This window comes from Pelobates fuscus, chromosome 12 (genome assembly GCF_036172605.1).
Source record: "Pelobates fuscus isolate aPelFus1 chromosome 12, aPelFus1.pri, whole genome shotgun sequence".
Classification (NCBI taxonomy): Eukaryota; Metazoa; Chordata; class Amphibia; order Anura; family Pelobatidae; genus Pelobates; species Pelobates fuscus.
The window spans coordinates 129,729,303-129,801,391 of record NC_086328.1 but is presented as its reverse complement, the minus strand read 5'-3'; the positions used below and the strand labels follow the sequence as shown (position 1 = coordinate 129,801,391).

The 72,089-nt window shown below is 39.8% G+C and overlaps 1 protein-coding gene across 1 annotated transcript; it reads left to right on the top strand.

The window, feature by feature from the left end:
* Nucleotides 1–42,136: 42,136 nt before the first annotated feature.
* On the top strand, nt 42,137–56,820 carry RCN1 (reticulocalbin 1). The gene is made up of 7 exons (XM_063438460.1): nt 42,137–42,240; nt 44,757–44,996; nt 46,796–46,989; nt 49,425–49,603; nt 51,695–51,755; nt 56,065–56,264; nt 56,487–56,820. Exons 2-7 carry the CDS (start codon nt 44,773–44,775, stop codon nt 56,592–56,594), a joined length of 966 nt encoding a protein of 321 aa, XP_063294530.1. The 5' UTR covers nt 42,137–42,240; nt 44,757–44,772; the 3' UTR covers nt 56,595–56,820.
* The last annotated feature ends 15,269 nt before the right edge of the window (nt 56,821–72,089 follow it).

The following is a 72,089-nucleotide window of genomic DNA, read 5'->3' as shown; positions in this document are numbered from 1 at the left end:
CTAAAGTGATTTAGGTGTTTGAACTGTTTCTCTAACACCTGCCATTTCTTGTTGCAAATGCAATAGGACACAACCTGTGATTCTGTGCTTACGGACATTCAAGCTGTAAAACGAAAAAAAAAGGAGAAGAGGGCCACATCAACCCTGGTTGACAAACCCTTAAAACAAGCTTCACTGCCTCCTTGCTCTACACAGTAAGAACACAGAAAATTACTTTTATGGGTTAGTGCTGCATGTTAAGTGCAATCCGTTTACCAGTTCTGTATGTGTTCGTGTGTACGGCATTGTACCCAGGAAATTACTTTGTTTCTAAAAGCTAATTTCAAAGCCACTCACACTCCAGTGATAAATCTGTCTGCGGCTGTGATTAATGTTAATGTCAGCCTAGCTGCAATGTTCTACACAGGTACTGGGTGCCAGGCATGGTTAAATGGAAGATAACTATGCCTATTAATCACTTTTGATAACTCTCAATCCCAAAAGGCCAGAGAGATGAACCAAGGGTGGCAGGATGACTGCCTTAATTAACCCTTTCTCTGCCAGCTGGCTGGGCAATGCCTCGGTGCCTTGGCAATGCTTTGCTTGCCCCAGCACTGCTCGAAGGGTTAAAGAAGGAGATTATTACAGAGTGTCTTGACCTAATTCCATTTCCAGTCCCCCCACCCCATGCCCCCACAAAAGATCCGCTAATTGCCGGAACATTTAATCATTAATTATAAAAGGTGCTTGTTACATGTACAGAGCATTCATTAATGGCTACCTTTTAGGAAAATGACATGCTCCCTAAAATTAACAAAAATGTATTAAAAAAAATACCTTAACAAAAGACAGACTGAAATGAAACACTTAAAAAGCATGAAAAAATGAAATACAGGTAATAATAAAAAAAAATAAACAAACAGAAAACCACTTAATAGTTTTAAGACCGAACTATATTTAACGATTAACCTATGGCATTCCAGTCGTTGCACAATACACTTTCCAAGATGCTCAGCCAGCCTTAATACATTCCAACTTTTTCCTGCTAAGTTTAGTATTTTAATTAAGGGAAATAAATGTTCTGGTAATCTCTGATAACAAAGTAGGCTCTAGAGCTCAGTCCGGGCTGTAAATCCACCATGGATACCTTGACGTATGTCAATGACATGTCATTAAAATGTTATAGGGGTCCAGAAAAACATGGCGGTTCTGACAATCCTAAACCCAATGCTCAGCAGTACCTCCAGAAAAAAACTCTGCCTATATTCTGAGCGGTTCTTTAAATCAGGTACATTTCCTACCTGTTCTATGTTAAATTTTGTATATATTGTATATTAATATTGTTTTTGTATTTTATTGTACACTAACTGTAACAATGCAATGATTTGTGGACCCAGGACATACTTGAAAACGAGAGAAATCTCAATGTATCTTTCCTGGTAAAATATTTTATAAATAAATAAATTGAGATGCGACATGCTGAACAAGCCGTTGGCAGTCGAGAGGTTAAATCCAAAATGTCCCTCACGATACATTACATAACTATAAGGCTGAGCAGATCCTCAGAATGCTGTAAAAATTGGACAGTAGGAAATGTAGGCTTTAAAAATGAGAATGGGCTGTCTTCCCCAATCCGTGTGAGACTCCGCAAACTGAGCGCTTTACATGAAGTCAGCAGTCCCTCTAATAAGTGCCGTGAATACTAAAAACAGAGTGATTTTTTCTCTACTATGCCTTACGCACTTAGTATTCAGTGCATAGTCTGCGAGATAATGGGCCACAGGGAAGAGCACAAGAGGTTATTCTGGCCAACAACAAGAAGAGATATATTAACTATCCTTGAATCTAAGTAAATATTAACTCTATAATGGGTTCAGGCCAGAGGATTCCCGAGTCAGACAGAAAGACCACTGCTATTAATAATATTAATAATAATTTAAATAATGAAACAATTAAAATCACATACGTTTTCGCAGTGGTAGATTGCTAAATGTTGGTTACCAGGTAAACTTTCTTTTGCTCTGAAACTTTTTTTTGACTTGACATTCTGTCTGACTGAGTTGGACAGTTCTACCAACTCAATCGGTTTGACCCAAGTTAATGAATCATGGTTATTTATTTTGTTATCCCGGATGTGACAAATTAATTATTTCTTAACAGTAGCGTGAATTGCACACACAGCTGGGAAGAGAGGCCTTCTTCAAATAATTCAGAATTATTAAAGGGACACTGCAGTTACTATACATATTTACTTTCTTTGAATTGGTTATAGTGCCTGGAGTATCCTTGCACTGTCCCTTTATTCGATGTTAAACAATTTTTAAGCAGTTTAACAATAAATATAATCCCTGGTCACCCACAGCCCGGCCCCTACTGGAGGTGTGGCTAAGGCAGAGGTCACACACTTACTTGTAATCATAGCCATTAATACAGGCAATGGGAGCTCCGATAGGCTAAAAACAGTCATCTGACACTCTCAGCCAATCACAGCTACCCATTGCTGCTCAAGCTAATATATCCTCATTAACCCAAGCAGCATAGAGGGAGTTTCTTAAACATTAAAACGTGAAAACATTACAAACTGTTTAACATTGAATGGAAGGACAGTACCAGGGGACTATAACCACTTCAAGGACACGAATCAGATACAGTGCCTACTGTGTCCCTTTAAGTATCCTGCAAAGAATGATAACCTGGCAAAACTAACAAGAGTCTTTTTATTTTCATCTTTAGTGTGTTCCTGTTTTATTTACATTATTGGCCCACGTTTTAAAAAATATTTTTTTTTCAAAAAACACAAACACCATAACAGTTGCCTGTAATTCAGAGTTGGGACAGTCTCTGCTCTGCAGTTGATCTGCCTCTTCTGATGATCTCTGTCCAATCCAACGCTTTTCATAGCGAAGTATCTAGGACCTGTGGCACATGTGACAATCGCAGTGCTACGCCAATCCAATGGCTCTCAAAGATGATACCTTCATGATGACAACAAACCTTAAGACCTTCAAGCCTCTAATAGCTGTCAGTCTAACACCCACTAGAGGATTGTTTTTGGGCAAACGTAACAGCAATTAAAATCACAATGTTTTACATTGACAAAGACAGCATCTACCCACTAAAAACACTACATTAAGGTGTAGTTGTTTTGGTGCCTAGCATGTCTTTTTATATTTTTATTTTTTTATTACCTCACCAACTGAACATGTTATAGGGCCACTCTCTTCAGGGACCTGGCTAATGTTTTTTCTTACTTGACCTCTACAGTGGACGAACCCTGTCCGTAGTCTCTCGGAGGATTACTACATCAGACGTATCCATGTTATGTTCTGGTGTTTAAGTGTATGTATGTTTACAAAAAAAAAAATATGTTTTCAGTTTACAAATTATTGTTAACAAACACAGAAGTTTGCAAATTATACAGGTATTGAATCTGTCACAATTTTTATCTTCATTGTGTTTCCTATTTTTTCATGGTTAAATTACGTGTGCAACTATGACAGTTACACAGAACGTCTAATTTTTCATTTTCTTAATAATCAACTTATTTTTCAAAAGGAAAGTACTGTTCAGTTTATATTAGAGCTGCCGCCATATAAGAATCTGTATTATTTTAAAAGTTGAAACAGTTCAAACACATCCCATTATGTGGAATCTAAACGTGCAATGATTGCCTTTCTAATTAGCTACGGCACAGAAAGACTGGTAAACAGTACTCCACAATAAAAAGATTACATTATTCATGCACAAGAAACAGTTCTTTAAAAAAAAAAATATTTTTTTTTTACCATTTTACCATTTGTTTATGTTATGACTGAGATCCAAGACAAAAATAGCCCACACTAATTAAGTGAATTACAATGAAGGGTAAGATAAATTCCAAAACATATAATATTTTCCATCAAACTAAGTGAAATATAGTAATAAACCTATTCATTGCTACCGGGAAGTATTTTTCAAAAATTAACATCATTAATCCAGTTTTAGACGAAAATAAAAATGCATGATTTATATTTACTTTGTGCTTGTCCAGTAGATAAATAAGGTCCGAAGAGCAATTTCTTTCACATACTGTATTTTAGTGACAAAATTAAATTTTCTATATACTCTATACATTAGTGCAGGGATAGACAACCTTTGGCACCCCAAATGTTGTGCACTGCATCTCTCATGAAGCGTTGTCATCTTCCTGTACGCCTGCACCTCCCACGCCTCACCCTTCTGTCAGTCCCTGCATTGGCTTCCTGTAAGATTTAGGGCTCAATTTAAAATTCTGGTTCTTGCTTTCAGATCTTTACATAATGCTGCTCCCACCTATCTATCCTCCCTAACACACTAGTATGTCCCGTCTAGGCCCTTGCGCTCTGCTGAAGACTTATGTCTATCTTCTGTCCGTACTCCTACCTCTGATGCTCGCCTTTAAGACTTCTCGAGGGCTGCACCGTTCCTGTGGAACTCGCTTCCCTCGTCCCTTAGATGCTCACCCAGTCTCCACTCCTTCAAAAGTATATTGATCTTGAAAGCGTAAGTGTTTAACACGATGTATAGGGGCCTTGTTCAGTAGTCCGAAAATGGTTAAAGTACTCTTGAAAAATATTAGAACAGTGGGATTGTGATTGCTTAGAAACCACTAATGACTAATTGTCAGCAGTTACAATTTTGAGAAATACTGGATGTTAGAAGTTCATTTAAATACATACCATGGGAAGAGCAATTTGGACTTAAGCTGTACTATGTGTACTGATACATATAAGTGATTAATTTGATCTTTATCTTTTTATTACTTCAGGGACTTTGTCTGCAGTATTGTATTATATAAATATACATGTCAATTTGAGATGATTTGGAGATAACATATTTCCATTTAATGCTATTCATACTCTGAAAACTTTTATGATTCTCCCACCAACTTTAGGCCCCAGGAACAGCCATTTTTTGTCAATTATTTTTCCTTCCTTAAGGTGGATCCGTCATTAATGCTTTTTTGTATTTCTTAACGAAAACGTTCAATGATAACGACCTTTGAAAAATAAATGATTGAGGGAAAAACACATTGGCTTAAACTTACTGCTAGAACTGTATTTCTTGGCACCAACATCTTATCTGTTTAATTCCAGGTCTTCAGTCACTGACATCATTAATTACTTAGTTAATGAATAAAATTATGGTGACTCCAATTCTGGAGATAGATAGTTGCTTCATTCAGTCATCACAATGACCTGCAATGTTTCACCTGTTATGGATCTTTGCAAAAACCAATGGATACATGAGAATATAAAGTGATAGGAATATTAGTGAGATCTTCCACAAATCATCTCACACATATCTAAACAGAGTTATCCTATAGGGTTGGTCACGTTAATTAATTACCCTTTCAAGTGGGACCTGTCATAACATTTTAAAAAAAATCTTTATTCTTGTTGTGCGTTAAAAAGACACCAGAGCTTACGAAGCCACAAAGCAGTAGTAAGCATATGAACATCAACAAAGCAAAACAGTGGTATGGCAGTACAATTTTATATGTAGAAAGAGTTAGCTATTATCAGGTAGAGTGTGTCTGCTGGTGGCAAGATAGGGTCCTATCCCCAGTGATTAAGAGCATCTGCTGCTAGAGCGCTCAGTCAATAATAGCATATCAAACTGTCTAGGTGTAGCCGCCAACTGAACAAGTAAATATGTGAGATAGTGAGAGAAGCGTCTCTCCCTGAGCTCCTGTGACTTCTTCCCCACTAGAGTCGATGTGTAAACAATGGGTGAACTCTGGGTTAAGGTGGCTGAGTGCCAATATAATTATTAGCCTCTGGAACTTATGTAGCTATGAAAAATACAAAATAGATGCAAGTGGGGGCAAGAGAGTCTTTATCGACTCAACTGAATGCATGGTGCACAATATATATAATAGAAAAAATAACGACCCAAGGCTTGGAGAAAATTAAATAAAATAGAAATCAAGAACCAATGAACAGCTATGTACAGTTCTGGTCAATTAGGTTGTGCGAAGCCCAGTAGGTGATGTGAGGCATAAGCATCTGAGTGTGCCTTCTGAGGGATAAACGGTGTGCCCTTCATGGGGTCCCATCTATGGGCTCACTTAGATGCTCCTCATGGTTCCGGCTGTGGCAATAAGTCTTGCAGAAGGATCAGAGTCTCCAGTAGAGCAGCCAGTCCATGCAGATCCTGATCAGGGTGAGTGAAATCGAAGCATAGGACCAGTAGAGTTCGCGTGGAACACCAATGATATCGGATGCCACAGTGTCAGAGTAGGGCAGTGAAGGGGAGTTTTCTGCCATTGTAGTGTGTGGCCTCACAGATCAGCGTAGAATGTTAATGTGATATTTTCGAATGAGTAAGGAGATGTCCCTTTAACCCCTTAAGGACCAAACTTCTGGAATAAAAGGGAATCATGACATGTCACACATGTCATGTGTCCTTAAGGGGTTAAACTCGGTCCGGACTTATCGGGTTTTGGCTTTTTAGTCTTGCGACCAATGGAGACTGGAGCTGCAATATTAGGTTGTTTTTGGCTGTAAAATATGTATTAAACGTGTTGTTTTCTATGTAAAGCACAAAGCCCTTTGTTCATGCGTCCGTAATCAGCTGTTTCACAGCAACAGCATTGGATTACACAGGCCAAGTTCTGATCTTGATCCTACCAGAAGAAATCCATATCTATAAACTTTCTAAGTTATCTTACCCTAAAAAACATTTTGGGAAATGTTATTACAAAGATTCCTTGATGGCTTATCATGGTTTAATAACACATTCTTTATTATGTAGTCCAGGAATAGGCAACCTTTGGCACTCCAGATATTGGTGGACTACATCTCCCCTGATGCTTTGTCTGTAAGAGGAGTGCAGAAGTTTGTCTACCCCTCATCTAGTCCAAACTGTAAATATTTCAGTCACAGACAGTATATCATAAAAAAACAACCTGTGCCTCTATAATCATATTGATCGAAACTTGGATGAACACATTTAGTCGACCGAGTTCCCCATTAGACACCCTGGCTCTAGAATCAGAGAATAAAGAAAAATCTGTAAAATATAACCCTGAGATTCTGCCCATTCACAACGAGACTGAAGTAAAATGCCTAGAATTCTGGGTCAGACATTGTGCTGGATTCGATAATTAGAGGTAAGTTAACGTCTATGACATGTATGGGAAAATGTTCTATTGTATTAAAAATGTATCTGTGTCTTAGAATACTGCTTCTTGAAAGTTCAGAAGCCTGTTAATTAATGATCAGTATACAACAAGATACTCAGGAAAGAGCAAGCATATGAACTCCATGAACATGTGTCAAAATTAACTAGCATTATCCTACTTACGTACGTCCCAAAAAATAGGGGTAAAATGACTGCATGCCCAGGGCCAGAGCTTACTGGTAGCCTCAATACGTCAGTTGCAAACTAATTAAACCTTAAATAAATAGGCCTACGGACAGAACACAAGTGTTCAGATGGATCTCCCAGTCTAATAATCAATGTGTAATATGAGCTGAGGTTAGTTAAATAAAATGTGAAAGCTGTATTAATGAAGCCTTGTGCTGTCCAACAGAACATTTAATTTTCCTTTTACGAGCTGCATAATGTAAAGCCGGGAAATAAATTATAGATGAAGCCCCCATCATATGTTTATAAATACACTAACATTAGCATTTTACGTCCTCATAAATCTGCTCTCAACATCATGCAGGGGCAAGATAGAGAGGCTCCGTAAAACAATGATATATTCTCCGTCTCTGAACGCTTTGACTGGCGCTTCATTCGTTTCAACGCCTGTTCTTCAAACATTGCTTGTTTCGCTCATACCCCCTCATTTAAAAACCATTTAAATTTAAAGATGCTATGTGCAGGCTCAGTGGTACATTTACGCGTAGCCAGTTATACATCATGAAGCAGGAAATAGTGAAATTGTTTAATCTACAGATACGGTTCAGTCTGGCCACCAATGAACAGTAGAGTAATTACCAGATCAGCTCTGGTAAAACTGCTCGGAGGGCGCACTATGACCTATCAACTCCTAATCTGCATACTGAAATACTGCTTCATAACTATAAATTGCTGACTTAATTAAAACCAGGACCTTTCTGTCATTTAATTACAGGGAGAAAGGTTATTGCTTAAATGCAATTTTCCAAATGTGATTTCTTAACAGTTATTAACTGCTTCGCCATCATTTATTGTTTCAGATTTTTCAATCTGAAAATAGTGTGTGTGACAGAAGTAATGACTTTATGAAATTCTCAATCTAGACTGTGTCTCGCAGACCCATTTGTTTCTCATAAGTGGATCAGACAGAAAACTTGAAAATGTCACTGAAAGACGTCCTGATTGCACCCATTTTATGAGAGCAATTAAAGTCTGAGGGTTATTTTATTTTACTTTTTTTTTTAAATTAAAGGTGATAGCAAGAGGTTTATTGAAATTTACGACAATTTAAATACAATTTTTCCTGCTAAATTGTTGTTATGTTTTCACTCCTATTAGGAATTTTATAGCTGCCCAACCTTGCCAGCACAGATGTCCTCAGATATGCTTCCATGCAGGTTAAAAATTAGCCCCGTAAATAATTCTTTAAAAAACATTTTCCTCCCCAATCTTGCAGAGTGACGGGAGTTTTCAGCTTGCAGGTATTTTTAGTAGGTGGTCTACTGGGTATTTTTCTAGCACAGGGATAGGCAACCTTCGGCACTCCAGATGTTGTGGACTACATCCCCCATAATGCTCTTACACCCATAATGCTGGCAAAGCTTAATGGGAGGTGTAGTCCAAAACATGTGTAGTGCCGAAGGTTGCCTATGCCTGTTCTAGACAATGTATGACCAAACTATAGATCTCCAGATGTGGTAGAGAAGGCTTCCTCAAACTCCGGCCCTCCAGATTTTGCTCAGCTACAACTCCCATGATTCTGAGACTATCTCATTCATTCATAGAATCATGGGAGTTGTAGTTCAGCAACATCTGGTAGAGCATAAGGCTGGCAAAGGATCTACAACATTTGGGCACGTCCCTCCCAGACCTACTTTATTGTGATCTTTTTTTACTGGAGATCCTTTAAAGGATCACTATAGTGTCAGGAAAACAAAGCGGTTTTCCTGACACTATATTGCCCTGAGGGTGCCCCCACCCTCACTGTCCCCCTCCCGTGGCGCTGAAGGGGTTAAAACCCCTTTAGCCACTTACCTTATTCCAGCGCCGGGCTCCCTCGGCACTGGTGACCTCTCCTCCCCCGTCCGACATCAGCAGAGCCGAATGCGGATGCGCTGCAATTGCCACGCGCGCATTCAAAGTGTCCATAGGAAAGCATTGTTTCCTATGTTTACATGTGAAGGGTTAAAACCTGAGGGACCTGGCACCCAGCCCACTTCATTGAGCTGAAGTGGTCTGGGTGACTATAGTGTCCCTTTAGTTTATTTACTAAACCACAACCTCCCCCCCCCCCCCAATAATAAACAGGGGTAAAGGTGTGCGGATATTAACATATATTCTAACTGGCTGAGTTTCAATTATTTTAACAGATTGTGGTCAAATTAACATGGCCTTATCGTATAGCTAGCATCGGTATAGTATATAGTAATAGCTTGTTGACAGGCAAATTGGAGCACTTGTAAATGCATTGTTGGTTTAGTGAAGTTGACAAAGCATCGTGGAACCTGTGGAATTTTTACAGTTTAGGGCTTTGAGTTGGCCACCACTGATGTAGACTGTAGTTTGAATGTATTATTATCATTATTATTTTAGCCAATACGGACATGAAATATGTGTTGGTTGTAGGAGTCTGGATTGAACTCGGTGCCAATTCCTTCTTTATATAATTGTCTATATTAACCTAAAATGCACTAATACACTGTGCTTGTATTATATATATCCATTTTCCCCAAAGTGATTGTCAAATATTAATTCTTTACAATCTACAAACCCGGCTTAAAGGGTGATGTAAAAACCCAGACGATCCTTAGTGGAAAGCCACATTAGACGTTTAACAGCGGGAAAACAAATCTATTTATAAATTGATTAGTGCCACTGATCATTAGTAAAATAAATACGTATAACTCTGGAATGGTGACATAATTCATTTACAAGTGAATTTCTACAGCGGAGATGCCCAAACAGCACTACATCCAGGGCGTAGTAAAATCCCCTGTATGCAACGCAGCGTTATAATTTAATTGACACTGTTAGTATTGTTGTGTCACTTGCTTACTACATTAAATTTGAGTATTCTTGTACGTCTGATGTTACAGTCAGAAAGCATAAACATTATATGATGAAGAAACCTTTGAGCAGCAGAGGAGATGTTGAACATCTATCCTGATAGTCAACGAATGAGTGAAAAAAATTGCAATCGCAACTTATTCAACCATGCCATGGTTTTGTTATAGATTAACTCATAGCTCGCCTCCATTTCTGCATTGCTGAGTACAACAGGTAGGCTACACACGGCACTCACTGCAAGTTCAGATGCGTAAGATAAGAATGGAGAGTTTTTGATGAGTGAACTTTGAATGTAGGGTAGACAAAACATTCATTTTCTACAAAAAAAAATGTTTAAAAGAAGTTCAGTTTATTTATAATAATGCCTTGAAATTTCAAATGATCCTAACAACTGACAAAAAATGCTTTGATATCAATAAAATGTAAGGCACAATGCAGGATGAGTTTAAATAATTGAAACCATTTTTAGAGCTTTACATAAATGATGCATTAAATATAATTTAAAAATAATAATGAAAAACGTAACAGTGAAATTCCAATGCTACAGCAAATCTCCAGGACCCACCGCTGCTACAGTAACATCGTACAAAAACCAGACAGTTACTGACACCTCGGCCAATATCGGTCCTCCAAAAACTGGCAATGGTATACATAAAGCAACACATGCATTAACAAATGTACAATCTGTTCAGCAATTAATTTCTAAAATCACTTCTACTATGTCCCCACTAATCTGATGTCGTAGGGGATGAATATGTTTACCTTGACCAGGTCAAGATCTTGTATGGCACGTGCATGCACAATACTTGGAGACTTGGAGGATACAGAGAGGCTTGTCAAAGCTGTTAGCAAATGTGAAGCACATGTAGGCTGCCAGTACACATCACAACCACCAACACCACACACCGACACTATCTGATTCTAGTGCACCACTACATCTTGATGCTCGCACCTAACAACAAGGTCATAATGAACTTCTACCCACATTCTGTTATCACATTTCACACGTCTACACTTGATTTGTGCTCCATCTAGGCTAGTGATAGTCTATCCTTCGCTCCACAGATGTTGTTAAAGTGAAGTTCACATTACACTCAGTTTTAGTGTGTTTGACACACTTGATTCATATCAACATGTTCATCTTCTGATTATTATTAAATAGATGATGCTAACATACTGGTGCATGTTGGCTTATAGTGTAAACAAAGGGGAACATTTGAATACAAAGGTGGAAAATGACAACGCAACGTATCCAGAGGGATAATGAATGCTTGGTGCAGTAACAGTATATAAAGTATGTGAATATTACGTGACACGTAGCTTAGGGCATCAGGGCTAATGAAGACAATGGGGAGGTGAGATCAGAGTGGAGTGCTAAGGGAACGAAAGCAACTGCTTCGCATCTATAAAACGGTACAATGAGTTTATCATACTACTATTGGTCTTTCCTCAACAGTTTTGTCATGTACTGTTAGTCCAAGGTTATTACTAAACTCCAAATTGTGGCAAATTGAAATCCAAATGATGTAACTCTCTAACTCAGCGATAGTCTGATCTGCACAGTCTCATTGATCCTTACCGATTGTTGTCCTGATGGTTGTCTTCTGGGTATTTGTCCATCCTCAAATCAATGGAATTGGTTGAGTGTGAGAAAACATTGCGGTTCTTGACACACTGAAAAGAAGCACTTTGTATCATATTTAGTTCAAAGGCTCTCACTGATTAGTGTAAACACCATGAACACTACAGAGTTCTGTAGTGGTTACCATACAAGGAGACCCCTGGTGGCACTACATGGTATATTCTAAGACTCTTTTGAAAGGGTTGGACACTTGCCTGGTTCCTCTGGGCATCTGCATTCTGGTACCCTCTTCACATATCACTAAAGTGGACCTCCTTACTTTCACACAAGTAAAGCCAATTTTGCTTTTCTTTGGACAAAATTAATTGGCTAAGAGCATCAACTGATGCTCTCAGGCAATGACTTTCATCCCATTAGGGACTAAATTCATGTATCATCCTCTTTAGGTATGTTCTACGAGGATAGGTGCCCAGGTGAGTGTCATACCGTTCCAAACCGGCGGTACCGTGGAACTATAGAAAAAAACTAATGTTGATAATACAATATTTTATACAAGAAGATAATGTTTCAGTTGTCAACAGACACATGCAGTCTGTGCAAACTCTGTATGAATCCTTATGGGTCTTAACTTGTTATTATCACAAAGCAATCGCTTGTCTGTTATCCCCGTTACAAAACCTACACTACAAGATTGTTTAAGTAGAATCCACTGAGCAATCATAGGCAACAATTTAACTGCTTTTTACATCAACCATGACCCTTTCATAATCTAACTGATTTCAGTGCAAAACTATGGTGATAAACCAGCTATTGTTTTCTGCAATCGTTTTCTTACGAACGTCGCTAATGTTATATTCATGTCAATGCCACTATTGTCTCTTGTCACTGTCTTAATTATATGTTCTGATGATACAGATTCGTTATTGTCTGCATCGCACGCATCTCCTGTTTTACAGGTTCTGTCTTCTACAGAAACATTCGGCAGTAGTTTGCATTGTATACGCGGCTGTTTGACAGTCATTATACATTGGATTATTCTTGGGAAATAACATCTGACAATTTCCATAGCACTTTAAATCAAGGAGAAATTATGGGATATTTAAATTTAACGCAAACACAGGTTTGTTGTTATGCGAGAACTGATTTGTTTTTTTTCAGTAGATGAAATAATGTTTTAATTAAAAATGATGGCAAGACCTTCTTTGAATAAATTAGCAACTCACTTCGTAAACTAAAGGGCATTTTTTTCCAATCAGAATCAATGTGATGACAGAATGAGCACACAAAAAAATAGATTACAAAAAAAAAAAAGGTTTGCTGACTCACATTTTTCATTATTTTTTTAATTGCAACCAAATACATTTTAATCATTAAAATGGAGAACGTACGGTACGGCTACATGAACACAATGTGGGCACTAACTCAATGAACCAAAAATATTCTGTCCTTTTGCATTTGTGTAAATGCTGCAAAATTCATGCATTTTGTTTCAATTTGTAAAGTAGGTAGAGTGAAATTCAATGTACCATCTCAGGACAAAAACCATGGAAGAAAAATGCAAATTCTGTATTCAAATCAGTGAATAAACTCACAAAACAAAAACATTGAAATCACCATAATGCCGCTCAAAATAACAGGAAAGTCGGTTAACTTTGTAGTACCCACAATGCAATCTCCCAATACCTGTACAGCATATTAAATGAGTCAAGTTCAATAAAAGTGTTGCTAATAAAGTTTATAACTATATGCTTTTTTTTGTGTTTTTTTATTTTGCCGGCCCTCCGAATTACACACATCTGCAATTTCAGATGGATTGAATAATGTCTCTCATAATTTCCCTTTGTAAATATCCTTGTAGGCCTGTGCTCCAATGTTTTGTTTTTTAGCATATTAGGCTCTTGTTTTTGATTTTCGATATTCGATTTCATGAATAAAAATGTTCTGAAAAAAAAAAAAATGTTGATAATGCTACCTGTTGCCGTAGCCATTTGTCCGTGTCTTTTTCCCCCCATTACTTACATTTAATCAAAGATTCACTTACAGGGACCATATACTTGCCTTGACCACTTTATCTCAATGAAGAGGTCTGGGTGCAGTGAATCTGTCTTTTTACCCCCTCAATGCCTAATATTGCAGTTTTCCAGGGTAAAATCCACCTCTAGTGGTTGTTTTCCGCTGCACTGACTGAGTAAAGTGTAACGTAACTTACAATGTTTTCCAATAGGGAAGCTTCAATACGAGCGCGGGGCTTGTTGTGAATGCGTATCAGGTCTTCAACGCATCAGGTCAGTAAAACCTTTATTATTTTTATAGCACTTGGCGGGGGGGGCGGGGGGGGGAGGGAGGAGGGAAGGACATCTATATGAACTTAAGGATAGGGTCACAATATTGTTGGGAATACAGGTTTGTCACAATATTGTTGGGAATACAGGTTTGTATTGCTAACGCTATAGTGTTCCTTTATCCCCTTAAGGACGGAGGCAATTGTACAAGTTCTGAACCAAAACCAAACCTGGAATTTGCGCTATATGTCTGTTCAACATAATTTACCTCTTTCATATTAGGTGCACTCACACTTATTATATATCATTTTGTTCAGGATCAGGAACATTAGGTCTTTCATTTCACATTAATTACTATTTCGGAAACATGGTTTAATATGAATAAAATTTAAAGTGTGAGAAATTAAGAAATGTTGTTATTTTCCAAGTTCTGCATGGCATTCTAATTGTGAATGTCATAATACGGTTAGCTTTATCGGCAATAAATATACATATTTGCACGCTGTGAAGTCAAACGAGTACAGCAGAACCCCCCCCCCATGTACAGTTTTCATGTTGTTTTGAAAAGTTACAGGGTCAAATATAGGGCTTGCCCATTTCAGTTTTTACACATTGAAATTTCCCAAATTCAAATTACCCCCATCATGGCATACTATTTGCAAAATGTTTATAGCCGCTTAGTCACAAACGCTGGCAAAAGTTAGTGTTCATATTTATTGTTTGCATTTTTCACACAAAGACGCATTTTCACTGATATCGTCCTTGTACATCTTACTGGTATAAAATACTCATATTTGTTTTCAGCGATGTCTCACGAGTACAACATTACCCCCAATGTGCAGGTTTTATGCGGTTTTGGAAAGTTACAGAGTCAAATATAGGACGTGCAAATTACATTTCTGTCTAGGTTGTCAGGTAGGTCCCCCCATATAATTAATAAAATAATATAAATTATATTTTAAAAAAAACACTTAGAATGAAACAAGCAAAGAAAAAAATTAATATATATATAATTTAATTCTAAATGTATAATACACTATATGGACAAAGGTAATGGGACACACCTCTTAATTATTAAATCCAGGTATTTCACTCAGACCTATTGCCACAGGTGGATAAAACCTAGCCATGCGGTCTGCATTTACAAACGTTTGTGTGAAAAATTAGAAGAACTCAAGCATGGTACTGTGATAGGATGCTATATATGGAATAAGTCAGTTTGTGAAATTTTATCCCTGCCCGATATTCCAGGATCAGCTGTAATTTGTATTATTAGAACGTGGAAGCGTTGAGGAACATCAGCAACGAAGTGGAAAACCACTGGTTGGGGTCACCAAGTAAAGTCACACAGCAGTTCCACAGAGTGCTGAGGTGCATAGTGCATAAAAATCGCCAACGCTCTGCTGATTCCAAAACTGAAAATTTCAAAACTTTCACTGGCATTAATACCAGCACAAAAACTGTGTGGCAGGAGCTTTATGGAATGGGTTTCCATGGCCGAGCAGCTGCATGCAAGCCTAACATCACCCAGTACAATGTCAAGTGTTAGATCAAGTGGTGAAAAGCACACCGCCACTGGCCTCTGGAACACTGGAAACATGTTCTGTGGAGTGACGAATCACACTTCTCTGATGGCAGTCTGATGGGTGAGTCTGGGTATTGATAAACGCCAGGAGAATGTCACCTGCCTGACTGCATTGTGCCAACTGTAAAGTTTAGTGGACTAGGGAATATAATATGGGGCTGTTTTTCAGGGATTTTGCTCGGTCCCTTGCTGCCAATGAAAATAAATCTTAATACTTCAGCATAACAAGGCATTTCGGATAATGCTATGTTTTGTGGGAACAATTTGGGGAAAGTTCTTTTCGATTCCAGCATGACTCTGCCCCAGTGCACAAAGCAAAGTCCATAAAGACATGATTGGATGAGTTTGGTGTGGAAGAACTTGGCTGGCCTGCACAGCATCATGATCTCAACCTCATCAATGAGCTTAGGGATAAATTATAAAAGAGATTGCGAGCCAGACATTCTCATCCAACATCAGTGCCTGACCTCACAAATGGATGAATGGGCAAAAAATCCCACAGAAACACTCCAAAATCTTATGGAAAGCCTTCCCGGAAGAGGGGAAGCTGTAATAGCTGCAAAGGGGGACCACCTACATATTAATGTCTATGTATTTAGAATACAATGTCATAAAAGTCCCTGTTGATATAATTGTCAGGTGTAACAATACTTTGTCCGTATAGTGTATATATTACTTATAAATAATTATATTATTTTATTAATTCTATAATTATATATTGGAAGACCTGTCTGACAACCCAGGCAGTCCCTCTGCAGCCAAGCCTGCCAATCATGCCGATACGAGTCATGTGATCACAGTGTCACCGCATTTACATGATTTGGATTGGCTGGTGTCATGCTCACTCACATTTCTGTCCGTGTTCCTGCTTCCAGTCTCCACTCCAGCGGGTTCCAACGTCGGCCACCTTAGCTCCGTACTCTTTTATAACGCAGCACGCTCACGCCGACATCATGACGCTAATGACGTCACCACGTTGCGTGCGTCCAGAAGTCATGACGCAGATGACATCACGGCCTGCCAAAAGGTGCGGATTTGAACGTTATGGGGGCATGGCTTCCAATTTAAAGAGACAACCTATAAAGGGCTGGTTCACACATAGGACTTTGCCTTGTTGTGGATCTTTTGTTAGTTCCCAATAGTGCTTTATATCTGGTTGTTCTATTTGGTATTTTGACTTTGGCTATCCTGACTACTCTCCATTCTCCTATTTTTGACTCGGCTCACGTACATCGACTATCCTAATATCTGGTTTCCTGACTCAGCTTGTATACCTAGTTTTCGGGATTTCTGGCTCCCTCGACCCTGGCTTACTCTTGAATATTCTCTGTCTAACGTAGAGTCCGGCCACTCTAAGGTCTGGTATACGTTTTTCTATTACATCCTGCGTGTTGGGTCTCATTGGAGTCCTAACAGCTGGATTGACTGCTGGAGGACCTTCTCGATTGTCAAGCAGTTCCCCCGATTGTGATCGGCGTGGAGGGAAAATATCAGTGCCAGAGTGAGGGCCAGATCATTAGATGGTGCTATGCCGCACTTACAACTTTAAAGCCCTTATTTTGTAGGATGGCATAGCATGCCCTAACGTAAGGAAGGGGATAATCATGCTTTTAGTTTGTCACGAATATCACCTGCATAATAAGATGTCTCCAGCAGATGGGGCTAATTAGATAAGTCATTTGCCAATTCCTGAACAATTCAGATGTGATTTTCCAGAATACTGTAGTAAGATTTATTACATTTAATGAGAGAGAGCATCAGGTACAAAGTTAATAAAGTCATACACCAGGATAGTATTCAGCTGTCAGGGTCTGGTCAATTAAAAAGAAACTTTCATTATAAGGTCCTACCTACCTATGTGGTTGCGTTATCTCATAGCCTGAGTAGCCAGTATCAGAAGTCAGTCCCAGTTTCTGTCCTAATGCTGTTAAAGATGGTTATCCACTAAAACCTTATTAATCTTATAAGCGCTAAGTTTAACGGTAGATAACTTAATCTCAGCAAAAAAGTTAAAGGCTTTGTCGGTTTGTGCCATAACAGTGTCCACCTTCATCCTTATCCTGAATTCATAAACCAAAAAAAGTGACCAGCGCCCTTTAAATATACAAATAGTGAAAGTGTAATATACTGAAAAAATTGTGAACTAAAGTGATATAAATCAAATATATAAATATACCCTATAAATGGTCTTGATATTTACATTTTTAGCCTGTTTCCAACTGGCTCAGGTATATCAGTTCGCGTGTGATAAAGATGTCCCAAAATGGAATTTATGGTAGTTTAATCCTCAAAGATAGAGGGGAGAAAGACATCACAAATTAGAATAAAATAATCACATTTATTTATACAAAGTAAAAAATCTCTTACATTCAGGTAGGTAAGGTGCAACAGTATATGAATGTATAAGTATAGTTAATAGCACAATGTGTTTCGACGTCCAGGCGTCTTCCTTGGTTCCATAAAGCCTGTAGGGTCACCAATGTGTAACTCCAAAGTTACTGTTCAAATGCAAGTTTAAACATCTTCTTACATCACCAAAATAGTTTATTATTCCACCATAGTGTCAGGAATACGTGTTTGTGTTCCTGACACTATAGTGTTTCTTTACGTACTGCTTAGAATGCTCTGGGTCTCTCATGCAATTTGCCCGCAAAGTTGGCAATGTTTCTTAAGTTCCTTAATATAAACGTTTATGGTGGTTGTTGCATAGACATTATACATTTTCTGAAATGTATTCCTATGCTCAGATTAGAAATCTGAGCATCATGGAGTGATAGACTGTAGCAGTCATGGATTTATCCATTCTACAAAGTGGCACTTGGAATATTCTGACCTGCACTATGTAGGATCCCAAAGTGTCAAGTTGTAAACTACTAATTAAACAACCTTACCATTTGGACTAATCTCTGCGGTTCTCCTGGGGAGTTGCAGGATTAATTCATGCACAAATACGAACTGCGTCAAAAAATCTCAGTGATGCAAAGGATGAACTTGATCATTTCTTTCTACCGTACTTTGAGATGGTGATAGATTCCTGCTGAAATTGGCTGTTTGGAAGAGTTCACAGATGGATTACTACTGAAATGTACAGGTCCTGATTGGGCTACAGTTGGGAAATACAATATATCTCAAATTCAGAGGTTAAATAGGACACATTTCGATCCAAAGCATAAAATGAATGATACATTCACACATTTAATAAAATCTGTACAGTCTGCACAAAGGTAAAATTAATATAAAATGTTGATCCTATTAAAGCTTCATTACAACAGAAAATACAAATATTTCCTTGCCTTTACGTGACCTTAATTTGACAGCAGTTAAGCCAGAAAGCTTTTATTTTTTTAATCTCGTCTGTACCTAAATTTTACAAAAAGCCATTAAAAGAACATTAAACTTTCACAAAATAATTCATATAAATAAACTGTTTCATGGCCGAGTACTTTGATTTTGTTAAAATTCGTATGCAATTGGTTACGTCTCACTGTAAGTTTTATACGCGTTTCTTCGTAGCAGTTAATCAGGGTATATGTACTGCACATAACAGCAAAACTCCCTTTGAAGGCCAGGGATACGGCCAATAATCATCGCAATGACTTCTGAACCGTCACGAAGGAACAACTGGAGGAAAATCTTGGCTATTCATTATTAAACGGTCATAAGTCAACAGATTTAACGCAGCAATGCCCCTGGAGTACAGTATTGCTAAATTCTCTCGTTTCATAATCTACCTATATACACAAACGGCATTAATTATAATGAAATGCAGACGTATCAGTTGAGAACTTGAAGGAAATGTTAGGATATTTGTCCCACATCCCACAAGCAATGTTTCATCTTTTGTAAGTAGCTCAGAAATAAAATAGTTAAGAAATGAATCTTTATAAAAGTCATAGGCTGCAGTTAGCGGACAAAGACAAAATATGTAATAGGCAACGTCTTGCTTCCTGGTTGCTGTTGACTGCAACTCTCATTATGCTGAAAAGATTGAGGTTGTGCTTCTCTGGAGAAGGAAAAGACCTGAAATGTTGTCCATTTTATATTTTGCCTAAATAAAAAAAAAACATATCTTTTTAATCTCTAAAGTCAAATGTCACTACATCCTGATGGATCCATTTAGTCATGTTGGTTTTCCCATCACTCTGGCATACTGACAGATCTTCTGCTGTAGACGCAGAAGTCTCTATTCACAAAGGGCTGACTTGGCCCGAATACACCCAAGAGATCATAATTCTCTGCTTGTTACCCAAAAATTATCACCTCGGGTATTTACTCATTTGAGCTTCGTTCCAACACTGACTGACTCACCAGCTGAACCCAATGGGGCACCTCTGCACCTGGGACTCTTTCAAAGCCAATCCCTTTAAAAAATATTCCAAGCAGCTGGACTTGGGAGGAATTTGATGCCAACTTAATTGCTGTAGGTCCCCTATCAAGTTCAGCTGCAGAAAAAAGACTTCATTGAAATCAACGGGGAGTCAGCATGGGTCAGTTTTACAGTGCGGTGGGCATCTCAGGAAATAAGGGTGGTAACAGCAGTTATTATTAGTGTATGATAATAATTAGGTTATTTTTAAGGTGCCAAGATATTCCATAGTGCGAAACAATGTAGTTCGAGCCTACAATGACTTTTATCTGCTGAACAGTTTGTAATTTTTTAGCATGGATTCCTAAACTCTGATTTGCCATCCATCTTCTCGTCTATAATTTGTGGACTCAAGGCGAGTTAGATTCGATTGTGGGCCTCATTCCCAGCTGTAAATGCTTATTTCAAAGCTATTGTACACCCAACCGTCCGTCACAAGTGGAACATATGGGAAAATACATGTTTAAGGAAGTGTATCTTGCGTTAGAAACATTTGCTAATTAATAAATACAGTGAGCGCTCAACTGTGTGGGTAATAATGGAAGGTATATATTGTCTCTATAGGGTGCTAGATGGGAAAATCCTATTACCAAATTAGGGAAACCCATGAACAAGAAAAAAAAGAAACCCAATCACACCATATTGATAATGCCAAATAATGTTTTATTTATACACCCTGTAGCAAGAAATAGCACAAATAAAGTACATAACGCAAGTATATAAATCGCTATATAAAAAGAAAAAAAGAAAATATACCAAACACATGAATGAAGACAAAGTGCAGAAATGTTAAAACCCACAAGTGTAGCTTAAGTTACACTAACCAGACGCTGGAGACCAGAAAAAACAATGTTTCAGCTGGAAGCCAAGGAGATCCCCTTAGCTAAGGCGTCCAGCCGAAACGTTGGTTTTCTTGGTCTCCAGCCTCAGGTTAGTATACCTTAAGATGCACTTGTGGATTGTGCATTTTATTTGAGCAATTTTTTTGCTACAGAATGTATAAATAAAACCTTTTCCCATTATAATTGTGCTGTGCTATGGGTTTCTTTCTGTAAAAAAATAAAAAATATTAATTTGCACAATGTATTAAAAACAAGAGATAATTGGAGTTATGTATAAAAGGATTCCTTTTCTATTTCTGTTTATATATTCCCTTATTTGCGTTGAAATATTCCTTACTGTGTCTCTTCTGTCATTTTATTTTCCTGTTCCGTTTTGTTCCTTTTTTTTCTTCCCAAATTTGTCTCTTCCGTTGTATAAAAAAGAAGGTGCAAAATGAAACCTTTCCATGCTGACCAATCTATCCTCCATCGATGACGGTAAGCAGGTTCTACATTCTTCCTTTCTATTTATGGAATACACAATCCTTTAAATTGCAAACGTGTTTTATTTCTACTAATATTAATAACTTGTCTTTTTGTGTGAATTAATGATAAAATCATCTGGGGGAAAAAAAAGAGGTGGAAAAAATCTGGAAGTGACCCTGCACCATATAGTAGGTTCAGTAATGGAGACATGTTGGTGCTGCATGGGAGGGATCGGGTCAATGTCTCATATTTGGTGGAGTGGCCCTCTCCACACTTCCTATTGAAAAGCGATACATGAAGAGACATATGAAATTTCCAAATTCGAACAGCCCATCCAATCCAGAAGCTATGCTCTTTCACCTCTCTCCCATGTCAATAGCTAATTATAAAAAAATCAAAAAAATAAACGTCTTTTAAATGCTGATAAACCAGTTGAGGGACTGCATTCTGTAGAGTTTTTGAATGGGTTCGTTTCAGGGTCTTCTGGTCGGGTTGGTCTAATTTTGCTCTCTTGGACTGAGCTTCCCTCCTGCTCCTCCTTAATATATGTCCCTTTAATAATTTTAAACGTAAGAAAACCGCGTGCGCACAAAAACACTGGCACAAGCATAAAAGCAAAAGAGACTATTTTTATACATGACCGCCATAATGCATGACATTAGGAAAGGTTTGCATAATAATATACAGCTATCCAAATTCCCCTGGAAAGTACAGCCTTACAATGAAACTGATTGTATTCATTTTCTTTGGTTTTAGGTTTTCATTAGGGCTGTGTTAAAAATGTGTAGATTACCACTGATTAGCGAGGAATCATGAAATATATATATATTTTTGGGTTTCCCCAATTCAAGGGGTGATCTCACAACTTTATCTAGAAATCTCTATATAAATAAGTTAAAAGCCCACCTTCTAGACCCCCACTGCTCCCATAGATCTTTTCCATTGTCCCACAAATAGTGCTCATAGAAGAACAGTCACACAAAGAGCAATTACTACATTTAGAGTGCAAGCTTATGGGACAGTAATGTGTAACGTGTCCCTATTGCACACACTGTATCTTTATAGAGCTGCACATAGAGTACGGTTTTGAAGTGCAGCATTGACCTGTTAGCTCTCTGTAAGTAAAGATATAAACACATACACTGGAATGACAGCAGCACTGTTGTAATGTAACTGAATGTGTGTTCAGAGGAATTTGAAGTATGAGAACTCAGCTGTTTGTGACAGTTTTCCATAGATAGAAGCCTATATATAGACGTTGAATAAGCTTTTTTACACTAACTGTGTTGCAAATGTACAGCAAGGTTATGTATTCACTTTAGAAAAATTCCTATAGAACATGCCCATAAAGTATTTAAAGGAACACTCCAAATCCTGTGACGGGCTGCAGTGGTTATGGTGTCAAAAGGTGCCTGGCTCCCTCAAAGAGTATTCTGTCAAACTGTTTTAGAAAGGCTTTCTAACTTGTCTGGAACCCTCTCTAAGGCACCCACTCCACATCCAATGTCTTCATTGAGCTAAAGCAGATCCAATGCAGGTCCACTCCTATTGCAGGCCTCCCAACAGTCTCGATTTTGATGGAACAGTCACGATTTTGGGATCCTGTCCTGCTGTTTTGATTTTGTTCCCTGGTGTACCTGGATGCAGAACTGTCCTAGTGCAGCACAAGTGAATCATTAAACCTGCTGGCACTGTGAACAGACACTAGGACCATGCAGAGAGGGCTTCAGCCACACACTCTGCATTGTCCTGTATGTTGGGTGCCAGACAGACAGGCTGTCAGTCACACCAGGCTGACATGCCCTTCAGTGGGTACCCCCACCTTTTTTCAGCAGACCTGCCTGTTATGAGCATCACCAACTGCCCTGATCTCATACCTCCTGTCCTGATCTCATACCTCCCGTACTGATCTCATACCTCCTGCCCTGATCTCATACCTCCTGTCCTGATCTCATACCTCCTGTCCTGATCTCATACCTTCTGTCCTGATCTCAGACCACCTATCCTGATCTAATACCTCCTGTCCTGATCTCATACCACTCGTCCTGATCTCATACCACCTGTCTCATACCTCCTGCCCTGATCTCATACTACCCGTCCTGACCTCATACCTCCTGCCCTGATCTCATACCTCCTGTCCTCATCTCATACCTTCTGTCCTGATCTCAGACCACCTATCCTGATCTAATACCTCCTGTCCTGATCTCATACCACCAGTCCTGATCTCATACCACCTGTCTCATACCTCCTGTCCTGATCTCATGATTCCTGTCCTGATCTCATACTACCCGTCCTGACCTCATACCACCCGTCCTGATTTCATACCTCCAGTCCTGATTTCACACTCCCCAACATTGGGAGGTATGTCATTGGCTAAGAGCCCTCAGCTCTCAGCCAATGACTGCAGCCCTGCACTGTCCTGCTTAGTTCAGTGGAGTTAACGGGATTCTTCTGCAAGGAGATTACAAAAGTAGAGGCAGGAGCTATAGAAAATGTCAGAAATTAGAAATTTTCTGATCTAACCTTATAATACACAGTAATGTGCTCCTTTAATGCTATTTAAGAATGTCATATTGTCTATACTCACAGTTTTTTACTATTTATTTGGGCAGAACTGATAAATTGATTTCCAGTTCCCTTTCCAATTATCCATAATTCTCAGATTAGTAAATAAACGGCAATGGCATGTGAAAGAATGCATATTCCGGACCGGCACAGTATCAGAACCAGTGATACAATTACAAAATAATTTGCAATCCCTAATGCCATAAATTTGTTTGTCTACTTATATCTGGATAATTCTCTTTATATCACTTGTTTAACATACCATATTTCCCTAGTTAAGAATAACCAATGGCACATTGTTCATCAAATATTGATAAGGTAGGACATTTGGTTAATGCACCAATTGCAGCTCTTTTTCAAACCTCCTGGTCATTGGCCTGATTCTCGGGCACAATCACATCAGCCTTTCTTTTATTTCACTTAATTCTGCAGCCGATAAAATTAATATTACTGAGTTCGGTTATAACAACACAACAATCTCATTGCATCATTCCAGGTGGAAAACTGTGATTGTAATTATAATAATTAATATTATTATTACATAGTAGCTCTAATAACAGCTTTCCTCTATATCAGTTTCTATAAAAGTTCACAAATAACAACTCTGGAAAATACCTATACATTAAGGATTTAATTTTTTTCTATTGCAGGATATAGATATAGCTTTATAAGTGTCCAATTAATTTGAACTTATTTTTAAATACCTGGTTAGTCCACATCCACATCTATTTGTCAGCCTACTTAATGGCCAGACCGCTCTCCATATAAACAGTGCAAACGATGTTGTCTATTCCTTAACAAGGAATATGGGAACCAACGTACATTGTGCTTGTTATTTTAAGGCAGTGATGCAGATCACACTTATTATATCTTCAGTTTGGCTTGCTTAGCAGATGTCCACAGATCACTTTATGTTAATTTCAACATAAAACGTTATATATTTCTGGCCTGTTCTTGTTACTTAAATAATTATTTGTGGTATGAAAATAAATCTTCGGAAAACAGCTCATCTCCAACTTTGATCTAAGCTTGCGTGACATCAGTATGTTCTGCCTTGCTAAGGTGCTCCGTAGAACTTTAATTTCTCATTTTATTCCATAAAATAAGTGGCTATTTTTAATGAATAAACTACTCCGGCAACACCATCAGCATCTTGAGTTGGATTAAATATCCAATTTAATTCAGCAGCATTGTTATTTTCCGTTTATATTCTTTTTTTCAAAAAGCTTCTCTTTTGCCAGATTCTTCAGAAATTAAATTATTCTGAAACACATAGTGGATTCTAATAAATGTAATACAAAGCATTGCATACAGCAGCAGAACTTGTTATTTTGAATTTCTCTGGAAGGATTATTTTAGTTTGAATCTTTATTTTCTTGTATTTTGTGATTTCGTTTTTTGCTACTACCGTGGTACAACGAGAAAAAGGGAATTTTATCGCACAGGTAACTGTCTATATGTGTAAAATATTTACTGTCAGAAAGAAAAAAACACTATTGCAGCAACTGCTCCAGAAAGAAAATAGATTGAATCTTGGAATTTCCAGCATCATCAAAACAGTTTTTGTACCCTGCCACTTGCCGTCGGTGATGAGAAGAGCCATTTTTGTGCAATACACAACCAATGCCTATAGCAGGGGTAGGCAACCTTTGGCACTCCAGATGTTGTGGACTATATCTCCCATCATGTTTTGCCAGCATCATGGCTGCAAGAGCATTCTGGGTGATGTAGTCCACAACATCTAGAGTGACAAAGGTTGCCTACCCATATAGTATAGCATTTCATCGCGTGTGTTGAAGAAAAGCTTTGGAAAATCCTGCAATCTCACAGGCAAAAGACTACAAAGATGATTCTGCTTCTGGGAGAATAATCTTTTAGGAGATCAAAAAAGGAAGATGGTGGGACTGAGGGTTTTGCAATAGATAGGTTACCTGAAGGTTTAAAAATGCATTTTGAAAATAAAAAAGTGTATAGGTGTAGAGATTTTTGCAGATCTCTATATTATAAGCAACTGTGTACAACAAGAAAGAATATTAACTTGTACTATAATCTATGCAATGAGTGTAATGACAGCCTTGTTTAGTTTTTGAATGGTGTAGTGTTCATCTGAGCATCTGATTGTGTGCAGCACAAATATAGATTTGTACACACAGTACCAAACCGTCATGCGTTATGGATCGCTCTGAATATAATACATACATGTTTTATCATTTCAGACAGCTTGGGCATATTGTAATGTGTGAGCTTTATGTCCAAAAGCCTTGCTTACCCTCCTGCAGGCCTTCCACCAGACATACAGGTCAGAGTTGCATTTCTCGCTCCTCCAAGGGGTCACCATGTATCAAGGGGTGGATTATGCTGGAGAGCAGAGTGGACGGAAGGCCAGCCACTCTAGGCCCCCAGCACTTGTTGCTCAGTCCCTTGTTCGGCGCTCAGGAACCAGAAGAGCTTCATCTGGGAGTCCTGGACTGAGTGAGGCTGCTTCAGGGATGGTAGATCCGATGAATTCATTGAGGAGGAGGCCAGGGAGGTACTCCAGATTGTGAGGATCTCGGTCGGGACCTGTCTCTCAAGATGACGGATTAGGCACCAGCATTGAGGTCAGGTCTCGCAGTCCCATTCTGTGGCTGGTAGTCGCTGGCCCAAGAGTTGCTTTGCTGGTGGGCAGAGGTGCTGATGCAAGGACAGAAGTGGGATGAGTCTGGTATGCCTACGCTTGTGCTTAGCAGGCAGTCCAGGCAGAGGTATGATAGTGGTAGTCAGGGAGAGGTGGTGCAGCTGCTGAGGGCAGTGTTACAGCACTTTGCACCTGCGACTGGCCCAGTTGCTTTGTAGGATAGCGTTTCTGGTGGTGGGGTTGGTCCTTTTACTTCTGGGTCTGGTACCAGCAATTGCCCAGTACGTTTGGGGATTGGTTGTAGGGCTTTGCCACCTTCGCTAATATTTTGCCTTATCAGTTTTCAGAACAGGTTCCATTCCTGTTTGCATATTTGGAATTAATTTGGAGTGCTGACAAAGTGTATGGTAGCCAACAGTTTAGTCAATCTATGGCGGTTAGACCCCAACTTAACCCCTTAAGGACACATGACATGTGTGACATGTCATGATTCCCTTTTATTCAAAAAGTTTGGTCCTTAAGGGGTTAAAGGGACTCTCTAGTGCCAGGAAAACAAATCCGTTTTCCTGGCACTGCAGACTACTGCAGTGCCCCCCTCCGCCCTACCCCCATCCCATGTTGCTGTAGGGGATGTCCCTCGGCGCTGGGTCAGGCTCCTGGAGTACATTTTTTGCAGGTTACAATAGGCGTACTTCTAGGCAAAGTGAGGTGGTGTGCAATTCAGCTCAGGCACTGTTCACAAAAGTGTCGAGTTCATTTTAGGTCTTTTTGGTTGTCAGTGGTGTGCTGGGCAATGGTACAAGGTGTGCCAGGAATCAAATTTGGTACGCAACTCAACCATTTTAGAGTTGTTTCCCATCGTAGTGGAGCTGTGGGCTGCGGATTTAAAAAAAAATATTTATGAATTGGCATTCCAGTTTCCCATCGTAGTGCAGCTGTGGGCTGCAGATTTTAAATTTCTTTTTATTTATTTATGAATTGGCATTCCAGTTTCCAATCGTAGTGGAGCTGCGGGCTGCAGATTTTAATTTTCTTTTTATTTATTTATGAATTGGCAAGCAGTTTATGTGACATACTGCTCCCAGAGATCCCATACCTTGTTGAAAGTATTTAGGGAGTTTCTAACCTGTGCCATCAGTTTGTCTATGAGGTAGTTGTCTCTGAGTTTGTCTAATACTAAGGCGATTTGTGGCACCTCAGGGCACGCCCATTTTTGTGACAATGCCCTGCAGGCTGCTAAATTTATTATGTTTAAGATTTTTCGCTCAGGTTTAATCAAGCCTTCTGTGGGTATAGTTAGCAGGCATGCCCATGGGTCTTGTTTTATTCTCTTCTGTAGGATCTGGGAGCTCAAATTTGCCACTTTATGCCAGTTTTCTGCCACCCTTGGGCAACCCCACCATATGTGGATATACGCGCCTTGCTCACCATAGAAGTGCCAGGTTGGAACGGACAACATGAGCGTGGTGCATATGGCTAATCAATATTCATATGGTTCCCTTCCAGTTGTGGCTTTGTTGTGATGCTTGATTTTGCGTTGTTTGGGTTTTAATATTTGGTTTCAGGTGGTCCATGTTCTGGAAGTGTACAATGCTATTGACGATTCTCTTTCTCATTTTCAGTCGGATCGCTTTTCGGGAGCCCCGAGTACTTAGGGAACCTAGATTTTGTGATTTGACTTCCCTGATCTGCAGGTCCTTTGCACCGACTTCTTGTATAGTTTATTTGGCGGTTTTGAACTGATTTGTATGAGGGCAGGTTGCTGCCTACTATGGCCTTTCTTTCCTACAAGTGTGGCCTCGGAGCGAAGTGTGTTGGCTCTATCCATTCTATTTAATTTTATGGGTTGGGAGAAAGTGACCCAACATTCCGTTATTCAGCGGTTGCTGTGTGGTTGGAGACAGGAATAAGTAGCGATGCTAGATGTCCAATATCTGTTCACTTGTTGAAGGATTTGCGTGGCATTTTGCTCTTAGTCTGTTTTTGCCTTCACAGCACTGTTATTTCTGGTGGCGTTATTGCTTTATGTCTATGAGGTACTGCGTACTGGGGAACTGGTTGCCCATTGTTCTAGGGTGAGTGCAGTTTTACTAGCATATATCCTTTGTGTGGCAGAAGGAGTTAAGCTGTGCATTCGTCGGTCGAAGATAGATCAACGTGGTTGTGGGAGAGTAGTTAGGATTGGTACGACTGGGAGGATGTGATGCCCAATTTCCTTAGTCACAATATTTGCAGACTCGGCTGAACCAAAAGGAATCCTTTTTGATACTTGTAAACAGATCAGTTTTAAGATGATTTTAACCCAATCTCAATTTGCTTGTGTTTTTAAAGCAGGGGAGCATTCCACTCTCTCCCTTCGCATTGGGGCTGCAGGCTTGTCAGTTGACACTAAGGATGCATCAACTCAGTGTTTGAGTTGGTGGTACTGTATATTGGCTGTATATTCACTTGCACCTTTTGTAGACAGTTGTGAGTATAATGTTTGCATATGTTTTTTTCCAGGTTCTCTTTCAGGTTATCAACCACATTTTGTTTGGATCGTGGGATATTCTTCTATTTATTGGGCGGCAGGTGGAGGAGAGACCCTACGGCTGAAATATGGGGATTCCTCTTGACCAGGTCACTGTTAGGTGGCAAGGGATTAGGGGGTTATGATGGCATCAGGTTTATCTGGAGTGCTTTGCACTTCATCGTTTCGTTTATGGGCTAGTGGTACTACTTATCCATGTTGGCGGAAATTGCTTTGGACGTGGGCGCACGGTGGACTTGGCAAGGTGTTTTTGCCTTGTTTAATGAGAGTGCTTATTTGGTCCGAAGTCATTCCATGCGGTGGCAGTTTTCCTTTGCCAGGGAGATAAAGTAATGTCGCCCAGACATGCTTGGAGAGTCGCAGTCTGGTTTGGTTGAAGACAAAATACAAAGAGTCTGAAGAGGCTCGGGAAGATTATGTTAATGTTAGCTGTCTGCTGGGAAAAAACTGCAACTGACAGATTTTTTTATGCTGATGACTGGCTATTCAAATCTTGTTGTGTGAGTTACTGGGGGAAAAGGTAAGGGTAGTGATTGTCAATAACAAGGAGTCAGCAGTCAAAGCATGACAGAGTCATATGAGCACGAAAAGTGCACTACAGGATAGACAGGTAAGGAGACTGAAGAATGGGCTAAGCAGGAAAAGCTTGTGTGTTCGTTCTGCAATTTGTATCATATTTAACCACTGATAGAAGAGTTTTTTTTTAAGAAAAATTTATTAGAAAGAAGTTACATATATGGTTGAAGTTTTACAGTCAGCATTCAGAATTATGCCGACTACCACTGCAAGAATGACTTCAGATGGCCATACAGGTAACCCATGCAGTAGCTGACTGATGTAAAGTCCTCAATTATTTAGCATATGACTTCATGAAATGTAGGTGGTCAGTTAGTTTGTCATGGTTTGACACCAAAAGGACAGTGAGATTATTATTCATTAAAAATATCCACCCATAAAATATATGTATAGAGCCTGAGAAAACAACCTCTTTAGACAGACAATTTCACATATTTATTGTTTTAGTTGTAAAAGATCCTTTCCTCCATCATAGACAAAGTCTCCTTTCTTCAACTTTAAATGGACAACGTTTTGTCTTTTGTACAGCCGTGTTAATGAATAGGGTAACAGAGAACTATTTGTACTTGCCCTGTGTATAATGTTAACATATCTATTCTGAGACTTTTTTTTTATTACCAAGCTCACACTTTCAAGCCCTTCTTTATATATAAGATCTTCTATTCCCCTTGTTAATTTTGTAGCCTGCCTCTGCACTTTTTCTAGTTCCTTAATATGCTTCTTTAAAACAGGTGCCCCACATCGCACAAGTGTGAAAAAAGTTTGAAATCTTTCTGGCAGGGAATTCTCAGAGATATGGACTTAGTAAACAGCTTAGTATCCACCACATGCGCAACAAAGCTGAATGGTCAGATACACTCAATTATGCCCTCTATACACTATTTCAGATTCTGGAACCAAACAAAGTAAGTAGATTAAATACATAGGTATCTTAACAAGAGGGATAAAGAATTTTCCTACTTGGGATCTTATGGAACAGATTCCTCTACAGATGTCACTGAAGGCAATGTCATAGGTTGTCTCAGGGAGAAGTCACTTTTCCGTCTTGACAACGGCTCCATAGGACTGTCTCCTTCTGTTTCTGCTGATGTTGAGGATTATTCAGGATCAGGGTCAGAAAGCTTTTACAAGCAGATGGATCTGCATCTGTTACATATAAATCAAAAGTATGTGAGGTATATCCACTAAATCCCGAATCAGTAAATTGTGGAGGACTGATGATGCATTGGCAATTATGCCAGAAATGTATGCAACAATTCTCCAATTCTCTTTGTGACGGGAAACATCAGATACACACACACATCTTGTGAGAAACAATGAGGGATCACACAAAACAGATCCCATCAAAATTCTAATGAAATAGTTAAAAAACAGAATGGGGGCATTATACACCAATAAATATGACCATAACATAACTACTACAGTGTCACTTGTTTCACAGTGAGAATCGTCCCATTGAAAGACCAGCTTGTCAAGAGATATATTGCTAGTAGGGGCATACCATATACACCATGACAGCTTAACAAACTCATAAGGAATCAATGGTATTGACCACAAAGAGGGAAAAGTCAGGAAAGGGTAAGGGGAGGGAATATTGTTGTGGGAATACACTACAACTATACTAATGGAATGCTATCAAGGCATGGTAAAGTTGTCCCAAGTTGACCACATTTTGTGGTAAGAGGATCCAAATTTTGCAATTCATTTGAGTTATCCACGATTCCCAATATAATGAATAAACTCTTATGTCTCCATTCTACTTTAACCCCACGTCCCCAATCTGTCTACTGAAATCTAGTCTTGTACCTTTATATTTGAAAGCCTTCAATTCTAACTGTAAACTTAGATGTGGTTTCAGTATGGCTGCCATCCCAATATACTCAACATACAACTGGACATTCATAAATGCATTATAATGCAGAAAATGGATTAGAAAATACAAATAAAAAAAAAATCACTTTTACCATATTCTCAGATTACCTCCTTTTAGAAACATTATGTTAGCTTCACGTCTTCTGTCATGAAAGACATTGAAGGGTGGGAAAATATCCGCCTCCTGTCTTTAATAAAATTTAGATTATTTGGTCACTAACCTAGAATAATGCCTAATTTAATGGCAAGACAGGAGGCTTCATATTTGCTTTTTTAACACTCAGAGATCAGAGAAAAAAAAGCATGGGATGAAGGTCTGAAATAGAAGGTCCAATAAGTAGATTCTGTGGACCAATGCACAGAAGACAAAATGTCCATAAGAGAACTGCCTGCCACAAACGCTGAGGAAGCAGCTGCCCCTCTTACCGATTGGGCCCCAAAAGAAGACTCAACTCCTGCAAAGTGAGCAGCCATCTAATTGTAGGGCATGAAACCAGCCTGTGAGGACTGTGTAGGGCGCAAGAAGGGGGCTCGAAGGAGCATGAGGAGGGGTTGTAAAGGTAAAGTATTGGAGAACACAACAAGACACACAGAGAGAAGGTCTGTCTGGGAAATAGGGGGCAAAAACTAATCTTAGTATGCAGTGTAATGGTGAAGCATACCCCTTCTGGTGCAAACACCACCACATGGAAGTCAAAAACTCAAATGTCCGAGACCCTATAAAAAGATCCAAACAAAGGAGAAGGGCCAGTTTAGCAGAGAACTGTCTAAGAGACTGGGCGGCATCAGATGGCCATGCCTACAAAAAAGAAAAGACCTAAGTGACATCAGAAAAAGTGGAATATCTAGAAGTTGTCAGTCTGGCAAACCGAATGCCATGTAAGAGTCTACAGATGAATGAATGTTTGCCCACAGAGGCGTTGTTAATCGGGGTACGAGTCGCAGATAGACCGATAGCATTTTCCTTAGTCATAAAGGGAAAATAAAAAGTTTCATATGTGTGTGAGAGATGCTGAAAAGGGATCAATATTCCTTTTAACACACCAGCTAACCCAAATCTGCAATGTGGAGAGATAGGCTCGAGTGCCTGGGGCCCACAAGTCGCATATGAGTGCCTAAGCCGTGTTTGAAAGTCCCGAGACATACCAGGATCCCCTGAAATGGTCCAGACCACAAGGCAAATATAGCTCCAAAGGGTGAGAGGATGAAAGTTGCCTGCCGGATTCTTGAATATATATTGGGTTTGAAGCAACAACAGAGAGTAGTCTACTGACATTTCTACAAGAGTGGGAAACCCCATTTGGGTTTGCCATAACTATCCAGAACTATCATGACTCCCAGAACTCTGAGCTGGTGAAGAGTGCATGGAATCATGGAGAAAAAAGGGAAAGCATATGCTTAAATTATCGGACACAACTGCAGGAAGGCATCAACTGAGAGAGAAAGAGGATACGGCAACCAGCTGAGGAAATCTGATGGTGCAGCCGGGACCAAAAAAGATCCAGAGTAAGGGGCCCTCACAGGAGATGGATGCAGTGAAACACGCGAGGATATAATTGCCAATTACTGGCATCCCTCCAGTGATGGGAAAACCAGTATGCGACGTGAATGTCGGAACCAGGAAGGTTTTCTGCTCGAAGGGAGAGAAGAACTGATATTGGTCTGTCGTGAGGTCCGAAAGTAGTTTTGAATGAGATCCCCCAAGACAATTCACATAGTGGACTGCGGAGACATTGTCCATCCGTAGCAGCAAGGAACAGTTGTAAAAGTCCTTTGCGAAACTGCAGATAGCTAATGAGCCCGCGATCAGCTCTAGATAGTTGATATGCAGCGCTTGTTCTGATTGGGACCAAAGACCTTCAGTGGAAAGATCAGAGAAAAACAACATTAAAACAAATATTTCTCTGTACGTAGTCCACCTAAAACATACCTGCAAGGATCAAACAAGTCAGATGTAAAGCAGAAAAAAAATCTGTGGTGACAAGTGTCACGCTAATTCCTTCTGCAAAAAGACGGGAAAGAGAGAGGCTTTCTAATGATCCTATAAAATAGCAGCCTACGAAGCTCAGGAGAGCAGAGAGCTCGCTTCAGGTATGACGAGACTAGAGGGAAGGCTACCAATTTGATTAGCATGATGCATAGATGAAACTTTAAGTTCAGCACTGACCCTTTTTACCTTGTTTTTAGTGCTGAGGCTCACTCAGTGCTGACCACCTCTCCTCCCCAGGGGCTTTCATGATGAAGGCAGGGCCTGTGCTGGTGGGGTCCAATCACAAAGGAGCACTGGGGACCTAATGAGCATGCACGGTGAGACCTACACATTTAAACTTTTAGAACCATAGAAACATAGAATGTGACGGCAGGTAAGAACCCTTTGGCCCATCTAGGCTGCCCAATTTTCAAAATACTTTCATTAGTGCCTGGCCTTATCTTATAGTTAGGATAGCCTTATGCCTATCCCACGCATGCTTAAACTCCTTCACTGTGTTAGCCTCTACCACTTCAGCTGGAAGGTTATGTCATGCATCCACTACCCTCTCAGTAAAGTAATACTTCCTGATATTATTTTTAAACCTTTGTCCCTCTAATTTAAGACTATGTCCTCTTGTTGTGGTAGCTTTTCTTCTTTTAAATATGGTCTCCTCCTTTACTGTGTTGATTCCCTTTATGTATTTAAATGTTTTCTATCATATCCCCCTGTCTCGTCTTTCCTCCAAACTATACATGTTAAGATCCTTTAACCTTTCCTGGTAAGTTTTATCCTGCAATCCTTCTACAGATACAGTCTCCAGTACTGCGTACAATACTCCAAGTGAGGGCTCACCAGTGTTCTGTCTACTGCTAATACCTCTACCTACATAACCTTTTCCTGCTGCTCTATTACATTGTCTGCCTACCTTTAAGTCATTTGAAATGATTACCCCTAAATCCCTTTCCTCATATGTTGAGGTTAGGACTCTATCAAATATTCTGTACTCTGCCCTTGGGTTTTTTTACGTCCAATATGCATTATCTTGCACTTATCCACATTAAATGTCAGCTGCCACAACTCTGACCATTTTTAGATCTGCAGTTTATGCAAGCTGTTTTAAATATAATTCCAATGAAAATAAATGCATAATTAAATGCATGCAAGTTTTGACTTGTATATCTACTATAAAGTGATTTTTATTTATTTTGTATATGGGCAGTGGAGTGCCCCTTTAATTGAGGTGAAGTGGCATGGGTGATTATAATTTTCTGTTAAGTTGTTATAATGGCGTAAGTGTTCCTTTAAAATTCTTGGATATTTTCATGATGGGAAAAAACAACTTTTCTGGGGTTAAATTTAGCATCTTTTTTAAGGCATTCGGCAAGCCAAGTGTCGGCTCATTATCTGAATTTTTACACTTTGTTTAACTTCCTGTCCCCACCAGTAGCGCCAGAAATGGATTCTTTGTAAGAATGACGAAGTGATGAAATAGCAAATTGCTAATGCAGAACATATCTTTTTTAATCCTTACACTAAATTACTGCTTGGGGTAAAGTGTCACACCAAATGATTCTTATTAACGTATTGTGCCCGTGAGTTATTAACTTCCATTAATGATTTTAATGATTAGCTTCTGCACTACTTAAGGATCATTTACATATATCAAAATGTGCAAAGTAATCACTTTTGCTGATTTTTTTCATACATTAATGGTTCACCCATGTTTTCAATCTTCAGGGAATTCTCCCTCTTTATTTTACTGTTTAAAAAAGATTAAGAATAGGCACATTTTGTAACATTTGCTGCTGTGGGACATGACTCTCATGATGCTTATCAAACCTGAAGGAAAATTCTAAAAAACCCAACAGCAGAAATTGGCTACAATGAACGTAGGAACAGACTATATACAGCAACAGAGAGAAGGTGCGGGTACTGGTAAAGTTTACTAATGCAAAAACAGTAAATAATGCCAAACAACTGAGAGTTAGGAAATGAGAAAAATAAAACATTTCCTATTGCCGCCAAGTGAATCCCAAAAAAATCACATATTTTGGTTACTGAAACCCAGCATGCTTAAAGTTGTGATATTTGCTAAAACAATAAGAAAAACACATAGAGCACGGCTTTCAGAGAATAAAATGGAATAATATTTATAGGGTTACTTTAACCCTTTGGGAAGACCTTTTCTATGTAAATTGGCCTATTGGGCACCATGGATAAGCTCCTGGCACTGGGACATTGTGTGATCCAATCACAGTCTTCTCTAAGAATCACACGCGCGCCTCGGGAAAGCGAGGAGAGGGAGGGAAGAAGGGGAGGAAGACGTGGAGGGGGGTTTAAATTATAAAAAATAATAGAGAAGGGAGCACACACTGGGAAAGAGGGAGGGGAAAGCTATCTTCCCCTTTGTGTAAGTATTTCTATCCTTAACACAACAACATGCAAATAAAGGAAAAGTGGCATAAAAACCCACACCAGTAGGTATAGTAGAGTGCTATGAATATAATATTCACTTAACCCTATATATAAGGGATATTAATCCTATGCATATAACGAAAAAACAAACAAATATAGTGTAGTACAATTAGTGATAATTGTGAGTGATGATCGTAATTGATACACTCACATTGAGCGGAGCCTAATGAGGACAGGCTCAAATCTCACTGATAGATTTGTACCATGATGATACTGTCCCTCTTCTGTTTTCAATTGATGAGCTTGCATGGGAAATATAAGATTACATGTTGCTATGTGTACAAATATGTGGATGTAGATAACACACTCCTCACCTTGTCCAGAGCCTTTCTACCTGGCTCAGGGTATGACAACTTTTGTGTCGATAGAGGGGGAGGGCGGGAGGTAACAAACCCTTCTTTTAGTGCTGGTTCAGATAGTTAAGTAGAATGCACAGGACGATAGGGTTAAAAATAATAAACACATTTATTGCAACATAATATATTTTTTAAAACACTGAAAATAAGTGGTCCTCCTGAGACGTGTTTCGACGGTTCTCGGCTTTTTCATTTGGCATCTTGTTAATCCAGTCCAGCTTCCCATTTAAATCTTAAAGATTAAATGGGTAGCTGGACCGGAGTAACAACATGCCGACATACTGACAGTTATAGCTTGTCTTTCAGCCTGGCTTGCAGGTACATCAGAGTGACACGTCCCCTCTTTGAGACGGACCCATGGCTCGTTGCATGATGGTATGTTCTCTTGAAACCTACCCCATTCACTGTCTCACATTCATAACTTTCAGTGTTGGACAGACTTTTTTTTTTAGATACCTACTGTAATGGAAAATAAAACCCCAAAATATAACTGGAAAGCTAAAATGGAAAATGCTTACCCCCTTCTTTTTTTTATAACATAAAAGAAAACAGAAAATATATACAATAGTGCAATACTGTAAGTAAAACAGTAAAGATGGTGAGATGCTACACTCACATGTATAGGAGCCTTTGAGAACAGGCTCTAAACTCCATTTGTGTCATCGGTTAGAAAGCCACCATTGCTTTCTCTACAAGTAATGCAGAAGCAGAACACAAAGAAATAGTGTAGTATTTTCTGGGCAACTGGAATTAAACTGTAGCAAAAAGTTGAAACTTGCTCACCTGATACAGAGCCTTCAGATAAAACAGCTCTGTGCCTAGTTTAGGGTGGCACTCCTCTCATTTAAAAAGCTGGATCTGTGCAGGAAGCAAAACTTCAGGACTCAAAAGATATGCTGGATATATTTCAAATGTATTAAACACTAACTATAATAAAATAAATAAAAATGAGGGGAGTGCAGGGCACATGATTATTTTATTTATTTTTTTACCTGGAGCCGGTAATGTTTAGGCTCTATATCAGGTGAGCAAGTTTCAACTGTATTGCTGGGTTCGGCCCTACAAAGATTGCAGGATGTGCACTAGCCTCCCAAGTCTTCCATATGGAGAAGCATTGGGTTGGCTGAGATCTCACCCTCTGAAGGTGGGGTAACTGCACAAAGACCGGTGCGCTGGGGGTTATTATTTTATTATTTATATAGCGCCAGCAAATTGTGTAGTGCTGTACAATGGGTGGACTAACACACATGTAATTGTAACCAGACAAATGGACGCACAGGAACAGAGGGGTTGAGGGCCCTGCTCAATGAACTTACATGCTAGAGGGAGTGGGGTATACTGTCATGGGGGGGTGGGGGGGGGTGGATGAGGGGAATGAAAACCGCTAACAGTTTAAATGATATGCTTTCCTGAAAAAGTGTGTTTTCAAATATTTTTGAAGGAGTGGAGACTGGGTGAAAGTCTAACTGAGAAGGGAAGGAAGTTCCACAGAGAAGGTGCAGCCCTGGGGAAGTCTTGGAAGCGAGCATCAGATGTGGGAGTACGGACAGAGGATAGACGCAGGTCTTCGGCAGAGCGCAGGGGCCTCAACGAGACATACTTGTGTATTAGGGAGGACAGGTAGGTTGGAGCAGCATTATGTAGGGACTTGTAAACAAGCACCACAATATTAAATTGAGCCCTATATCTAACTGGAAGCCAATGTATGGACTGACAGAGGGGAAGGCATGGGAGGTGCGGGCGGACAGGAAAATGAGCCTCGCCGCCGCATTCCTTATAGATTGCAGTGGTGCAATCTGGGAACACGTAAAACCACTGAGAAGGGGATTGCAGTAGTGGGGGCATGGCTTCCAATTTAAAGAGTCAACCTATAAAAGGCTGGTTCACATATATGACTTTGCCTTGTTATGGTTCTTTTGTTAGTTCCCAATAGTGCTTTACATCTGGTTGTTCTATTTGGTATTTTGACTTCGGCTAAACTGACTACTCTCCATTCTCCTATATTGACTCGGCTCACGTACCTCGACTATCCTAATATCTGGTTTCCTGACTTGGCTTGTATACCTCGTTTTCGTGATTTCTGGCTCCCTTGGCTTGTTCTTGACTATTCTCTAGCTGTCTAACGTAGAGTCTAGCCATTCTAAGGTCCGGAATAAGTTTTTTTATTACAACCTGCGTGTTGGGTCTCATTGGAGTCCTGACAGAGGGAGACAGACACAGGAGTAGCAACACTTGATAGAGGAAAGACTAGAAGTTCTATTTTGGACAGGTTGAGTTTAAGGAAGTGAGCAGCCATCCAGTTGGAATTCGCGGACAGGCAGTCAGAGACACAAATCAAGATGGGCGGAGAGAGATCAGGAGAGGACAGGTAGATTTGTGTGTCATCTGCATTTAAATGATAATGAAAGCCAAAGGAGCTGATGAGTTTACCAAGGGAGGCAGTATAGATGGAGAACAGTAGGGAACCAAGGACAGAACCTTGGGCAACGTCAACAGAGAGGGGCACAGGGACAGAGCAGTATCTTGTAGACCGAGATTACGGAGAATGAGAAAAAGCTGTTGATGATCAACAGTGTCAAAGGCAGCAAAAAGATCAAGGAGAATTAGGATAGAGTAATGGCCACGAGATTTAGCAGCGATACTTTGGTCACAGCTGTTTCAACAGAGTGATGAGCGCGGAATCCAGACTGAAGCGGGTCAAGCAGAGAGTTGGAATTGAGGAAGTATGTCAACCTTGCATACACCACTCTGTCAACTATCCTGGAGGCAAATGGCAGTAGCGATATAGGGCGGTAGTTGGATGGGGAGTTGGGGTCAAGGCTTTTTCAGAATTGGCGTTATGTTAGCATGCTTGAAGGGTGAAGGAAATGTGCCGGAGGAAAGGGGGAGACTGAAAATTTTAGTGAGAGGAAGAGCAAGAGAGGGAGACAGGGTGTGGATGAGACATGAGGGAATAGGATCGAGGGAACAGGTGGTGGGGCGGGAGGACCGGAGCAGAGCAGAAATCTCTTCCGTTGTAGTAGATGCGAATGAGCAAAGAGCAGTGGAGTGAGTTGGTTTGGGTGATGTATTGAAAGAGAAGGGAGATAAGTTAGAGATATCTTCCCTGATTGTAGAAATCGTCTGTGAAGTGAGTTGCAAAGTTTGAGGTGGACAAGGTGGTAGGAGGAGGGGGAGCAACAAGGCAAAGGAGAGCATTAAAAGTGTGAAATAGGCATTTGGGTTGGCGGGACAGTGTGCTTATGAGGGTGTTGAAGTAATTTACTTTTGCAGAGGAAAGAGTCAAAGTGTAGGAGCGCAGCATAAATTTATAGTGGAGGAAGTCCGGTGCAAAGTGAGTTCCAGCAGTTCTGGAACATTTTTGAGATATTGGGTCAGCTTGGTGTGCCTGGGTTGTGATTGGGAGCGCTTGCTGCGTTTAAATGTAGGAGGTGCCATGATGTCTAGTTGAGAGGAGAGAGTGGAGTTGTAGAGTTAGGGCAAGTTAGATTTGAGATGGGTATAGGAGTTTGGAGTTTGGTGGAGAAATGCAGGAGACCAAGGCAGTGGAGGTTTCTGCGAGATTGGAGAGTTGAGGGTGGTGAAATTTGGGTACGGTTATGCCGATGTCATAGGTCAGCAGATGGTGGTCAGATAGAGGAAATGGAACATTGGAGAGATTAGAGGTGGTACAGAGAGTGGTGAAGATGAGGTCAAAGTGTTTCCTGCTGTATGAGTTACATTCGACTTGTTACATTTCTGAATTCTATGAGTTTTATCAACTAATCAATGTATATATGAACTATATATAGTAAAATTAGTAAATAGTCATGGATATAGTCGTAGTTTGACTATTCCAGAAAACATTTTACAATGTATATTCACTACAACATGATGTTCAGGAATTAAACCCAATATCTTTGGGGCACATGTTGTGTTGGCTTGTTGAAAACCACTGTCATAAATGGCAGCTATGTTTTAAAATATCAAGTTAGCCAATATTCTATGTTTCTTTGTGAAAAACAGTTTGCCACTAACAGATAGCATCAATGTTCGTCTCTCTCAGCTGGTAAAACACATCTTTATAATATTGGTAGCAGTAATATTAATTTTAAACACCATACACAGATACAGATCATGTATTCACAGATCTATACGGCAAAATATTAATACTAAAGTTTAGGGATATTTTTGCTGGCTGCCAATTTCAGTTTCCAGTTTCGTGCATTGGGTTCTAAGGGCGCCAGATGGTGGTAAGTTCTTATACCGACGGCTACTAGTGAAATTTTACATCTGTGTTTATGTGTTTCCCAACGACATGATCACCTGGTAAGGGCACCATAGCTCAACTAATTGGCATTTATTCACAAATTGGAGTGAATTAAAACTGAAGCTAAAATAGCTGATCTGGAGTTTATTTTTATTTTTTTTACAAATTAGTTGTAGCTTGGCCATTATATCCCAGATTTTGCTACAAATTGGAATTTTGTGAATAAACCCCATTCACTTGACTCTTACACATTTTGACACATAACGGCGCTGTGCTCTTGTGGTCGTCTTAATAAATTTTTATAACAACAACTTAAGACAATTGGAAAGATGGTTGGAACAAGCAGACAGGAAGTAACAAGTTCCACTGTCAGGCCCGTTCTGACCAACTTGTCTAAATAATTTGAAACGTGGTCACTGAATAGCAATATTCAATAGTACAGGTATAACTTCTACCTCCTGTAATTAGGGTTGGTCGAGACTGGCTGAGGGTAATTAACAGTGTAGTTTATAAATACATGTCCTGTAGTTACACAATTCCCATGCAGCTCATCCAGAATTTCGTCCATTATCATCTCATTTCTTGTAAAATTGTGTGGTTTGAAAATGGAGCAGGAATGGGTATCACGCCAGTGATACAATGTGCATCATTGGTACTGTCTGGTGGCTAGCAGTCTGAAAGGACATGCCCCCTCGGCCACCATGTTACACCAAACATGGCCAGGACCTTTTATCTCCCACTGGTAACAGTAAAATGTGGTTGGAAGGTATGCTGTTAGAAATACAGTCAGTCCTCACTTACCGACTGAGTTCTTACGACTCAGTCATAAAACGAATTGGCCGGTAAGTGAGGATGCCCTAGCAGGAATTTCTCCGAACATTGACCAGTTAACTAGCGCAGGGAATCACACAAATCTATGTTCAATGAAATTTCCCCAAACATAGAGCAGCTCTCTAACGTGGGGAATGCCTTGAATCCCCACACTAGAGAGCGAGTTGTAAGTGCGAGCCGTCGTAAAACAGGTAGGTTGTAAAGTGAGGACCACCTGTATAATGTACAGCTATCACTGCTGACTGCATCCTCTTTACATTGGCTCTATGTTGATCCTCTAGATTGTAAGCTCTTTGAGCAAGGTCCTCATCAATCTATTATTCCTGGAACACTTTGTAATTGCCTCCTTTATTGTTACATTTCGCCCTTTTTTACTAATATTGTAAAGCGCTGCGGTAGTTGGTGCTATATAAATACTAATAATAATGATAATAATTTACCACAAGATAAGGTTTGCAACCAAAAACTGACACTTTCACCCCAAACCTAACACAGCTTTATTTTGTATAATTAATACTAATAATGCTATATTTTTGTTGGGCTGTAGAATAATATTATTTATAAATGCCTCACACTGACACTGCCCACACTCAGAGCTGCCATTTAACCCCCACACTGCCAGCAGGAATCCCTGCACTAAATGTAGCCCCAGGCTGCCCTGCAACGTGGCGTCCTCACCCCTCCCAGTCCCCGTGTCCCTCTCAGCCAATCACAGCGCGCGGGAGAGAATGGAACGTTCAGAGGAGACTGAGGCCGTGTGAGTCGCCGCCTCTGATTGGACGAACTGAGGGAAACTCTTTAAATGTCCAGAGCTGTGTGAGGCTGAGTGAGGCTGTGAGTGCATCCTGAGGAGGGGCAGTGAGTGCATGCTGAGGACTGCAGTAAGTGCAAGCAGGGCTTTACTGAGTGGACTCCTGTATAATATCATGGAATGCTGCATTTAGTGTGTCATGGAGGGCTCAGCTGCTGCAGAACTACAACTCCCATGATGCTTTGCCAGCTGTGCAAAGGGCAGAGCATCATGGGAGTTGTAGTTCTATAACAGCTGAGTTCCCCTTTTTATCCGTTCCTGTTAGAGAGGCAGCTGGGTTGAGTAAGTGTGCTGAGTGAGTGAAGGGCTGAGTGTGCTGTATTTCCAGAAAGTGGGTCAGTGAGGGAGTGCATGCTCATTGCAGGGGCTGAGAATGAGTGTGAGTTCATACAGCTGGATTGGCTGTAAGTGAGTGGGGACTCATGGGGACCTGTTAATGTGGGGGCCATGTGAGTGAGTTCACGTTAATGAATGAGTGTGAGTTCATACAGCTGGATTGGCTGTGAGTGGGGACTCATGGGGACCTGTTAATGTGGGGGCCATGTGAGTGAGTTCATGTTAATGAATGAGTGTGAGTTCATACAGCTGGATTGGCTGTGAGTGAGTGGGGACTCATGGGGACCTGTTAATGTGGGGGCCATGTGAGTGAGTTCATGTTAATGAATGAGTGTGAGTTCATACAGCTGGATTGGCTGTGAGTGAGTGGGGACTTGTTAATGTGGGGGCCATGTGAGTGAGTTCATGTTAATGAATGAGTGTGAGTTCATACAGCTATCTTGGCTGTATGTGAGTGGGGACTCATGGGGACCTGTTAATGTGGGGCCATGTGAGTGAGTTCATGTTAATGAATGAATGAGTGTGAGTTAATACAGCTGGATTGGCTGTGAGTGAGTGGGGACTCATGGGGACCTGTTAATGTGGGGGCCATGAGTGTGAGTTAATGAATGAGTGTGAAGTGATGCTGGTGGAGACTCATGCTGGTTTAGTGGCAGTGTAAATGGTTTTGTGATCTCTTGTTACTATATTGGTCATGTAGATGAGTATTGTATGAGGCAGGGTTAGAGTGTTCAAAAAAGGTCAGATACAGATTCTGGGGGTGACGAGGGATCCTTTACAGCGTCTAGAGACAGGTCCAATGCAGGCACAAGTTGATCGAAAGGCGTCCGACACACAGAGGGGAATGGTTGTCAGGGGGACTCAGAGTCTTAGTGGTTGACAGGGGTGCGACGCAGAGTCTTAGTGGTTGACAGGGGTGCGACGCAGAGTCTTAGTGGTTGACAGGGGTGCGACGCAGAGTCTTAGTGGTTGACAGGGGTGCGACGCAGAGTCTTAGTGGTTGACAGGGGTGCGACGCAGAGTCTTAGTGGTTGACAGGGGTGCGACGCAGAGTCTTAGTGGTTGACAGGGGTGCGACGCAGAGTCTTAGTGGTTGACAGGTTTCCGACGCAGAGTCTTAGTGGTTGACAGGTTTCCGACGCAGAGTCTTAGTGGTTGACAGGTTTCCGACGCAGAGTCTTAGTGGCTGACAGGTTTCCGACGCAGAGTCTTAGTGGCTGACAGGTTTCCGACGCAGAGTCTTAGTGGCTGACAGGTTTCCGACGCAGAGTCTTAGTGGCTGGCAGGTTTCCGACGCAGAGTCTTAGTGGCTGGCAGGTTTCCGACGCAGAGTCTTAGTGGCTGGCAGGTTTCCGACGCAGAGTCTTAGTGGCTGGCAGGTTTCCGACGCAGAGTCTTAGTGGCTGGCAGGTTTCCGACGCAGAGTCTTAGTGGCTGGCAGGTTTCCGACGCAGAGTCTTAGTGGCTGGCAGGTTTCCGACGCAGAGTCTTAGTGGCTGGCAGGTTTCCGACGCAGAGTCTTAGTGGCTGGCAGGTTTCCGACGCAGAGTCTTAGTGGCTGGCAGGTTTCCGACGCAGAGTCTTAGTGGCTGGCAGGTTTCCGACGCAGAGTCTTAGTGGCTGGCAGGTTTCCGACGCAGAGTCTGAGTGGTTGAGAGGGGTGTAACACAGGGTCAGAACGGTTGAGAGGGGTCCGGTGCAAGGTCAGGAACTCAAGGGTAGTCCATCCCAGGGTCGGGGGGCTTGCGTGAGGTCCGACACGTGGTTAAAGGTGCTTTGACAAAGGAGACATTTGAACTGCTTCTATGGATCAGTGAACACATGGAGGAAAATACATAACTAGCGGAAAGTGGGTACGGGCATTTTGAGGGTAAGTAAAGAAGTGTGAGCAAGCCAGGGACAGTTCAGGCAGAAATTTGGAATGCCAAGTGAAATCTACAAATAGGCTTAATATCTACAATTGTTCCATTTAGTGCAGACATTTGCAAGAGCCAGTGTGCTGCATGTGAGCCAATTTCAGAGCTGTAGGAACAAGTGTGAGCTGTGGTGAGGATAAGTGTGCTTGGCAATGTGTGAGAAAAAGACTGAATGTGTTGGAATGTTTGTGAGCTAATAAGCAGCCTGTGGTGAGAGGTGCAGACTGAAGTGCAGGCAGCAAGAAATGCAAGTTGATGCACTGCCTGAGGGCGTGCTTGCTGCGGAAACAGGTGTTCATTTCTCCTCTTAGTCCAACTCTGTTTGTTCCCCTAGGGTCCTCTGGAAGAGAATGGATCCTTGCAGCTTCTTGTACTTGCTGCTGTTACTGTGTACCAAGCAGATACTCGCCAAGCCCACCTTCCGCAAGGAGAGGATCCGCCTGGACCCGGAGCTCAACAACCAAATTCCTGAGGATAACCAGAGCTTCCAGCTGGACCATGAGGCTTTCCTGGGGAAGGATGAGTCCAAGACTTTCGACCAACTCACCCCAGAGGAGAGCAAAGAAAGACTGGGGTGAGACTCGTTAAACGTGCATTTTGGGTGGTCCCTACTAATACATCATTTATAATGTTTATTGTGCATAGCCGAAACATTGAACCCTAGTTGTAGGGTCCTGATATTTTGCCCAAAAGGAACACCCCATGCACCACAACTACTACAGTAAGCTTTAGGGGTTTATAGGGCCAGGAGTGCTCTGGCCCTCACATGCAAATAGTCAAACCGTTTGTTTAGGGCTTGACTTCAGACCTGGGGTCCGTCCCAGCTACTGTGAAAGCCAGAAGTCCCAGCAGGTTAGGGCTTAGCTCATTGGCTCAGAGCAGTCCATTGACACATTTAGAGGAGCTCACAGAAGCTCCTAGCTGGTGCTTCCCTGGCAGAAGGGACATTCATCCAGAAGTCAAATTATTAGCAAACAGTTTGACTTTTTACACAGAGGGGGTCAGGGGTTGGAGTGTTCCTTTAAACATGTCCAAGCATAATGACGTTGGAGTCTTACAAGGGCTGGTCCTTTTATCAATCCCTAATTTACATTCTGCACATTTCTTATATTGACAGTTTTTATTTTTTATTTTAAAGAAAAACCTGAAAATATTTATCACCTGTATAACATGCGTCCACCCATACACCGCTTTATACTCCCACACCCTTTAACCCCTTAAGTACTAGTGATCAAATTATTATGTCCTAGCAATCCTGTGGTCCTCAAACATTCTGTATGAAAATAGAACGTCTCACCCATGTGCTGCCAATACTAAATATGCAGGCTATTCCGATTGTCATGGCAGCGTGAAGTTACACTGGTTCTTAAAGAGTTAACAATTAGCTCCTTCAAAATGAGGAGGGTGTTGGATCAGATGACAGAGGAGTCCCCTTACCAGGCTGATAACGTGGCACATTGGAGCCTGTGGAATTCTTGTCAATAGACTCAATTCAAAGGTTGGAATGAAATCTGTGAGGAAGGGTAAAAATGCCACCCACTTACCTGACACTCTCCAGGAGGCATCACATTACTTCTAGTTAATTATAACTTGTAGGCAAGGAAATATATTGCTTTAACATTTCCCAACATTAGAGACTGGCTCCCATTCATATATTTTTTATTTTTTTATTTTATTTATTTTACATTGCTGGACATTAAAGGGGAATTTTAAAGTTGGAGCCAAGATAGTTGATGTGAAAACGTGACTGGCTTTATAATGTATTGTGAAATTAAGTGAATTTTTAAATTCTCCATACATTTCTTATTCAGTGAATAACCCTGCTAGCAACCAATAGGGTACGTTTGGATAACATTTTAATGATGAAATGTGATACAGTTTCATCTAACAGTACTTGCATGAGAGTACTTAGGCTGCAAACACAGAAAACATGCTAATACAAGATACCCTTTAAGTGTCACAGTAGGGAGCAAGGACTACGCCCGAAGAACTATTTTTTATGGTGGGATTTAGAAGTGCAGACATCTCTTCCACCTTTCTATAGCAATTAGTAGTTTGAGAGATCAACTTTCCTCCAGTAGGGTGGGATCAGATATTTTGTTGCCAACAGAGATGATTTACATGGTTTGTGGGGATACTTAGTGTAGTAAAGCAGCACTTCTCTCTGGGAGGTAAGTTTAAGGAGGTTAAGGATTTGATGGGTGGTGGCCTTTTCCAAAAATTGCGCCCAGCTAGGGCATAGCCACAAACATGCAGGAAGGTGCTGATTGTGTTCACATACCTCCAGCAATCTGGTGGGGTATAAGGAAACACCTGATGGAGTATTGTGTATTGTTTTTATCCGCTGAGCTTTATGCTAATGTCTCTTTACAGGAAAATAGCTGACAGAATAGATAGTGATAACAATGGCTTCATTGAGACTGAAGAACTAACATCCTGGATTAAACGAGTACAGAAGAGATACGTCTATGAAAATGTCGCACGGGTCTGGAAGGACTATGATGTCAATAAAGATAATCATATTTCTTGGGAAGAGTACAAACAAGCCACTTATGGATATTATCTGGGTAAGGTTTTTCCCGTGCATCGTGTTGGTTTAAGATTACTTTTGTAATTCTGTCAAAAATGTTTAATAAATGTTTAAATAAATAAAAGTAGGGTTGTTAATATTATCAATTGCTTTGTGACTCTTGGGGTTTCAGGAGTCCTGCCATGCTTACATTTTAAATTTTGAAATGCCTTTGTGTATACCTGTTGGGTAACTGTTAGTTATTTTTTACATTAGCCAGCTGAGAGCAAACTACTTGGGCTTTTGTCCATTCTCAGCGTTCATTATGTGCATTTATGTCCTATAAAAATCCGTATGGGCAATAGGCGGCAGTGATAGGCTGAGGGCATTCATGCGACGCCCTCACTCTATGACTTTCCCCATTGCTGCATGGGTTAATGAGACAAGGTGATCTAAAGTGGAAATAGAGGCACCCCTGACGGCCAGGGTCTCTTGATTACTGTTAAACCATAAGTAAACCATTTAACAGTGAGTGGAGGGGTGTTGCCAGGACACATCAGAATTCATAACCACTTCAAAGAGATTGGGTGGTTATAATGCCAGGGATTTTCCTTTAAATTCTATTTGTGGCTAGTTCGCTTTTTCTTATGGCCCACCTAAGTAATCCAGAGCCGCATGTTCACAGTGCTTTGAGGGGTTTCAATGACAGATTACCAACAACAGACCCAGAAGGCAGGAGCAATCATCTTTTTGGTCTGGTATGCAAATAGTATAAATTCTCTCTTCACTGACTCAATAAATTAAAATTTGTTTGAGACCTGAGCAGAGATTTGCCAGCACACTAGCTCACACGATTTGTTTTAGGGCTTCTGTTGGCATTCTCTAACGAGTTCTCAAGTCACTTCGATATTTGACATACCACATATACAAGCCTTACTAAAATGGAATGTACCACTGAGAAAGAATCTTCTACATTGGATTTGGCTATTAAAATCAAACTCAATAGTAGCAAACTGTAATAACTGCAAACTGTAATCAAGCATCATATTATTATTTCAAAGTCTTTTTTATATTGACACTCCAATATGTAAATAGTGTTACCTACACAAATATAGACGTAATAATCTAAAGCCCAATCAGGTCTTCTGTAAAAATACTTATCTGACCGATCCTCTATTAAAAGCTATTTCTAGACTGCTGCATTATTAGATATCTCATTAATCATAGATTATTGGGTTTCTGAGGCTGCAGGTATTTCTAGCTGTCGTTGGGATACATTTTGTAGAAGCCAGATTAATCAATATAGCATGAATTGCTGGGTTTTGATATTTAAACCAAATTACCCAAACTAAAATTTATAGCCAAACTAGAATTTTTTATTTTTTTTTTTTATTTTGCTTTTGTGGTCTTAAAATTTAGTTCACTTTGTTTTTTCAACAATTTATGCTTCAGTGAATAATCCAGAAAATGACAACGTTCCTTTAATTTTTAGAACATAGTACTATATAAGACGCTGGTATATGGGCAGCACAAAGCATGTAGAATGATGCATGGTAAAATCACACAGAACTCCGCGCTGTAGAATTATGAATTTCTGATGTCCTATATCACTACTCTTATTCTAAAGAAGGCAGAACTAGTGTGATCAGAGCCACATATCTCCCTGCTCACTTACAAGTGATATACCACCCACTGTACAAGGAAAACAAGTAATGGGTTCAAGGGGCAAAACCCAACCCAGCTCCGATACCTCTGATCACATTTCCCAGTTCGTAATGTAACAGTGTTTTTCTTAATTAGTTATTCATAAGCCCGAACAAATGTGGGCGCCGTGCTTGTTCGTTTTTCTTTCTTTTGTTGCACATCCTGATTTAAAGCTATAAATATACTTAAAGACTTTGAGAACACATGGAGATCTGACAGAAAGCGAGACACCGATTTATTGACCTGTCAGTGATAACCTGGTTCCTGACTGATGGTTTCCATATTCTTCACATGATTAGATAAGGCTTTGTTCGTATATCTACAAAAAGTAGAAAAGACTGTATTCCATAAAAATGAAAATAAAAAAATCAGAATAGCAGGTTTTTTTTTATCTGTTTTTTTTATTTTTTACACGCATGCAAAATAGTTGGTGAGCACTCCTACCACATGATTCATATTAAAGGCATGTTTATGCTTGTGTGTATTTGTTGGCTTGTACAGCCAGCCAAACTAGAATTGTTTTGTAATGTCCCTTTCTTATTTTCCAACAATTAAAGATACAGAAAATGTCAGGTTCAAATCAGTTTGTGTGTGTGTATGTGTGTGTGTGTATATATGTGTACATATATATTACATTTCAAAATGCTTTAAAGAGTGCTAAAATCATCTGGCAGGAGAAAGTATCTGGCAGGAGCATGGTTCAAGTGGATATTAAGTCTGTTAGATTTGTGTGTCCAATTCCTAAAATCCTGCGGGTTCATTGATATTATTTTGAATCTTCCAATGCAGCAAATCCAGAAGAATTTCAAGATGCAGCAGAACAGTTTAACTTCAAGAAAATGATGCCTCGAGATGAGCGAAGATTTAAAAGGGCAGATCTTAACGGAGATTTAGATGCAAACCGAGAAGAATTCACTGCTTTTCTACACCCGGAGGAGTTTGAGCACATGAAGGACATCGTTATATTGGTAGGTTCCTGCATACTGTTTGCACATCGCAATATTCCGAGTAAGAGTTAGATTAATTATTCATTCTTCTAAACTCCTATAAAATATTTATTGGAGTGAAATGTGCAGTGGATAAGTAAAACGCATTGCCACCTTGAACTACTTCTCCCATGATTACTTACAGGCCTATGAGATGTGCCCTCATTGAAATCAGGTCCTGAAAATGACTCCATATCAGTTCCATGCTAATACCACTTGCGATAAATCAGGGGGGAAGGTGTGCTGATATGGAGCTGATAATAATTGCCATTTTTCTAATCTACTAGATACATTATTTTTTTTGGGTTCCATACATGCATATCTAAAAGGCCAGTGCAAGGCTACACAGGCAAAGACCATTTTTTTTTTTACAACCCTAAAACATAACTTTGACTGTTGACCTTTGTTTCCTTACCCCATATTGCTCCTCTTACTTTGTCCCTCTTAGCTATATTTGGAAACATACACTCACACTCTTAAACAATTTAGATGTTTAAATACACTAGTGACATCTAATGGTTAAATCCCCTGCTCCATAATTTTGGAAGAAATTCTAAATTTGTCAGGATGTACAAAAAAAGGAATTCTGTGCAAGTCACATGCAGGAAGGTGTGACTGGAGCTGCATAAACAAAGTGATTTAACACCTAAAGAGAATTGAGCCGTGAGACTGCAGGGACATGATCTATACACCATAACTACTTCATTAAGCTAATGTTCTTTTGCATTCTGGTGTAGACTCCAGTTAGTAACTATGTAACCGTAGTGACATCCTAAAATGTAACATTACAGTATCTTGTTTGAGCAGTGTAACAGAAACTAAGATAAGCTGGCTCCTTTTTCTGCAGATATGACCCTGTAAAGAACCCCACACGTTCTTTGCTAAAACAGGTCTCAAATTAATTGATGGTTCACCATTTAGTCAGTTCAATGAGCAGGGTAAGCTAACAGGATCAGTGAGCATAAAGCACAGCAGCTTATAGGGTAACTATAAGCAGCTTGAGAGTGTGGACCTTTCTGGTGTAATATGCTGTATTTGGCCTATGGACAAGGCCAACCTCTCAATTTGTAGTAAAACCTGCATAAAAGGTTTGACTTACCTGAAATCCAGCGCCTGGTGCAGCTCCCAGACCTGCTGTTCCACACACCTTCCTGACCTCACTGGGACTGCGCGCAGTCTAACCTTCTTTTTACTGGCTCAGAGCGCAAGCACTTGCTCTAGGTCGACAAGGGGAGGGAGTAGGGAGGAAGCATTTTAAAAAAAACAAAACACCAGTGTTGCACGGAGGGGGGAGCGCACTGACCGCAGACTTAATTTATGCACAGAATTAATATTAGGCAGCCTGGAACATAGCTCTGGGCTGCCAGTGTCACATGTGCTGGGGGTGCATCTAGCCCTCCGCACGTAATTAACAATATCTCAGTATGTGCAGCTCAAAAACACTGCACATACTCTTATCACCACATATGGACTCCTACCAAATTAACAAGACTATAGTATTGTGTGACGCTGCAGCTACACTATGGGCAAGTTGCCTACATTGTTGGTCTGGATGATTATAAAATGTGTGTGTGTGTGTGTGTGTGTATATATAAAATATATCTAAAATCCTAAATCTAAATATATATTCCTTGCTTAACTATTTTATATGGAGTAGTACTTACAAATTGCAGGTTATCACTTTTTTCTGGAACCTAATCTAAAATTAGATAACTGTTTTGACCACAGAAGTTCCGGGAAAAACATTTTCTTCCTGCTACTTAAATATTAGCGCACCCAATAGAAAATCAAATTGCTGGTCCTCACATTAAACTATAATTCTTGAAGATATTTATGCCAGGAAATTATTTTGACACCTGTTGAATAGTAATTATGTTAATGCAATTAGTTTCCTCTTGTGTGTGTGCGGCATTTAGTAACCATTTTTATTTTAAGAACCATTAATGATCAAGTGATGGAGGAATAATGCCATAGACCCTAAATATTTGGACTTTCTTCCCAAATAGACTTATGTTATTAAACTTTGAATTCGATGTGAGCCGTTTAACTATTAAAATGCTTTAATTCTTATAGGAAACGTTGGAGGACATAGACAAGGATGGAGATGGGTTTGTTGATGAAGATGAATATATTGGTACGATTCCACTTATTGCCTTTTTATTTTTTAAATCAAGCCTTTCCAGCTTCAAGTTTATTGTCATTGATTTCCCAAGCATTTCAAATAACATATTAAAAACAAGACCTTTACTATAATCAGTAGCACACAAAAAGACATATTTACTTAATTCCTTAACATTACACTTCGATCTTTTTATGATTTAATTGATATTTTTGTATATTTGTAAGTGCTTTTTGACTTTTAGAATTGATTCAGAATTCAAACTCAGAATTGCATCAAATTGAACTCAGAATTGCAGGATGAAAGCTAAAACAAGCAAGCTATGACTATAGTTGAGTTGGAGAATTTCTCAGTTATTTTTGTTTGCTAAAGCTTTGCCAGTTCGGTTGTATTTTGCTTCAAATTGGAGTTTAGAGAATAATGCTGTTTGTGTTTCTAGTGTCACAATAATGGATCATTACTAAGTATAAAGAAAAAATATAAGGTCCGCAATATGTTCTTTTCACAACTATACAAAAGTGTAATCTAACTACTGTGAGATTCCATATAGAACTTATCAGGTCTTGAATTAAACCATAATACTAAGATAATATCGTAGAGGTCCATGTGAAGATTTCCTTTTACAAAAAAAAATATCTATAATGTTTGGTATGCAGTTAAAGGACCACTATAGTGCCAGGAAAACATACTCCGTTTCCTGGCTCTCTAGGGTCTTTGGGTCCCCCTCACCCTCAGGGCCCCCCTCCCGCCGGGCACTAGGGGGAGGAAGGGGTTAATCCCTTACCTTTTTTCCAGCGCCGGGCCCCCTTGGTGCTGGGGACTCTCCTCCTCCTTTCCCGTCATCGGCTGAATGCGCCAGTCTCATAGGAAAGCATTCTCAATGCTTTCCTATGGACGCTGGCGTCTTCTCACTGTGAAAATCACAGTGAGAAGCGCAGAAGTGCCTCTAGCGGCTGTCAATGAGACAGCCACTAGAGGCTGGATTAACCCATTTGTAAACATAGCAGTTTATCTGAAACGGCTATGTTTACAGCAGAACGGGTTAGTCCTAGAGGGACCTGGCACCCAGACCACTTCATTAAGCTGAAGTGGTCTGGGTGCCTATAGTGGTCCTTTAAGGTAGATTGTAAGCTCCTTTGCACAGGGTCTTCCTTACCCCTTTCTCTAATTGTAAAGCGCTATGGAATATGTTTGCCCTATATAAAATAACAAAGACTTATCTCATAAGATGATAACCCGTTCTTTCACACATGACATCACTCCTTTTTTTTCATTTTTTATTATTATTGAGCATTTTAAATGAAAATTCGTCAGTTGTACATACTATGAAACCAAACCAGAAATTGTAGACGGTCTAGTCTTAATCTCCAAAATGTCAACTTTATTTCTACAAATGTTTTGCTAACAAACTTTCATGAGACTTGCAAATGCCAAGTAGGGGGGCGGGGGGGGGAAGAGATAGGTTGGGGGCCTTGCTACCTATCCACTGTGCAATTCAAACCCAGCTCATTTTTTATATAGATCTGATTTGAAATAATGCAGGTGTGCTTAAAATAGACCTATAATTGTATCCTTTTGTGTATGATGAAATGAAGCAGAAATAAACCTGAATATAAGAGGGGGAAAAAAAGCAAGCGCTCTCCCAAGATGTTTAATGGGTCTTTAGCAATTAAAATGTTTCTTTGGTCAAAGTTCTAGCACTGTTGGTGCTTACCTACTGCCCTGCTGTTCTCTCCACAAGAGTAAAGTGGTACAAATTGTATACATTGTTTGTGTACAATGTCACATTGCTACAGAAGTCAGCCTCCCCCCTCTTAATGACAGGATTTGTGTTCCCGAGTGGTTTCAGTAATGTTGAGAGGTAAAGTAATTTAATTTAGGTGTTGATCAAGAATGTTGTTTTCACAGCAGTAGGCAGGGAGAAAAATGACATTCTGTTATTTGAGGTTTACACAGGTATTTTCTTAATGTCAAATCAGAATGAAACCCAGACTGATATTTTGTTTTCCAATCACACATTTTAACACAAACACACCCTCTTTAATTATATTGCTTTTTCTTTTCTTTGTAAACTCTTACTTAGTCTCGAAGTCTGTATTAATTTTCTGTACGTTGATAATAGGGGATTGCAGGATTCCATTTTTCTTTTCCATAATTAATGTTCAGACAATGGCCCTATCCTATGAATAATTATAAGGTAGTTGTCAACAATTTATTATTGTGTAAATACTGGTTTAGAAGTATAAAACGTTTCTTCATTGAGTGTATTACCTTGACATATATAGAGAAAGCAAAATGACAGCATACGTCAACATTGTAAAACAATTAATGTGGCTCTGTTGATTGCAATGGATGCTTCTTTAACGCTGCCCCCCATTTTTTGGGGGTGATAAAACATAGCATTAGCAGTAGAGATTTTCAAAGGCCTTGTGTCTTGTTAAATGCTAGTTTCTATTAACTTGCTGGTGAGTCCTTCTTACAGTTGTAAACAAATCCCATACGTAATTCTGTAGATCAGGGCTTGGGCCACGTTCAAAAGGCATCCAGCATTTGTATAGTGAAATAATAGTCTTATTGTCTTTCGTACTGTAGGTCAGTCTAGACAAATAGCACGTTCTTCTTGCAGCTTCAGGGAATCAGTCAGCTATATGGACAGGTTTGACTCCTGACATTTTCCGTGCGCTCGACCCAAAATTTAAACAAAAGAGGAGAGACCTGCTTTTTCTAAAAATTGTTCTATACCAAGGTTTGAGCTTGAGTAACCTGTTCCTCATGAATTCATGTTTCCTTTTGTTTCGTCTCTTTCTTTTTACACTTATTTTATTCTTATTTTAAATGCTTCAGGTAGATGAACAGTAATTGTTGATGCCGAAAATTCACCCTGTCTTTCACTTCCAAGAGAAAACTGTACAGGTTATGACAAGCACCATGTCATCAAAATTAAGTTGTTTTGGTGCCAGGAGGCTCCTGGCTCACATTTAGAGGTTAAACCATTCTCAACGTGTTTAACCCAAAGTATGAGTCCCAGCACCTTATCTCTACGCCCCTCTGTCTCTCTGCTTGCTCAAATTCTGGAAGCTGGAAGGCTTAGGAAGCATCAAATGGAAGGGCCGCTGATTCGCTACGAGAGTAGTCAGCTGATGCTCTCAGCCAATCAGTGACTCCCCAATTCATAAAACTGGCTTAAAAAGCTAGCAATTTACTGGAATGTCTGTATTGAAGGAAGATCAAAACTCTTTGATTTGCTGAAGACTTTTTAAATCTGATTTATTAAAGGGATACTATAAACACAAAATCAAGTGTTTTGGTGTATATATAATTAATGTCCCAACATTCTCACTGCTCATTTAGAAGTGAAATCCCTTCTTTTTCCGTTTGTGCAGCCCTAGCCACACCTCCCCTGACTGTGTGACTGACGACTGCATGAAAATAGTTCCAACAATTTTAATCAGATCCTACAGCACAATGTGTTTACTTTAGAATATATTATTGTAGCAGAGCTCCTAAATCCCAGTTGGATATCTCCGCTGGAATTTCCTCTTAGCTGGAAGAAGAGCCTTTTTAGTGTTTATAGTTGGAACTGGTATAGTATTTTAAGGGCAGATTTTAACTTTTTTTATGGGCAGACTGCATCTGCCTCAATTATCTCCTGCTCTATTAATTAAACGTTAGTCACACACAGGCAGCTGTTGCAGACTTTGACAGGATATTAACAGGTCAGAAAACAAAAATGTTTAAATTAAACACACTGTGCAACAAAAGAAGTTAGCAAATATAAACTTTTTCAGTAAGTGAGTAGGGAGACTGTGACTAGGGCTGCATAAAGTGATTTAACTACTATATGTCAAAGAATTGAGAAGTAAGACTGCAGGGGCATAATCTATACACCAAAACTACTTAATTAACCTAACGTTGTTTTGGTGCTAAGTGTCCCTTTAGTTAAATCTAAATTACATTAAATATGTTAATGACAAATCAACTCTTCATTCAGAAATAGATTTCATTTTCTTTTCAGCAACCCACCTGAGCAATTTCGAAAGTTTGAGATTACAAGATGTAATGTGTGAAAGGAAAACTGGCCCTCGACCAGTTGATAAAGACCATGTTTGTTTATGTATCTGTTGACTCTATAGAAAATTCCTACATCTGTGAATGGCACATGCTTTTTCACATACAATACATTTTTTATTGTACATTTTAATTTTAAGAGTACGTATATTTTTTTTCCCCCCTCCAAATAGTGGCACAGTTATAACGTTAAACAAGAAATATCTATTGAGTAACAAAAAGTGGACTTTGTCTTCACCACTTCTTATCTTTCCAGCGGATATGTTTATACATGAAGAAGGCGGCCCAGAACCTGATTGGGTAGCGACTGAAAGGGAGCAGTTTGCCGACTTCCGAGATCTAAATAAGGATGGCAAAATGGATAAAGATGAAATCAGACACTGGATTCTTCCTCAAGATTATGATCATGCACAGGCAGAAGCCAGACATCTAATCTATGAATCTGACATAAACAAGGTACAAATACTTTGCAATGAACCCCCATTTTGAGAACCTAATTTCAAACTGTTTCTATTTCTCCTCTTCATTTACAATGTTTGTCCCGACTTTGCCTTCTCTGAACTGAATTATATCATTTACAGAATCTTTATTATGAATGTAAAAGGTGATGGAGCATCTCCTGATAAAATGTATCCATTCCAGGAAAGTGACTTTTCTTTCAATTCTTATTCTGATTAGGACAAACTACTAACGAAGGATGAGATCTTAGAGAACTGGAACATGTTCGTCGGGAGCCAAGCAACAAACTACGGAGAAGATCTCACAAGAAATCACGATGAGCTGTGATTAATGTTTACACTGTGATTTGTTGTGAATTTTACTTTTGTGTTTTATATTTTATTATTCACTTGACATTTTTTTAATTAATTATTTTTTTTTTTAACTAAATTTCATCATATTTGCACCAACAAAACTATACTATTTGTATTACCTCAATATGGGTACACGTGTTACCCTATAATTATATTAGTATTTGAAAAAGCTCTGCAGACAGATTTAATGTGACTTTTTTTTAATGAAAACAGTCTGGTTTTGCGGAACTTTTATTTTTCTTCTTTTTATTGGCTTTATATTTCTACCACTTAAAGTGTAAGATATTTTGGAAGTGTGTAAGTCCATCGATGAATGTTACAGTAGGTTGTTTTTTTTTTATATTATTAAAGCTTCCGTGTACATAAAAAAAAAAAAAAAAAAATCTTTATAAAAGATTGTCAATTATTTCACAGGTTTAGAAAAAAAACATGTTTTTTTTTTTGTTTGTTTTTTTTTTTGTTTGTTTTTTTTACTGTATATTGTGGATGAAAGTGTTTTTTTGTGTCTGTACAGGAAAAGGCTATTGACGTTTAACTACCGTACTTACATTAGAAAAAGTCATGTATTAATCATGTAAGTATCTTAATAAACATGTTAAAAAACAAAACACAAACTGATGTCCTACATTACTTCACTTGTTAGTTTGCAGATAATTGTTTTCAAATCTATTTGTGTAAAATCATTTTGCCATATTTTTAAGACTTTGTGTTACAGAAATGTTATGTTTGTGGATTGAAATTTGTATGGTCAGACACCGTGAACTATCCTTTCTTAATTAAGAAGTCCAATGTTCTTTTCAGTGTAATTATTACGTCTTATTCTCTAAGCAACTGAGAACATGATAAAACATTTTGCGATTGAAATACTGCATTTGTTGCTTGCAGGTAAATATCAAGGCACCCAGCCAACGCAAATTTAATTATGCTGCGCCTGTCGTAGAATTTATGCCTCCCTATATCATTTGTAAATTGCATACATAAAAATTAAGTCAGTCTGAGAAGCCAGATAAACGAAGAATAATTGGGAAGAGCATTAATATGCTGATAAATGTCCTAATCTGAATTAACTACATTTAGTGTTCAGCTTTTATTCAAAGTCTGGTGTCATTCACATAAAGACTAACCATTGAATACTGGTATTCATAGATACTTGGGGCATGGATCACTTAATGGGGTACTAGCCGTACCCCATAATAGAGGGCTCTGAGCGCTGGAGCTGCAGAGGTCATAAAGGTCATTTGTAATCCATAACAAACGGACTTCTTGCACTTTCACACACACTGTCTAATTAAACACATGAACACACCCAATATGCTTTGAAACAAGCAAAAATAAATGTGTTTCTTAGATTGTACACACTCTCTGGTTTTGCACCCAATGTTCTTAAAATATTATATATAAAATTAAATACTAAGTGACTGGTGGAATAAATAGGATAATATAGCAGAGTATAACTTGTATATTTTCTGCGCACCCTATATGCATTTGTTTTGCGGAGATCGAAAATCCAGCTTCACTGAAATCAAACCAATACGGCACACAATTTATTCACAGAACTATGAATTGTAGTGAACTAATATACAAATTGTGAAATTTAGGCTAAAATAGTAGGATTGGGATAGTTGTCCATCTCAGCTATTGTAAGAGCTGGGCTATTAGAGCGTCGGTTTTGCCAATCGACCTTCAATTCCCTATAATATGAAGTTTAGTGAATGATGCTGATTGAGTGTTTTGTGTGGTGGGGGAGATTTATCAAAGCGTCATGATCTGAAAAGTGGTGTAAAGTTCTAAAACTGCTCATTCTCCATGGAAACCAACTGAACCTGCAGCACATTCCCTTGAAGATTGCTTTATGTTTATAACTTTGCCCATTTTGTAGGACATAGAACATTGATAATTCTCTCCAAGTGTTTCTCTGTACAGTATCCGGCTTATTTGCTTACGTTCGAATAGCCCCGTATAGAATGAGGCAAGACCATTCGCTGCTGTACAAAGCTATTTGGACGGCAAAATCCAGACATTATTAATGCAAATAAACAATGTCCATATTTTGCAATTCAGGTCTCGAACGGGCCTGGATTTTAGCCGGACCGAACGCCGAAGGATGGCTGAAATCTGGACTGAATGAATTAAATCTGTCTCGCATTTAAAATAAATCCGAACTGTAAGCCCGCTACCAGCCACCAGGCAAATGGTTAAAAGACCCACGAGGGTTAATTATGTGGCGGCTGGCAAGCATTTGCTAGCCAGCCGCCATATGAAAAAGTGGAAAAAAAAGAAAATCCTATGGGGGTCAATAAGACCCCATATATTACTATAATGGAGGTATATTACCCCCATATGACTCTACCAGCCATCTGGCAGGTGGGGGGTATGTAGCAAAATGTGAAATAACAAGGGGGAAAAAAATCACCCTGTTCCCCCAAAATAAATCTAAAACCTGTAAAAATTAATTTTATTTACCATCACAAGTCTTCCACCTGGGGGACAGCCTATTATTTGGATAATGTTGTGTTCACCCCTCCTTATTTTATAATTAATTAGTGCCCAACGCCCATGGGTGTGGACTGGGAAGAACACTAGTTCCCCACTTATTCATAATATTAGGGCACCCACCAGTCACCCGTAGGTGGGGCCAAGAGGGTTCACTACTTTTATTATTATTAGGCTTTCGTAAATCTGCAAATTTCCATTGTGGTCGGAATTCGGTCATTTGGACAAAATCTGCTGTTTCATGAATAACCCTGTAGGAGTATTTGTGTGGGTTTGTTGGTGTGTGCAATGTTGGCATGTGTTTTAGTTAGGGTTATGTTTATGTGAGTAAATTACTCAGAACACTCGTGTACATACTCCATTTTAAGTTAAGCCCCAGATCCCATGCCAAATATTCCCTAAAGTACCTAAACCCACAACCTGCCCTTTTAATCCCAACAATGTTAGAAAATATCACATTGAGTAATACCCCTCGAGCCAGATTAAGGCCTTCAAGTGTCCTGTAGTGTATAACAGTGTGTATGTTGGTATTTATGTGAGTGTGGCACATTTCATGTGTATCCACAATGTTTGTATGTGTGTATGATGACATTTTTGTGTGCTCTAGCACATAATAGCATTGTGTGTGTGGCGGTTGGATGATATTTATCAAAATATCATGATGTGAAAAGTGGTGGAAAGCCACCAATGGATCTCTTGCAGCCATACAATGACCAAGCCCACAGACTGGGCCAGCTTACCACTCGCAATGGAGAAATGAGAATGTTTGCCCTCTATTTAGGGCTGCCTGTTGTGTGAGCCTGGAGATGTTGGCTGTTCTAATGTGCCATCTAGACTTGTGCATTTGGCTTCATCAAAATTGCAATTCGTCTGAATTTAGGCCAATTGGTGGTTTGTCCGAATTCCATATCCCCGAAGCATCATATGGAAGGATACCCGAGCAAAAGACTAGCCAAACCAATGGTTTCCGTCCTTCACAATCCTAACGTCAGCTGCAGCTGAGCACCGCCCCACTGGAGATCCTACATCCCTAAGGGCAGCCCTACATTACTGTTTCACATACTAACAACCAAAACCAACTGCATAGGAGAATGGTAGCACACCTAAATGTTTCAGACGTGATGCTTGCGCTGGGTAAATAAGTATCATTTCAGTTGGTAAAAAAAACCTTTTGCAGTATTTTCACACCCGAATGTAAAAAATCTACATCTGTCTGTAAGCTGTTGAATGCAGGTAGACTATCCTATATTTCAGCAAAGATCTTTTATTTATTTATTATCTTTGTTATCATGCCATTTATATGTCTAAGTATATATTGTGCTACGATCAGATCCTGTTCCAACTATTATCTGCATATTAAAGAGCCTTTATTTTCCTTTAAAAATATTGTGAGAGCTACAAGTTAAATGATGTAGCACTAATTAAATATGAAAGAAAATTTAAGTCTATGAATGTCTTATGGAAATTTATCTGATGCGAAATATACTACTGTTTTTGTAAAATGTCAGTACTTTGCTGGGGTATATAAACTATGGTTCTCTAACAAAATGTATTTTAAAATAATGTCTTACAACTACCATTTTCAAGCTTATTTTTGTTAGGAAATTTAATAAATATGTAATTTTTGGTAACGTTATATGACTTTCTTTTTTTTTATATAGATGTAGTAAATATAGGTTTTCCCTTAAAGGAATACTCCAAGCACCATAATGAGGATCTACTTTAACCCCTTAAGGATACATGACATGTGTGACATGTCATGATTCCCTTTTATTCCAGAAGTTTGGTCCTTAAGGGGTTAAAGCTCTATCCTGCTGATTTGACAAATTTGTCATTACATAAGGTTGCAAAGACAGGATCCTGAAACCATAACCACTTTAGGAAGCAGACGTGGTTATGTTTCCTGAAATGTTCTTTAACCCCTTAAGGACACATGACATGTGTGACATGTCAGGATTCCCTTTTATTTGGTCCTTAAGGGGTTAAAGGGACACTCTAGGCACCCTCATGGATGTAGTGTGTTTATATAATGTATGCAGTGTGTGTGTGGTGGTGTAATGTATGTATACTACATGCAGTGTGTGTTTGAATAGTGTGTGTGTGTATTTTTGTGGGCTGAGGTAAAGGTTGTGCTATGGGGGGTCTGAGAGGAGCAGGTAATTGTTATAATTTATTTTTTTATTATTAAAATAAATATAATATGAATGTGTTATTATATGTAATACAAATTTTTTCCCCTTCCCTGCTTTAGCCGGTGAGGGGACACACTGCATTCCCTGGTGTTTCGGTGGTATTTGGAGGCTCCTGATAGCACTCTGTTGGGTGTCCATGCTGTTCCCATGAGCCATGCCAGAGTACAGCGTTGGAATGTTGCCATGGTAACATGCGGCAGCGCACTGACAGCCAGGACTCGAGAGATAAATTGAGAATCCGGCGTAGGAGGAGGCAGATAGCCTTCCGTGCTCCCTCTTCAGCGGAAAAAGCATGCAATGGCACGGGGAGGGAGATATTTTGTCTCACCCCCACAGCTGTATATATATATATTGCAATATTTGCCATATGGGGCCTGGACAGCTTCAAGGTGCGCTACGTGTACCCCCCGCCCCCGATAGTGGCCCTGGTAGGCTGAGATTACCAGCTGACTCTCTCAGCTCTGTCATTAGCTTCCCATTCAGAAAATGGAGTGAACAATCTATGTACCTTTTTCAACCCAATTTCAGAATTGTAAAGCGCTACAGAATCTGTTGGCGCTATATAAATGGCAATAATAATAATAATGGGGAACTAGTGATAGGCTGAGAGCACCACCAGACAACCTCAGCCTATCAGCGATGCCCAGTCAGAGGATTCTTGATTGAAACCTCAGACCAAGAAGAGAAGTAGAGGGGCCCAGGACCTCCTTGCACAATAAGAACTTCATTGCAATGAAGTTATGTTACCTCTAGTGGTGCTTTAAACATTTTCCGTGAAGGATCATTTTGCACAGGGTAGGGGAGATAGCTCCAAATTAATGTCTTGATACAGCGAGTTATAATGTAAATGCTAAGACTGACCTTTCGCCAGAGCAGTCTCCTGCCTACTGGAGCATTTCTGGTGGGGGAGCACCATGGGAGGTGACGGAGCTGCTGGGATCTCTCTTCTCAGATTGCTGCCATGTACTAATGTGTGGAGCGGGCATGTGAAATCAGTACAGAGCTGCAGGAAGCTGAGCAATCAGTGCAGAGAACTCCTTGCTACAAATTCCTGGACAGGACCGCTTACATTGACGCATTGTTTTGGAGAGCGCATGCACAGCAAAACGTCACACTCCCCCAAGCAAATTCTGCTGTCCGCAGCATTTGATTCCCAGTCCAATTTGTATACAGTCTGGAGGAGGAAGTACCTCTAGTAGCTATCAGGAAGGCCACCACTAGAGGTGGATTTAATCTTGCAATGAAAATATTTTACAAAAACTGCAATGTTTTACATCACAGGGTTAAAACTAACGAAAATGGAAACCCAGACCACTTCTTTGAGATGAAGAGGTCTGAGTGACTATAGTGTCTATTTAAGGATCACAGACATGCGCAAGGCTAGTCTCAGGTGTGCCAACACAATGTAATGCAGAGCTCAAATGCCCATGTTGTCTCCCCCTCCCTGTGAGTTAGGTCACTACTTGCATTTATCAATATCTGGATGAAGATGACGTTTCTTGTTTAAATTATATTTATTACTTGATCAAAAAAGGTTTGTATTATCATTTTTTATTCTACTGGTAGTTAACCAAAAAAATAAATAAAAGGTATATAGCTATACTTTAGTTTGCTTGTTTTAAAGTAGAAATGACCATTTTCAATAGTTATGTTTTAATATACATTCTCTTTTAAATAAAAAAATCTCGGGTTCATACCCGTGCTGTGCACGTCTCGGCGTCTCCGTTAAGAATTCCTCTGCAGCTCTCTTGGCTTTATAAAATCACTGATTTAATTGTGTGACAGCTACGAGACATAAACAACATGTAGCGATCTATTGGAGACTTGACAAAACGAGCATTGAGGAACCAGGATTCTGGAACAATCACATTGTATTACATGACAGTCATATAATTAAAATACAAAATCCGTTGTCGTGAATGATTACCTTGTATCATTTTCTAAATATTCATGTCTTCTGAAGTCTGTTAGATGCCTCTTTAGCTGCAGGTTACTCCTCCATTCTTTTTGACATATATCAGCACTGGACAGGTATTTGGAATAAAATTTTGAAGCCAATAATTTTCTTTATTTTTATTTTTTTTATTTTTGCATATTCACTTTGCAGTAAATTAAGTTATGAATATATTACATTACATGTTTTTTTGACTTCCATTTTTAACAGTCATATAATGCAAAAATTATATACGTTATCCTTTTTTTTTTCTTCTTACAAAATTGGATATGCAGGTCTACCCCTATTCAAAATAAACAACTATGCACATTGAATCATCAATGGCAATAATAATGTACCAGACACGTTGTCAGTGGAACAAACCATTCTTCCAAAGATTAGTTTGTTGTAGTAATGCAACAACATATATCACATGTCATGATATGTGGCTAGGGCCAAAAAGCATATCAACATGGTGAGCAACAGGTGACATGGAACCTTCGCATATCGAAAGTGCAAGAACCTAAGTGCTTAGCAGGGGTTTGTGCATAACAACATAATTTAATAAATGGCTTCTGATAACTATCTGGTGTCCCACATCCAACACCTACTCTAAAATACAGAAAATTGACAACAAAATCTTTTTGTTTAAATATGATGAAAAATTTTTTTGTATACAACATATACAGAGTGCATGTTTTTTTATTCATGTATATATGTCTGTGTGCGTGCATGCAGCTGTGTGTATTTATAACAGCGTGGTTGTGCGTAGTTGTGTGTGTGTGATAGCATGTGCCTCCAGGTAGTTACCTACTCTGCCTAATGGAAAATCTGGTCTTGCAACCACACGATTAGGTTTTTCTGGTTGAGCTGAAAGATTGGTACCTCTATTTAAAATCTTCAAGAGAAATGCATGGAAGACAGGTTATTAAATGTAATGGCAATAACGTTGATGGGTGACTCAGTTCTTTATGGAAAAGTGGTTGAATAAATTGATATTTGAATACAGTTTCTTTGTACAGTCTATTATCCTTCAAATATTCATAGCAAGTTAAAACAAACAGAAAAAAAACACACATTGATATTGAATGCAACCACACGATTAGCATCTAATTAACCGTTAATTTTGCTGTTAATTTTAATAGTTGTCGTAATCTGAAATGCTCTTTCCTTAATTTGTGTCAGCTTTTAATGAAGTGCTGATTTGCTTAGGGGAATATATAATCAACATTTAGAAAACTACTGGATTCATTTACAAACTTGCTTCTGAGATTTACAACCACACACGTGCTAATTGCGAAAAATAATTTCTAAAAAGATTCGTAAAATGGTAGTTATTAACCCATTCCCTCCAATACAAACGATACAATCTACTCACCTAATGTAGAGCAGCCCAGGAAATTTACAAATTAAACGGCTGCATTCCAAAACTAGTGAGTGCGTTTGTAAAATGTTGAATTTGCTCACAATCTTCTGTTACGTCATTATCGTTATAGACTGTCTTACAGCTATTAATAATGCAGACAAGATCAAAATCACACGTTCTAACACTTTAGCCATTATAAGTTCTACAAAAATGGCCTTATTTCTTACATCAAGCAGTTAGGTTTATAAGAGTGCTCTATATCAGATTAATTAACACATGCATAAATCAAGACATTGGATACGTATAAAAATTTGGCATGAAAAAGGACTTGATAAACCGCATAAAGCACTTTTCTAATAATTAACCAGTATTCTGAAACGCAGCAAAGTGTTTGAAGTAAGCGGAACAAACACCACAAGCATCTCCCATGGGTTAATGACGTGTGCAAGCATCATCCCCAAAATGCCCCCTCATTAATAATTTAAAGATCAATATAACATAAAGAAATCCTCATCAGAACGAATAGACATGCACACAATACTTTCACTGTTTGTTTTAATCAACCTTAAAGATATACAGACACATCAGTGAACACATGGAAGCCACACAATTTCCATTTTGATAATCTAGCGCAAAACTGCACGATTAACTACAATTCCCATGATTAAAGACTGGCAGGTTGGAAATGCGTAAGGAGTTATGTTAATGGTTATCCCCCTTCTTTTGGAGAGTGCTTGCTTTGGTGTTTTTGTATGTATTTTTTTCATCACGATTATCACACACTAATCTTGGTTTTTATTTGATTACGCTTCTGATTTTAGGATTCTTTTTGGCAGAAAAGTGGTCATATGGATTTGGATTGTGATAGCATTGATAATACTCACACTATATCAGCTGAAATTCAGACATGTTACTGCTTGAATATTGCTGGTCTGTCATCAACTCCTATGTTTTTTAAGTACTTTTTAAAAAAAAAATTTAGAATTTCATTTATTTTTTTACAAAGGTTAAACATTTGGATTCAACAACAACATTCACTTTACAACAAGTCACAAAACTTATTGAGACATTGTAACTTAATTCCCAACTAATAATCCTCAAAATGGAAATCTTTCAATATCGCTAACTAAGATATCCATATAATCCCAAACGAGTTGCTTATTCAAGGTTTAATTTTACAAAAGTAAATAATACATACTCTATACAACATACATAACACAAACAACATATGAAACACAAGGTCATCCATTGAGAACACAGGCATGGGCGGAACCAACATTATTTCTTTAATAGATTGATTTAACCCAGAACTAGTGATGTCGCGAACATAACATTTTCGGTTCGCGAACGGCGAACGCGAATTTCCGCAAATGTTCGCGAACGGGCGAACCTGGCGAACCGCCATAGACTTCAATAGGCAGGCGAATTTTAAAACCCACAGGGACTCTTTCTGGCCACAATAGTGATGGAAAAGTTGTTTGAAGGGTACTAACACCTGGACTGTGGCATGCCGGAGGGGGATCCATGGCAAAACTCCATTGGAAAATTACACAGTTGATGCAGAGTCTGGTTTTAATCCATAAAGGGCATAAATCACCTAACATTCCTAAATTGTTTGGAATAACGTGCTTTAAAACATCAGGTATGATGTTGTATTGATCAGGTAGTGTAAGGGTTACGCTCCCTTCACAGTGACAGACCAAACTCCCCGTTTAACGCACTGCAAACAACCGCAAACAGTCCAGGAGGCTACAGGACTCACCCACCGAATAGCATTGGCAACAATACCTGCCAATCTATGGCTCCTGAATAGCATTGGCAACAATACCCAACAATCTATGGCTCCTGAATAGTATTGGCAACAATACCCGGCAATCTATGGCTCCTGAATAGCAGTCGCAGAGATACAGCACCCACGGACTGGTGATCCTTAAGGTGCAGCTAAAGCCACTTCGTCTATAGACAGTCATAACAGTTAACCTTTCCACATCATATGCATGTCGCAATGCATAGTCTCTGAGAGCGGTTGATCACGATTCATACTAGGATGTCTTCCATGTTTTAGTGCAAACTAGTCTAACTACTAATATAGTTGAAACATGTTACTTTTATTCATGCCAGACAACCATGCAGGCCAGACTAACAAACATGCCAGGGCCAATCATAGTTAACCACCTCAGATAGTAATATGGCTCCCTCTATATACAGAGCAAACATGGCTCCCTCTATATACAGAGTAAACATGGCTCCCTCTATATACAGAGTAACATGGCTCCCTCTATATACAGAGTAACATGGCTCCCTCTATATACAGTGTAACATGGCTCCTCTCTATATACAGAGTAACATGGCTCCCTCTATATACAGTGTAACATGGCTCCCCTCTATATACAGAGTAACATGGCTCCCTCTATATACAGAGTAACATGGCTCCCTCTATATACAGTGTAACATGGCTCCCCTCTATATACAGAGTAACATGGCTCCCTCTATATACAGAGTAACATGGCTCCCCTCTATATACAGTGTAACATGGCTCCCTCTATATACAGAGTAACATGGCTCCCCTCTATATACAGTGTAAACATGGCTCCTCTCTATATACAGAGTAACATGGCTCCCTCTATATATAGTGTAAACATGGCTCCTCTCTATATACAGAGTAACATGGCTCCCCTCTATATACCGTGTAAACATGGCTCCCTCTATATACAGAGTAACATGGCTCCCCTCTATATACAGTGTAAACATGGCTCCTCTCTATATACAGAGTAACATGGCTCCACTCTATATACCGTGTAAACATGGCTCCCTCTATATACAGAGTAACATGGCTCCCCTCTATATACAGTGTAAACATGGCTCCTCTCTATATACAGAGTAACATGGCTCCCCTCTATATACCGTGTAAACATGGCTCCCTCTATATACAGAGTAACACGGCTCCCCTCTATATACAGTGTAAACATGGCTCCTCTCTATATGCAGAGTAACATGGCTCCCCTCTATATACCGTGTAAACATGGATCCCTCTATATACAGAGTAACATGGCTCCCCTCTATATACAGAGTAACATGGCTCCCTCTATATACCGTGTAAACATGGCTCCCTCTATATACAGAGTAACATGGCTCCCCTCTATATACAGTGTAACATGGCTCCCCTCTATATACCTGTAAACATGGCTCCCTCTATATACAGAGTAACATGGCTCCCCTCTATATACAGTGTAACATGGCTCCCCTCTATATACCTGTAAACATGGCTCCCTCTATATACAGAGTAACATGGCTCCCTCTATATACAGAGTAACATGGCTCCCCTCTATATATACCGTGTAAACATGGCTCCCTCTATATACAGAGTAACATGGCTCCTGAGCTGCGGGCAGGGCCGCCACCAGAAATATTGGGGCCCCTGACAAAGCACGAGGTCTGGGCCCACCCCCCTCCCTGCCCGGCCTCCCCCTCCCCCAATGAATGCAGTGTGTGTGTTAGTGTAATGAATGCAGTGTGTGTGTTAGTGCAATGAATGCAGTCTGTGTGTCAGTGCAATAAATGCAGAGTGTGTGTCAGTGCAGTGGATGCAGAGTGTGTGTCAGTGTAATGAATGCAGAGTGTGTGTCAGTGCAGTGGATGCAGTGTGTGTGTCAGTGCAGTGGATGCAGAGTGTGTGTCAGTGTAATGAATGCAGAGTATGTGTCAGTGTAATGAATGCAGTGTGTGTGTCAGTGTAATAAATGCAGAGTGTGTGTCAATGCAGTGGATGCAGTGTGTGTGTCAGTGTAGTGAATGCAGAGTGTGTGTCAGTGTAATGAATGCAGTGTGTGCTTGTGCCTCGGAGAGAATTCGGTTCATAGTTTACTCCGAGAGGGTTTTATGTATAGAGTGACAGGCCCAGGCGACTTCCCTGCGCATAGCATCTTCTTCGCCCTCCGGCTGTGGCCCAGCTGCCTCTCTGCATGTTAAAGCGACACCAACACCCCCTACAGAATTAATGTTTCATAAGTATAACGTTTTTATGAAATACTCATACTGACTTTGTTGGAATTTCAGTCAAAAGATATACTTGTTTTGACTTCCAGCTGGTAACCCTCTGGCTTCCACCAGGTCATGTAATGTTTGTCTCTTTAAAGTGGAGTAGTCTATGGGTCTATTTGACTCACTAACACTGGTTCCGTGTGGTTGGGATGTGGGTTCCCACCCCTTGCCACCAGTTGTAGCAGGCCTGTTGACAACCCGACCAGTTGTCCTTGCTCAGCCATGTCTTGTCCCTGGAAGGGAACCAGTTATAATATAGAGAGACCCATTTCCCATCCAGTAACCGGACAACACACAATCCTGGGGGTACAACAACAACTTTATTGGCCACACTCAGCTTTATACTTTCCCCAAGCAAAGGGTGGATAACACACAACGACAATGTCCCCTCCCAGGGTCCTCCCCCTCCTGGGGATCGCATAACAAAACAGGAACCCCAATCCCTTTGTCCTCTGTTCCTGCCACTCCATGCCCCCTCCCAGGGTCATCCCCCTCCCAGGATCCTGTGCGTGTGACAGGAACTCCAGTCCTTTTGTTCCCGCTTCCCGCCACCAACCTTCAGGGTTTCCCACCTCCGAGGTCCAGCCCTTTGTATCCCATGAACCGCTGTACCTGGGAGTCCCAGAGTGGGAAAGTTTCTTGCCTCAGTGACTCCCAGCAATAGAAAGCCCGCCAAACCACCATTGTCCCAAAGAGAGTGTCTCTGCAAGGGAAGTGTCTCCTTTTGGGACACGAATGCTCCCCTGGGGAGGGAAGCCTAGGGAAGCACTCATTAATTACTTCCCTTGCGGTTTCACATTTATGTTGCAAGTTGCCAACATTCTAATTGATTGATATGAACATTCCAAGGGACACTGGGGAGGTCCTCGTTTGGAAACCGACTGAGGTGGGAAGCAATCCACGAATGCTTCCCCTAGATGGTGTTCGTCTAAAGAACGTGTCACCACCCAGGGTCGGCACGCACCAAGGCTTCCCTTGCGGTTTGTAGTTTTGACACCTCGTTACGAGGTGTGAACGTTCTAAGACAACATTCTAAATGAGATTTCGTGGTGGTCCCCGTTCGGGAGGTGAACGGAACTCGTTCGTATTGGCTCTCCCGAACAGGGAGCAGGTAAAACACAGGAATACAGGGGGGACACTGGGAATAATATATATCAATTCACGAACAGGCAGCGGTCCCACCACAATTATTATTACTGAAAATTGTAAAGCACCAACATGTTCTGTAGCACTGTACAAGTAAGAGGGAGGGAGTACAATATACACAGATCAATACAAAATGTGAAGAGGGCACTGCCACAGGGCTGAGATCTAGCCATTGAAACTTTTTTTTTATATGAAGTGCTTACCTAGATAGCCCATGAAGTTACAATCACTAGAAGGACATGGTAGGCAGACGTTAGGCACGCTAGGCTGACGGACAGCCTCTTGACTGGCCACCTCTGTACAGGACTGTTCAGAGAGCGCATGGTCCTAGCTCCTGTTCAAAGCTCGAGCAGGTCTAATGACAGTGGGACAGGACCCCAGAATCAGCGCTGTTAAACAGTAAACAGTGACAACATTATTCACTTGCGTGAATTGCCGTGAGTTTACGGAGGACTTCAAATGTTGAATGAAGCTGAAGGCTGATCTGCCAAGTTCTGCTATTTAGTTATAAGGCAAATCACACTTCATTGAATAACTCTGTTGGATGTTGTGAATTGACACCCAAACTGAAATAAAAAAAGTTCTGAATAAAAACATGGAGCCACTGTTAAAGCGACACCATCACCCCTTGCAAAAGTAACATTTCATAAAGATAAACTTTTTATGAAATACTCATACTGACTTTGTTCACTGAGTCAAAAGATATACTGAGACAAAGTAGCGAGAGTATATTTCCTATAGCTGACACTTCTAGAGTTTATGCCGTCTAGAAGTGTCACTCTGCTGGCCATCACCAGTGACGGTAGCTGTTTTTTTTGAGGATCCCGAGCATGCGCAAAAGTACTGCAGTGACGTCAGCTCCTGGTTCAAACACCAGGAGCAGGACAGGAGCGACTGGAAAAAGATGGCGGCACCCTCGAGGGACAGGTTCAGGTAAGTAAATCTCACCTTTCCCAGTCCCCCCAGCGGTGATTTTATGGTCGGCAGTCTTTGCAAATCCTTAGACTGTGACCGTGCCGCTTTAAGTGAATGTACCTCAATTTGGCAATTCTAATTAAACATCTTGTTAACAATATGTTTGCTTTTTATTTATTCGGGGCTGTTTGGGTTACTTATGTTACAGAATATTAAACACTAGAAACTACAGACGGATAAAGGCTTTCATTATCTGATATCTTGTAAACCTAAATTACAATTACATTTGGTTTATGTGCTCTTTGATGGTTCATTCCCCTTTAAGCTGATCATATATGTGAAATATATGCCTGGATTCATCTTTAATATGCTAGATAACATGCCTGGCAGAAAACGTGACAAAGAACCGCGGGGCAAAATATCACCTGTAAATTTATTTTCTTTTTCGAACATCAATTTTATTAACCTAGTGACACCTCGGTGTCTATATTTTCAGATGATTATAACAGGTGTTACAGTTCAATTTCACGCGCCTGTGCTGTAAACTGTGCAAATTACATGAATTTTATAATTACTGACACATTTAACCCTCTATATTCCACAGTGCTTTATGATACACTGCTTCCGTAACTCGATGCCAAAGAGTTAAAATATTTCACAACTTATATGGAGTAAAATACTAAGCTCAGAATGTGTCTCTCCATTAATATATTTTGGTAGAATCCCTGCGTTTGATCAGAAAAGGCATTTGGGGTATTGGGCTAAAATACATGATGTAGCTAGTAAGAGGGAAGCCCTAAATGTACTATTCTGAATTCCATGCAGAGAATAAAAATTATGTAATTTATCAAAACCAATGTGCTTCTGAATCGCTTTGCAATGTGTTAATTTGCATACCCAGAGATTTCAATTCACCTGCTTTTCAGAGGAGAACGTTTTCCAGTAGCTATATATGCAGTCACATAATTTAAAAAAAGAATTATTGAAATCCCATGTAATAGTTATAAAAACAAACACCATAAACATTGTAATAAATGAACTAATGTATACCCATTCCAGCACACATGATGTCGTTCTGATAACCAAGACGAAGAATGTGAAGGTTCCATGGACCTCCTGTTGACCAGTCAATAGTCTTTGTATCAACCAAGAGAATCTTCTCAACGGGTCTCCCAGAAGCAGTGCATGAGAGGTTAAATTATAATAGCTAAAAAAAAAATTGATTGCTGTCATCTAAGTCTATTAGATCATTAGAAAGATTTAGACACGTGCAAGAGATAGTTTGGTTCTGAATATAATTTCTTCTGGATTCAGCAAACAGTAAATGTCATAATTTCCGAATCGACGGAAAGCAAAACAAAAATTAATAGATCTGTAATAAAT

What these genes read in the sequence shown, in the direction of transcription:
- RCN1 (XM_063438460.1), top strand. Translation starts at nt 44,773, where the DNA reads ATGGATCCTTGCAGCTTCTTGTACTTGCTGCTGTTACTGTGTACCAAG. An exon ending in TGAAGGACATCGTTATATTG is followed by an intron (nt 49,604 to 51,694) that starts GTAGGTTCCTGC and finishes TAATTCTTATAG; the next exon opens with GAAACGTTGGAGGACATAGA. An exon ending in TGATGAAGATGAATATATTG is followed by an intron (nt 51,756 to 56,064) that starts GTACGATTCCAC and finishes TTATCTTTCCAG; the next exon opens with CGGATATGTTTATACATGAA.